This window comes from Zootoca vivipara, chromosome 5, assembly GCF_963506605.1.
Source record: "Zootoca vivipara chromosome 5, rZooViv1.1, whole genome shotgun sequence".
In the NCBI taxonomy this organism is placed as follows: Eukaryota; Metazoa; Chordata; class Lepidosauria; order Squamata; family Lacertidae; genus Zootoca; species Zootoca vivipara.
In genome coordinates this window covers 22598832-22670920 of record NC_083280.1, presented here as the reverse complement: position 1 = coordinate 22670920, position 72089 = coordinate 22598832, and the positions used below count along the sequence as shown (strand labels likewise).

At 44.2% G+C, this 72089-nt stretch overlaps 1 protein-coding gene across 1 annotated transcript; it reads right to left on the bottom strand.

Moving 5' to 3' along the window:
- Positions 1-16601: 16601 nt before the first annotated feature.
- On the bottom strand, positions 16602-56874 carry GPR149 (G protein-coupled receptor 149). The gene is made up of 4 exons (XM_060274193.1): positions 55763-56874; positions 49944-50136; positions 44673-45127; positions 16602-17997 (listed from the first exon to the last, which is right to left on the bottom strand). Exons 1-4 carry the CDS (start codon positions 56720-56722, stop codon positions 17425-17427), a joined length of 2181 nt encoding a protein of 726 aa, XP_060130176.1. The 5' UTR covers positions 56723-56874; the 3' UTR covers positions 16602-17424.
- Between the last annotated feature and the right edge of the window lie 15215 nt (positions 56875-72089).

Genomic DNA, 72089 nt, shown 5'->3' with positions numbered 1-72089 from the left:
ATAACACGTTTAATAGTAATAGCAGCAGCAGCAATAATAATAATAATGGTAATAATAATATAGGCTTTAAAATCCAACCACCCCTATTTTTCTATAACACATTTAACAGTAATAGCAGCAGCAATAATAATAATAATATAGGCTGTAGCCATTCTGTGGTTTTAGGCTAGGATCCTAAAAGTGTGGCTGTGTCAGACTGCAGTGATGACCCTACTTATTTTGGAATAATCCACATTGTATTCAGCAGGACTTAAAAGTAAAACGTGGTTAGGTGTGGAAGAATGGCAAATGAAGATGATAGACTTTGTGGAACTGGCTGAACTGACGACTCCACGACCAGAGAGAAGAGTCGGTGGAAGAAGATTGAAACAAATTCAAAGTTTATTTAAAGAAATGTTGTAAAATTGATTAGTATGAATTGATTTGGAAGTGGTTATAAGCTGTAGGTTTAGAATTTAATGTTTAGATTTAAGGAGAGAATGTAATTTGATATAAAGGAAGGATTAAGAGACTGCTATAGAAGTTAGATAGTGTGAGTTAAAGATATGATTTAGAAATTGCTAAAGATGAATGATAATAAACTGCAGATAGGGAGGACTTGAGGAAGTCACCCTAAAATGTGAAGGAAAGTTTATGAATCGAGAAAGTTATATTTTGTCTTTGTTATTTGTTTTGTGTCTGTGTTTATTGTTTTGTACTTGATATGTTTTTGTTTTTGATGTATTTCATTTTACTATAGAAATGAATAAAAAAATGGGGGGGAGTAAAACGTGGTTAGGATTGAGCTGTTAGTCTGTTTTGTAGAATTGTAGAGTCAGGAAGGAGCACAGAGGATAATCTAGTCCCATCCCCTGCAATGCAGCAGTCTCTGCGTGGGCTCAAACCACCAACCTTCTGATTTAACAGCCAGACACGCTGAGCCATTGTTGTAGCAAAACTACACACACACACACACACACACACACACACACACACAGCGCATGACCTGTGGTTTTAGGCTAGGATCCTATGCACAAGGCTCAAGGAAGCTTTGTTTGTGGGTCTTATCCTGAGTGGTACTCAAGCAGAGGATTGTGCTGTTAATGATCTTGGGGAGAATCTTCCATGGACCAGAGCCAAATTCAACAGGTCTAAAATATTGTCCCCAGTGGCACACATGATTAAAATGGGGGAGTGTACACATTTGGTCAGGGGTCCCCAGACTTACCCGCCTTCGGGCCGGTGCCCACCGCGCCGATCGCGCGGAGGGCGGGGGAGTGCGCGCGCAGTGGGCCGGAGGGTGGGGGAGTGCGCACCAGTGCGCATGCGCGCACCCATTTACTGGCACGGTGGCGCACTTCCAGGCCGGAAAAATCGCCGAAAATTGTTTGTGCGCATGCGTATGGGCTTCCCCCGACCCGGAAGTGCACCCCTCGACCCGGAAGTGCACCGGAATTGACCTCTTCTGGGTCGGGAGAGGCCCATACGCATGCGCAGAAACGATTTCCGGCAATTTTGTTCAGATCTGGAAGCGCGCAGCGCGCCGCAAGAGCGGGCGGCGGGGGTCGTTGCGGGCCGGATTGGGAGGCCGATTGGGCCGCATCCGGCCCAGGGGCCGTAGTCTGGGGACCCCTGCATTTGGTTCTGTAAGATTTCTAAATGCACTGCTCATCTCTATACCCCATCTATGCAACAAAACTTAATGTGTCTGATAAAGTTCTCTCTCTTCTATGAAAGCACCTGCTATGGTAAACCCTTTAGTCTTTAATGTGCCCTAGAGGGGTTGACAATATGGTACCCCACATGGGGGGTGCATAATAATCACCACATGGGGGTGCATAATAATGCCATCACCCATTCTGTAGATAAACTATAGGATACCATCCAAGGTCTAAAACTGCCAAAGTTGTGACAATTGCTATGGGGAAGGCAAAACCTGCAGAGCAGGAAAAAAATTCCTTCCCACCTCTGGGAAACGGCAACCACCGTGCGACCCTAGCAATGTCCGCTGACCTAGGAAGAAAGGTTAGCCTGCAAGAAAACACATTAAATTGGAGGGAAGGATGGGTGACGCTCCAGAGACTGACTGGGACAATGGCGGCAGGAGCCTGCCCTACCTGGCCCTCGTCCCGTCCCCCATTCCCACCGCCAGCCACCAATTGGCCAGCTGGAAGGGGGTAGGCAGACAACGATGGGGTGTCACCCAGCCTTGGGAAGCCCGCACCGGGTTGCAAACCCCACCCACCGCTGCGACAGGTGAGCGGTAAATACTGTAATTGGCTATTGCTGTTTTGCAGTTATAATTTGCTGTATTTGTTTTTATACTTTATTGTTGTGATTATTAATCAGCATATAAATTATGTAAATAATAAATACATTGATGAAAAAATATTTTAAATCTACACTTCAGTCCATAAGGAAAGAGCACTGAATCTAAATTTCAGCTTAATGTTGAATTAGAAATATTTCAAAGATACCTGGTGGAGAGTGTGAATAGTTTTACTATTTTGCTTTCATATATACATATTTGTGACTTTTATGCACTGCTTGAGTTGCTATCTCATCCAGCTTATTTCATTCCAGCTCTGTGAGATACCAAAAATGGTCTTGTTTTTCTTTCTGAAATCATTAGTGGAATTACTGGGCTTTAATGGCAATTAATGCTCCTTTTGTTGTGTTGGGGATTAATGGTGCGATGCTGGTAAGTGGCTGCTGAATAGCATTTATTAGCACAAGGCTCCTTTTTATCATTCAATATTTGCATTTCACTGAATATATTTTTCTACTGTTTCACTTCCCTACTTTCAAACCACTGATTGATCCCCCAGAGGAATTGCCGGGGGGGGGGGGTTGAGAAGGAGGCATGAGGAAAGAAGCTGGAAGGCTTTGTAGTAATATCCTGTTGTCTAGTATCCTGACTTCATCTCCTCATTCTCGGCTTCAACTGAAAGAGTAAAAAAAAAGAATTCTTTAAATAACAAAACAGATTAAATTATTTCAGCAGCTTCGTATCTGGAAATTATCCTCGTTTGTATGTGTTCACTGCATCCCTGTATGCACATATTGATCCACTTTGCAGTGTTTTTACACACACACACCACACCACACCACATCACACCACACATTTAAAACAAACACCCAGGAATCCTGGAAACTGTTGTATATCCCTCACAGAGCTATAATTCCCAGCACCTCCAATTTTCACCATGCTGCTTTCATTACAATAGAGCTTGTATAACACTTCTTTAGGAAAGTGTGCCATTACAAATCTGCAGAATGTCAGTGTCTCCTCACTAAAAATAACATTCTAAGCTGCCTGGACTTTGTTAGCTCACAGATGGAAAGAAAGTACAGTCCCTACCAGGGAAGAATGGCAGACTAAACTGATGGCCTAAGCTGAAATGGCAAAATTGACCAGAAGAATTAGGAATCAGGAAGACCAAAATGTTAATAAGGAATGGGTAAAATATATAATCTAATTAAAAAAATTGTAAACAAGTAAAATTAGTAGGGTTGATATGACACTTGTAGTTAAAAGTTGCACTATGGATTAATTAAAGATTTGATAGAAACTGAACTAACAGATGAGATGCAGGATAAAAGGTTGACATAAGGACTTTATGATTGATTGTAAACCAGAAAACCCAAAAATAAACTACCATTATTATTATTATTATTATTATTATTATTATTATTATTACCCCACCCATCTGGCTAGGTTCCCCCAGCCACTCTGGGTGGCTTCCAACAAAACATTGAAATACAGAAATCCATCCATCAAACGTTAAAAGCTTTCCTAAACAGGGCTGCCTTAAGATGCCTTCTAAAGGTCTGGTGATTGTTGTTCTCTTTGACCTCTGGTGGGAGGGCATTTCACAGGGTGGGTGCCACTACCGAGAAGGCCCTCTGCCTGGTTCCCTGTAACTTGGCTTCTCGTAGCGAGGGAACCGCCAGAAGGCCCTCGGCGCTGGATCTCAGTGTCCGGGTAGAACAATGGGGGTGGAGACGCTCCTTCAGGTATACTGGACCGAGACCGTTTAGGGCTTTAAAGGTCAGCACCAACACTTTGAATTGTGCTCTGAAACGTACTATTAACGTATTATTAATAATAATATTCTATATACAACTATGGACGAGAAAGAGCTTTCATGTAAGAGAACCCAAATGCGATTTTCAGACAAGATTGACTCCGTACTTCTTATATAGAAATTAAACTGTACCACATTACATAAGTTTTTACTTGGGAAATGGAAGCAGAGTGGTGAGTAGTGTCATTATGTACGGTGGTACTTCTGGTTATGAACGTTTCAGGTTACGAGCTCCGCTAACCCCGAAGTAGCTGCTCTTGGTTGCAAACTTTGCCCCAGGATGCGAACGGAAATTGCGCGCCAGAGGGAGGCCCCATTAGCAAAAGTGCGCCTCAGGTTAAGAACTGTTTCAGCTTAAGAACAACCTCCAGAACGAATTAAGTTCATAACCAGAAGTATCACTGTAGTTTAATCACTAGGTGGAGCTCAATTTACCTGTAACTGGATGGAGTAAGGTGTTTCCTGTTGCTGTTCTAGTTATATCCACACCATACGCCAAAGAATCCTGGAAACCATTATCCATCAAAGCTACAATTCCCAGCACCTTAATAAGCTACAGTTTCCAGGAGTCTCTGGAGAAAGCCATGTGTTTTAAATGTATAGTGTGGTTGTGATTGTAGAAGCTGCCCAAAAGCCTTGCATTGGCAAGTAGATTGGCAACCAGTTTAATTTTATGCTGAAAATGCCAATGAAGCCGGTGCTGGGACTGTAGCACACACACATGCCTGTTAGAAACATGTAAATCCCAGAATGTGGAGTTCAGAATGTTCTTTACTAGTCTAGTTATAGGTGATCTGTCATCTGGCGTGTTTTTCAAATAAGTGGTAGGGGAGTGTCCACAGAATTTGTGATATTGGAAATAATTTGATGTAGAACTCATTGTTAATTTCTGCCTTCTGGGGCTGTTCTTCCAAGTCCTTTTTCCATGCCGGTGAAGAAGACAAGAAATGTTTTTTGCTGCCTAGGTAACCATAACATACGGTATTATCTATCCAGCTTCAGAGTTATTTATGCCATCACTTCTGCTTATGTAAATTGAAGATGCTCTTCAGAAGATTTTCACAAATAGCTCTCAAAATTGCAGTGTCCTTCTCTCGAGACAATTTCCATGAAGGCAAAAATGTCTCCCTTTCCCTCCATTGCTTAGCATCTGTCACCAAAGGTTGTTTTAGCTGCAAATGTTGGATTCAGTTCATGATTACACAGTAGTTAGAGGAGCACAGTTATATTTCCATGGTAATGTTGTTCTTTCTTAGTCTCTTAAATAGATTAATGGCATAGTGCTTGCTGACTTTTCAGACAAGGCAGTTAGCGAAAGCTCTACGTTTAACAAATCTCCCTTTGAAACTACAATGACCCATTGATGTAATTAAACAGCTGGCTAGATTGGCTGTCAAGTGCTAAATGCAACAAACTGAAATTTAATGACTGAATTTAAAATGTAATTGAATTTTAAACATTTCCTGATTATGTGCATTATCTGCATAGGTTTGCATCGGTAGGTCTGTAAAAAAGTGCTGTAAAAAGGTCTGTAAAAACGTACTGAATATTTAGAAATGAAATTTTAAGGAAGAAGAAGAAGAAGAAGAAGAAGAAGAAGAAGAAGAAGAAGAAGAAGAAGAAGAAGAAGAAGAAAGAAGAAGAAGAAGCGTTTCATGCTGGCTCGGCCTGACAGGAATTCCCTGACGGGAATTGGCAGGAGCCATGTGTGGGTATTGTGGGCTCAATTTTATGGAAGTCCCTTCCAGTTGAGATTAGTCCCCGTCCTTGTTGAATGTCCAGCATTTACTGAAAACTTTTTATAATTAATCAAGCAGGGCTTTTAATTGAATGCTGATTTAATAGCTCGTTTTTAGCTTCATTGTATTCAGTTTCCTGCATATTGCTTCAAAAGGATTGTTATAAACAGTATATAAATTGTTGAAATAATTTATCAATACTAATTGTCTGTTTGATTAGGTATTGAAGGAAGGCAAGTTAGTGGTACAGTGGTACCTCTACTTACGAACGGAGCTCCGTCCGCCATCTTGGATGCAGTTTAGATAGGATTTTTTCTACTTACGAATTTTTTCTCCCAATGCATTCCTATGGGATTCGACTTACAAATTTTTTTGACTTACGAATGTGCGCTCGGAACGCATTAAATTCATAAGTAGAGGTACCACTGTAGTCACTTGGGGTCAAGTGGAATAAAAATTCTATTTACTAGCTGGGGTTGAAAAACTGGATTTATTCCAATATATACAAAGTGGTGCCCTATGCCTGTGCAAAATTGCTCAGTTTTGTGATATACTCGAATAGGGTACAAATATGATGTTAATCTTTTCCTTACCTCTTTGCTTCATTCACTATTCAAAGCTATTAGTGGCCAAGTCAGTACACATTATGCATCTTTTGTATGCATTTATTTCTTTAAAAACTCTGACGTAAAATAATAAGCTAGTTACATGATGGACTTTTGTGTAACAAGATGTTCCAAACAGATTATGAAAGATGAATGTGTTCCATTCACTAGCTTAAAGCAACAGAGAATCTCATCAAATAGAGAACAAATCTCAGTGAGTCCAATTACTAAGCATTTAAGATGTACATTTGTAGTAAGTAGTACACCGGCATGCTGCAATTTCAGAAATCATGGCTTCTCATACAGCTTCAGTGAAATTTAACTTCTTTTTCAGAGCTGCGCTTCTTGCCTGAGCCTGCAAACAATTCAGTCATGGTTCTTAAAAAATGCAAACTACTATAGCAGAACTTTGCTTTCATGATAAAAAAAACAATACAGGAAAATATAAAAGACACTGGCTATAATGGGCTATATTGTCATTTTCCTACAATGATCCTATGATGCGATCAATTTCAGAACTGGAGGAGAGGAGGGCTTATTAGATAGCCATGTTATATCCAGTTCAGCACTCATGTACATCATTTCATCCAAGTCTGTTGATTTACCATTTTTTGTATACCATATTGGACCAAACATATGCTGCACCTGAGTATAAGCCGCACCTTTAAAAGTGGAGGGGGGGGAGAGGAAAAACAAAACCCGAATATAAGCCGCTCCATCCTGGCTTCATACGGGGGGGGGGACTGCGTTGCCAGCAGCCTTTCCCCTTCCTCGCTCTCTCCCCAGCCTTGGGGGAGAGGACAGGGGACCATGCATAGGGTGGGCGCGCTCCTGGTGCTGTTTGCCCCACACTCCTGGCTGCATACCATAAGGTCGCAAATAAAAGCCACACTTTAACTTTTCATGGTCGGAATTTTGGGGGAAAGTGAGGCTTATATTCAGGCCAATATGGTAATTGTTGCTATAGACATTTCTGAACATGAGAATAATGCCACATTTCTGTGCCTTTAGATCACACAACAGAGAATCATAGAACTCTAGAGTTGGGAGGGACCACAAGGGTCACCTTGTCCACTCCTGCAATGCAGGGATCTTTTGCCCAATGTGAGGCTCAAACCCTGAGATTAAGAGTCTCATGTGGTATCGTTGGTTCATTACTAATTTTACATCATATCCTGCTGTCAGCCCGACTCTCAGAGTGGTTCGCAGTTCCAAAATTGTTCTAAACAATTGTTGGGGACAGCATTCCATAGGTGAGGCAGGCACCACTAGAGAAAAGGCCTATATTTAAACAACATGGTCACTTCACATGGAACTTACCATGTCAAAAACTAGCATATGATTTGCTAGCCCTAAGGCAGACATGGATCCGATAACCTGTGTCCCTCCAGTTTTTGTTGGACTCTGACTCTCATGCACCCAAGCCATCTGAGATGACTTCAAGTGATAGGAAAGTGGTGTCTCTAATGGCTTATTTACACATGTAAAGAAGTAAAATAAAAAAAATTCCTTCAGTAGCACCTTAAAGACCAACTAAGTTTTTATTTTGGTATGAGCTTTCGTGTGCATGCACACTTCTTCAGATACAGTGAAATGGAAGTTTCCAGGCACTTATGTAGAGAAGGGGTGGGGAGGGGTGGGGATGGGGAGGGGGGATCACTCAGAAGGGTGGTGGAAATGGGTGATTGACTGACTGATAGCTGTTGATGACCGCAAACGACTGCAAATGGTTTTGCATGAAAAAGCAAGGGTTGAGATGGCTGAAGATCGCTTATCATGTATAATGAGATAAGAACCCGATATCTCTGTTCAAACCAGGTCCCTCCATGGTTTTGAGCTTGGTGATAAGTTGCAATTCAGCAACTTCTCTTTCCAGTCTATTTCTGAAATTCTTTTGTAGTAAGACAGCTACTTTGAGATCTTGTATAGAATGTCCTGGGAGATTGAAGTGTTCTCCTACTGGTTTTTCTGTCTTCTGGTTCCTGATGTCAGATTTATGTCCATTTATCCTTTGGCGTAGGGTTTGGCCTGTTTGTCCAATATAGAGAGCTGAAGGGCACTGTTGGCATTTGATGGCATACACAATGTTAGAGGATGAGCAATTAAATAGTCCTGAGATGGTATGTTGGATGTTGTTGGATGTTGTTGGATGTTGTTGGGACCATCTCAGGACTATTTAATTGCTCATCCTCTAACATTGTGTATGCCATCAAATGCCAACAGTGCCCTTCAGCTCTCTATATTGGACAAACAGGCCAAACCCTACGCCAAAGGATAAATGGACATAAATCTGACATCAGGAACCAGAAGACAGAAAAACCAGTAGGAGAACACTTCAATCTCCCAGGACATTCTATACAAGATCTCAAAGTAGCTGTCTTACTACAAAAGAATTTCAGAAATAGACTGGAAAGAGAAGTTGCTGAATTGCAACTTATCACCAAGCTCAAAACCATGGAGGGACCTGGTTTGAACAGAGATATCGGGTTCTTATCTCATTATACATGATAAGCGATCTTCAGCCATCTCAACCCTTGCTTTTTCATGCAAAACCATTTGCAGTCGTTTGCGGTCATCAACAGCTATCAGTCAGTCAATCACCCATTTCCACCACCCTTCTGAGTGATCCCCCCTCCCCATCCCCACCCCTCCCCACCCCTTCTCTACATAAGTGCCTGGAAACTTCCATTTCACTGTATCTGAAGAAGTGTGCATGCACACGAAAGCTCATACCAAAATAAAAACTTAGTTGGTCTTTAAGGTGCTACTGAAGGAATTTTTTTTATTTTACTTCGATCCAGACCAACACGGCTACCTACCTGTAACCAGAAACATGTAAAGAAGCCATTCCTATAGTACCATTTCTTTCCATTGTCTCACAAAGCAGACAGAAGTCACAGAAATATTACACTGGTTGCGAGCTTTGTGAATTGACGGGTGAAGCATTGCTTATGGGTTTGGAAAAGAGAATTAAAAATTTGATTAATGTGTTTGGTTTTTTGGCCTGTGAGCATTTTTAAAATTATAAGATGCAGTATGGCATGGAAACAAACATTTCAGAGCCTCTTATCAAGCCATGGTAATCTTATATTCATTACTCTGCTAAATACTGCAAGGTGTTATGGAAATAACCCATTAGCATAACAACAAAACCTATTAGAGATTTATGAGGAATTTATAGTTCAGAATAAATGACTGATTTTAAAGGATGATGAAAATATGTTTTATTTATTTATTTAATACCCCGCCTTTTACCCTGTATAGGACCAAATCACAGCATGAATTTAAACAAATGTAGCTTAAAGCACAAGCTCAGGATATTTTTTTTTTTAAAAAAGTAACCCTATTAAAAACAGCACTGAGAACCCTAAAGCCATTTGAAAGCACACACAAAAGAGAAACAAGAATGTACAATACCAGTAAGTTTCCGAACACAATTCAAAGTGTTGGTGCTGACCTTTAAAGGCCTAAACGGCCTCAGTACAGTACACCTGAAGGAGCGTCTCCACCCCCATTGTTCTACCCGGACACTGAGGTTCAGCGCCGAGGGCGTTCTGGCGGTTCCCTCACTACGAGAAGCCAAGTTACAGGGAACCAGGCAGATGGCCTTCTCGGTAGTGGCACACACCCTGTGGAACACCCTCCCACCAGATGTCAAAGGAAAAAACAATTACCAGATTTTTAGAAAACATCTGAAGGCAGCCCTGTTTATGGAATATCTAAGGACTATTGTATTTTAATATTTTGTTGGAAGCCACCCAGAGTGGCTGGGGAAACCCAGCCAGAAGGGCGAGGTAATAATAATAATAATAATAATAATAATAATAATAATAATAATAATAATAATAATAATAAATACTATTACTAAAGTGGTACCTCGGTTTACAAACACAATTGGTTCCGGAAGTCTGTACTTAACCTGAAGCGTACTTAACCTGAAGCGTACTTTCCCATTGAAAGTAATGGAAAGTGGATTAATCCGTTCCAGATGGTCCGTAGAGTACTTAAACTGAAGAGTACCTAATCTGAAGCGAGCTTTCCCATTGAAAGTAATGGAAAGTGGATTAATCTGTTCCAGACAGGTCCACGGAGTACTCAACCTGAAGCGTACTTAATCCGAGGTATGTGTGTAATTAGTTCCGGAAGTCCGTACTTAACCTGAAGCGTACTTAACCTGAAGCGAACTTTCCAATTGAAAGTAATGGAAAGTGGATTAATCTGTTCCAGTCGGGTCCGCGGAGTACTTAAACTGAAAATACTCAAACCGAGGCGTACTTAAACCAAGGTATGACTGTATTATTATTACTATTACTATATAACCAGCCCTCTGAATTACAGTATGCCCCAAACAGGCCAGTAGCAATTGGAGCTGTTGGAACAAGGGGTCCTTGAAACTAGCTTCAGTGAGCAATCTGGCAATAGCATCTTGGCCCTGCTGAAGTTTCTGAACGCGTTTCAAAGGCATTACAGTAATCCAAACAGGATGTAAATTTCAAAAATTATTCAAAATGAGAGAAAGAGACGTCATTCCACTTCACATTCCACTGGCTCCCAAACCACAATCCTGCATTGGGTTGGTGTTCTTGCAGCCTAAGCCTAAACATCTTTACATGGGAGTAATCCTACACACATCGGAACATAGGAATCTGCCTTTTACTGAGACTATTGGTCCATTGAGCTCACTATTGTCTACACTGGCTGGCTACAGCTCTCCCAGATCACAGGCAGGGACCCTTCTGAGTCTTACCTGGTACTTCTGCATGCCAAGCAGGTGCTCTGCATTGAGCTCTGCACCTTTCCTCGCAGACTTTTAAGTCCAATTGAACTGACTGAACTTCTGATTAGAAATTTCCCTGTATATCCCACTAAGATGGGTAGAATTTGCCACTTGCATGAGCTAATTTTACTCACTTGAATCCTAGAATTGTAGAGTTGGAAAGGACCCTGAGAGTCATCTGGTCCAGCCCCCTGCAATGCAGGAATCCTGCCAACAGCTATACCTGGGTGGGCTCAAACCACCAACATTCTGGTTAACAACCAGATGCACTGACACATTGTGCCACTGGTATACTAGGGCTAATGAGATTTGAGATAATTTTAACTTGGTAGAATAGTTCATAATACCAGAGCTATTTTTCTAGAGAAAAAGGTGCCAAAACTTAACAACAACAACAACAACAACAACAACAACAACAACAACAACATTTCTACCTCTCCCATCTGGCAGGGTTTCCTCCAACCACTCTGAGTGGCGTACAGCATATAAAAAATTGTAAAAACATCAGACATAAAAAATTTCCTGATATAGGGCTGCCTTCAGATGTCTTCTAAAAGTCGGATAGTTGATTATTTCCTTGACATCTGATGGGAAGGCGTTCCACAGAGTGGGCGCTACTACCAAGAAGGCCCTCTACCTCCCTTGTTGTTTTATAATGGCAATGGTGCTCACCTGAGAGGTGCCGGAACTGCGTTTCAGCAGGAAAAACCCCCCTGCATAATACTTTATATGATTATGGCAATATTGTTTCTCTAACTGTTGTCTGGGCCAGAGGAAGCCCCATCTGGACTATATATTTCAAACAGTTGTGTGTTAAGAGTGCTGAGAGTTGAGCTAGGAGACCCCTATTCCCCTCACAGAGCTACCGTTTTTGGACTGGTTTAACAATCCGTCTACCCAGGGAACTCTGGGAATTGTGAGGGGGATAGGGGTCTGCTAGCAACTGTCAGCAGCCTAAACAAACTGCAGCCCCCAAGATTCATTGGGGGGAAGCCATGACTCTTTAAAGTGACACGATACTGCTTTCAATGTATAGTGCAGAGGGGCCTGAGAGGTGGGCGAATAAGCAAGCAGGTTACAGTGTTGTAGAGGAACAGTTCCAAGGAGCACTTACCAGTGGTCTTTCTGTTGGGGTGTGAACCCTTGGCAGATGCTCAGCCACGCTGACCTTTGACCCTAACCCTGAAACTAAAACCCACCAATGAGCTGTCAGCCTCTACCAGCAGTGGAGTTCAGCTTTCCAAAGGAAGTGTTCTGTTTCCTAATGCTCAGAGCAGCAGAGAGTTGATGTTCTGCTAAGGTCCACTTTCCAACTAAATAGGAATTGATCTCTGGGGTGATGGCAGAAATCTGACTAATTTAGCCGAGAATGTTCTCAATACTGAGCTTCCCAGTTTTCAGTGTGATGTGAAATGCATTATTCAGTAGTCTGAAGCCACCCGGTAAGCTCGGGTGTAAGTTGCATCTGTTTTCCATATATTCCCAAGCTTTTTTCTGCTTCCCTGCAAAGGGCTGGCTGGAGCACATCTCTTTGAAGTCACCTTCAAAAAGGTCACTTTGACAACCATCCTTCTGCCCGCAAATATCAAGCCTGTGTTCTGGTGTACATTAAAGGTCACAGGGAAAGAAAAGGGGGTGGGGGTGGGATTCAGAGAGGGAAAAGATGAAATCATTTCTCATTAGATATTTAAAGGGGTTTAAAAATTTAAATCCAAGAGGGCTTCTAAAAATGATAAGCAATGCCCCATTTCCAGTGTTCACTAATGCATGAACCAGAGGAAGAAAGAGGAAATGTGTCTCCTTGCGCACAGAGCAAATAGCTCTTGACTGACAAATAAATGGGATGTGGTTGTTTACACTTAGGGATGCTTGAGAAATTCAGTTTCCTTGGGTTCTGAGCTGAACTGATTTGATCTGCACCTTCTGGGCTAGAGTGCAGGTCTAAACTTAATTATTTGGATTTTACGCTTCTTCAGTTTTTGCGACACAGTTCTTCGCTCCAAGAATGTACCAAAATTTGTTTAAAATGTATATTTTATGAGAGAAAAAATGGGTTTAGAAATGTGTGCCCTGAGATAAAATTCATATTTAAACATACATTTTGTTATAAAATAAGTTTTTTAAAATAGATATTTAAATGCACACACAGTTTATCGTAAAATGCATAGGGGAATAGCTAACCTTCATCATACTCCAAGTAGACTCATTGTACCCAATGTATTTGAGTCCCATGGGTTGTATTCAAAGAAGCCCTGCTCAGAGTATGCCCAGTGAAACGAATCAACCTTAGTTATGTTCATTAACAACAGTGAGTCCACTCAGATTGAATACCAGCCACAGATTTCAGTGGGTCTACCCTGAGTAAGACTTATTTGAATATCACCCCCGTTTAAATCAGCAGGACAATTTGTATTTTGATGCAAATTTTCATATGAATTTGGGTTTGTTTTAATTCACAGATTAATGTGGACATGGGATGGAACTGCGTTATGAATGAACACACGCAACACATGAATTCAGGAAAAAACACAGATCAGACACTGAAGAGAGCTCAGTTTATGGAATTGCTGTACAAGGAAATTTATTCACTTTCTATCATACAACAGCAGTACATTACTTTACAATCAGGTTGAGCTGAGGACCACTTTTATGCTAAATTTTAATGCATCTAAAGTCTAACCCAAGATAAACACAACTAACCAGCGTTAAAATATCAGCTGTAAAATGGTTTCCTACACAAAATATTGAACTCTCTTAAAAGAAAAGACACCCAGTTGAACAGGATTCTAAAAGCCAGGATGATTTTACTATTTCTAACAACTTTGGCCTATAATATTCCCTTCACAGTCTTGTTGCTAGTTCACAGTTCCAAAATAATTTTGCTTAGTTACAAATTTGTAATTTAAATTGGGAGCTCCCTGCTTGGGAACAAAAAAAAGCAAAAGCAAAACAAAAGCAAAATAAAAAAATATTTTATTTCTAGTAGAACTTCTCTGGGCAGATCTGCACCCCACCACATAATGATTCCAGCTATAGAAATGTTTTCTTTGGTACATCCACAGGCGTCCTGTGTGGGAATCTCCTGCTTTGTACCATTGCCTCTAAAAAGAAAGGTAAAGGTACCCCTGACCGTTAGGTCCAGTCGCGGACGACTCTGGGGTTGTGGCGCTCATCTCACTCTATAGGCCGAGGGAGCCGGCATTTGTCCGCAGACAGCTTCCGGGCAATGTGGCCAGCATGACTAAGCCAGTTCTGCAAGCCCAACACAAGCATTTTGAGAGCTCACTTCTGGGCTGCAGTTCCTCACCTCTGTTCTAGCAATTTAAAAAGAGGGATCCCCCTCACTTCCACTTTGTTCTCCATACACCATAACAATACAATCTGCATTCATTGACTTCCAAGTTACAACAACAAATGACAAACTGAGATTGGAGTTCCGAATTAATAATTTGAAAGGCTGAATATCCCCTTTTGTATTGATAAAAGAGTCTGAAATATAAATTAATCAGCGCCATTGGCAGTCTCATGGCTTCAACACAGATTAAAAGCAAAGCACCAGTGAATCAAAGGCAGCCACCTGCACCCCTTCTGTTGCCTTTGTAAGAGCATGACCAGAGTAAGAAGTAGTTGATTCAATCAATGAAATGTGTTTTTTGCAATCACGGTCCTGGTGGGATTCTTGTGGAAACAGGTTTCCTGAAGTAGTAAAAAACCTTAAATCACAAGAAGATGTGTGGGGTAGTGATTAGAGTGTCAGACTAGGACTGAAGAAACCCAGGTTCAAATCCCCACTCAGCCATGAAACTTGCCTTGGACCAGAAACCAAACATCAGCTGAAACCTACCTCACAGGGCTGCTGTGAAGTTAAAATGTGGGGAAAGATCAAGTAGTTCCTCCAGCTCCTTGTAAGACAGTTGCAATTTAAATGAAATAAATAAGAGTTGGTAAATTTCAAGACTTGTTCTACTGGTTATTCTCATATACGAGTCAGGGCCTAATATTAGTTAGCCAGCTTCCCATTGGCATGTGACTACAGTAAAGGCAAAGGCACAATGAAGAATTTACTTCCTCATATGAGATTTGAAACATGGTGTGCCCATAACCACAGGAAGAATCATTTGGTGTCCCTGTCTACAAAATATTTTAGAGCTACATTACTTTCCCAACATCTGTGGTTCGGGTAAGCGACGGTGTTTTTATTGAATCGCCAAAACCAAAAGTTGCAATGCAAGGTCTCAGCTTTTTGTATAGCTTGTGCGATACGATACAAAGTAATTGTGTCAAAATACATGTTTCCATATTTACAAGATGTAAATACTTAAATTTTAACAAACAGTTTAGAAGTAAAAAAACCAAATTATGCAAAAAACCTCACGTGATTTGTTGTTATTTATATATGCAAATGTTTCTTAATTGATCTAAAATGTGAAACATTTCAAAATTCACCGTGTTAATGAAATGATTGCAAAGTCTTGCAATTAAGGATATCTTTTGTGTGTGTGTGTTTTAAATGTTTTATTTTTGCTCCTTAACATTTTAATTTGTGAGTAATGACAAACTGAGCAATATGTTGCATCATATTGTTTCTGACTTTTGTTCTTTGGTTCTGATTGGTCAGGGATTATCTTCCTTTCTTATTTTGGTTACCTGGTTTAATGACAGATTGATGTCATGCTAGACTTGAACGTTCATTAAAACTGGACAATCTATATGTGTTTTTTTTTTTAAACAGCTTAAACTGAACATATAAATTTTCTTCCTTTACATCCTATACTATAGCTATCATAAGAAAGGCACCCCCTTCCCCGTGTGATTAATATTGGGTGTAGGGTAGAGTTGGGACAAGCCCATGGACCCTGTCCCCTCTGTTGTGTTCTCAACTCTGCAGCCATCTATGCAATGGGGATTGAACTTCTACAGAACATAAGGAGAGACCTACTGGATCAGGCCAAAGTCCCATGTAGTCCAGTATCCCATTCTCACAGTGGCCAACCAGATGCCAATGAGAAACCCACAAGAAGGACCTGAGTGCAAAACACTCTTCCAGCTTGAGATTCCCAGCAGCTGGGATTCAGAAGCATGCTTGCTCCAACATTGGAGGTAGTACACAGCCATTATGGTCAGTATCCTTATTTGTCTTTCCCCCATTCTAATCCCCCTTTAAAGCTATCCAATTTGTGATCATCAATAGGGATGGGGAAATTGGCCCGTTTTGGTTCTCTCAATTTCTCATTTTTCCCAGTCTTAAATTCAGCTCTTTACATTTCTTCTGCAGTTTGCATGTTCATTACACACACGTGTGTGTGTGTGTGTGTGTGTGTGTGTGTGTGTGTATATATATATATATATATATATATATATATATATATATATATATGAATTTTTTCCAGCATTTCAGTGCAAATTTCTCATAATAAGCATGTTTTTGCGTGCAGTTTTGACTAATGTACACATTTTTGGAAGCAATTTCTTACAATGCAATTTTGTAGATTATTTTCACCAATGTATTGTTTTATGCACATTTCCCTCCTAATATGTGCATTTTTTGACATTTTGGGGTGGGAGAACTGCATTGCAAAATTCAAATTAGTGTGAATTTTGAAGGATGGGTGTGTTTCAGTGCTCATTTTGTTCTGAAAAGTGCAAATCTGATAGATTTGGCTTTAAACGCATACTGAATTTAATTTCTCCCCATCCCCAATCATCGCTACTGAATTCCATGGTTTATGTGCTGTGTTTGTCCTCAATCTTCCAACATTCAGCATCATGGTTTTTGAACCCTGGAGGAGCTTATTGTGACACATTTTATTATAATAAAAAAGTTTTGAAGTAAATGATTAAAAACTCTGGCCGGAAGCAGCTCTTCAAGCAGATCCTGTATATTTCCAAAGGTAGGTAGCTCATTACTGAAAACCAAAACAAATGCAATAAAGTATTAATTTAGAAAAAAAAGCATTATCTCCTCCCTTCCCTGGTAGCCCATTTAGAGCTGCTTTAAAAGCTTTGACTACAATTCTGCACGCAATTAGGCTGCTTAAATCCTGCTTAAACGATATGCAGGATTGTGACCCTTGCTGCATTATAACTTGATTTCTATCTTAAATGTGCTGACGTTTTCCATTGCCGCAGCAGTATCCTTAACTCTGATTTCATGTCCAAGCAAAAAGAAAAGAACAGAACAGAATGTATTGACTCAGAAAACCCAAATTATTCAGGTCTGAAGTAAACTGTTTATTTTAGTTGCTGGCACCGCTTTCTTCTCTTTTTCTGTATGCTTTGTTTAACATTTGTATCTCCTCTTGATAACCTTCTTTCTCCATGTGTTGCTTTTTACTATTCTGCCTATGGGCTTCCACAGTGTCGGGGATGGATATGTTAATATCGTTGTTGGGATTGTTTGACGGTATGAAGAGCGAATAGGAAGCCGTTTCCCCTAAATCGCACGAGACAAATCTGTTCTCTTTCCGGGAATAGCGCAAGGATGGAGACCGGACTTGGGTTGATGACTGGCTGATGTTGCTGATGATTGACACTGTGTCCAGAGCTTCTTCGTTGTCACAAATTTCAAGCACTTCTAAATGGATCTTGACACTCGTGTCAGCAAATGTGGTTGGAGAATCCTCAGGGTTTGGCTCATGACCCACACTCTTGGAGCGATACACTTCAATTTTCTTCGATGTGGGCGTTATTTTCTGTCCCTCCGTGCTTACCTCATACGTAGATAAAGAGAGGGTTTTTCCTGTAGGCGCATGGAGAGATACGGTCCCTTGAAATGCACACAAAGGAATTGCCAAGGAGCCACCTGAACGCTGGAAAGAAACAAAATTGTTAATATTCCTTAATGTCGCTTTGCACAAGTCAACAAGCCATTGTTAACAAACTAATTGTGCCTCACTTATTATTTTCATTGCTGAAAACTCAGCAAACCAATTAGCCCTCGCTTATTTGCATTGCTGAAAACGCACTCTTCGCTTTCTTAGATGCCATGAATTTAATCAACATTATGAAAACATGTCCCCTTTCTTAAATATCACAGTTCTTTATTGAGTTATAATACTACAATGCAAGTTCTACAAAAATGGCGTGTGATGTATTTAATAGGTACCAGTACGTGCATATGTTTAAACTTCCATTCTGTTACTGATTTGCTCTGCTCCCTCCTCTACAACCTATAGCTCATGTTCTGAGTCACTCTATAAAATGATGTTCTGTGTTCCCCTTTCACTCTAATGGGGAATCTTAAAGCTGCTATAACTTTTTTTGCCTTTTGGTCAAAGTGGGTGAAATTTACAGGCATGAGAGTGCCTTTAGAATGGATTAAGCCTGCCAAATTGTATACAGATAGGTCCAGGAGCTTTCTATGGGGGAAGTAAAAGGGATTCACTTTCCTCCATGATCCCAAAGGAGGGCAAGTGGAGTGTATTCTGTCTACATTTTTTTTAAAATTCACAGTTTCACGCTGGCTTTTCCAGTACTTGCTTATTTCCTCTGACAACCTCAAGCTATATGTCCTATCTAGAATGCTACCTGTAGAATTCTAAATAGTTCTGGGTTGTTTCATTTTCTTAAATTAAAGCAGAGCCATGTAGGAATTGGGGTTGGTTGTTTTTTGTTTACTCTTTAAATAGAGCATTTAACTTTTTTAAAAAAATAATAATCTGCTACTGTGGTTTAAAATAAATGCAGAGCTCTTCAGTGTTTTGCCGTAAACATTTTTTACACCATTGCTTGTTTCAAATCACACAGACCTAGAGAAACATAGATATATAGCGGGTCAATGAGCTATTAAGACATAGAAAAGAAAAGGAAGTCCTAATCCAACTTTGATTGGAATTAATACCCTTAAATCAACAGATATGCCGCATTATTTGGCTAAAGCACTCCTCCCTCATATGTGACCTTCTATCTTCATAACATCCCAACCCCAGAAAGTGCAAGCAATGTAAGATGCAATTAACAAAATTAGTAAAGAAATGAAAGCAAGCGGAGTACAAGAGAAATAGTGAATGGCAGTTAATAAAACCAAATTAAATCAAGTGAGCATATTAAACATGAAAAAGGCTACCTAAATAGACAGACTTCTAAAGCATCCTTGGTTGCTATGGATGACTCAAAGAGGTGGGCTACTTACGCAGTGAATGTCGGCTGTGGTTGTGAGAATGACATCTGTATTTTGGGTGGGGCAGTACTCTGGGAATGGGGGAATTGTGCGAAGAGCCTGTTGTCCTATCACTCAAGCTTGATACCACTTCCTCCAGTTCCTTGCAAGCATTTATGGTGGGGCAGCCAGAGGCAGAACCTCTGCAACACCCATAGTTCAGTGCTAAATGAAGGGTGTGCCAGAAGACTTAGACAGCCTTTGGACAACCTAACACTGAAGTTGCTGGGTAAGAAACCCAATTGAGGTTCTGATGATTTCCTTGCTCCTGCAAAGAAGCCAACTGGAATGCAATTTGCTGCTTCTGATGACAGCGTTGAATAATAATAATTTTCAGTTGTATTCTGTTCTGAAGTACAATCCTATATAATAAAGTGCAAGTGTCTCTGCATCCAGACCCTGTGTCCCTGTGTCCGCGCTACTGCGCATGTGCCCCACGGACACTGGGATTGGACACAGATACTTGACGCGCGCGCACACACACACGCTCTCCCCCCCCCAACCACTCTGCCTACCGTTTCCCTCGCAGTCCTCAGAAGAATCGCGGCCTTATCCTGGGCGCCCGCTGGCCAGCTGGACTCAGCGGAGCGCCCCGACGAAGCGGCGGCCGTGGAAGGGGCCAGCCGCCGCCCCCACGCGCCGCCGCCACAGAAAGAGGCCGAATGTTCTAGCACCCGTTTATTAAACGGGCTGAATGACACTAGTCTATTATATTGTACTTCGATTGTATATTTCTCTTTTCATATGTATTGATGTTCTTCATGGCTCTGGGGTCCTTTGGACCAAAGAGCAGTACGTATATAAATAAACCACACTATGCTACACCATGCCCCAGGCTACTGGGGCCAGAATCTCTGTTGTGGTTTGACAGGGCCACATTAGTCACTATTCATATTACGAAACTGGGAAGTAACCAAAATTTCATCAGTAAATAATTGGACTCTCGATATGCTGACGTTGGTGGCGCATGAAAAAATATTTGATTGCATGGACTTACGAAAAGACACCAATTCACAGCAGTGTGACAAGAATTTCACATTCTACTGAGGTGGATGTGAAAATGAAGGTGCTTTTTCTTAAGGCATATTGCAGGAACCTATACATGAAGCATCAACATTAAAACAAGGGGAAATGATAGAATATATGGTTCTTCTTAATGCAGGGATGGTGGACTTTCTAAGCCAGGATTTCTCGCATTGCATTCTGGGAAACCTTCTGGCAGTCACATGTCAGTGGTGGGCACTGGTGAGGGCTGATGGCCTGAGGAGAGGAACAGTGGTCTTGGGAGTGACAAGAAACAGAGAAATGCCCAAGGGTCCACATTTGGCTCCCAGGCCTGCCATTCCTCATTCCTTTCTGAATAGATTATTCAGCAGGAAAATGAACGTCAAGGACATTCCCTAATGTACCTTTACCATGCTAGCCCATATCCCGAGACTGGCCCCTGCTCCCTGCCCCCACTTTCAATAAGTGTGGGAAAGCTTGGAAAATGGATTTGTCTGTAAAAGTCAGGAAAGGGTGTCTCATTCCACAATGGAGATTGTCAAGCCAAGCAGTGAAGAAGTTTCACAATTTACTTCCAAATAATCTGTATGAGACTCGTGTACACTGCAATGCTCTAGGCAGCTGCCTAGTGTTACCTAGTGGCTGTGCAGCTGTCAGAGCTCTGGCTGTAAACATCTGGGGGATGCTTTGCGCTCAAGACTCAGACTGCATTAATGCGCACAGCCTGGAGTTTCAGTCTGAAATCCACTTAGTGCATCTGAAGCACCCAGAAAACTGAGATGAATGAAGGCTGATTGTTCTAACACAGATCAAGTCCAAAAAGTGATTATGGTTTGAGGCGTGTCTAATTAAATTTTCAGAAGACAAGACTGTATCTCACAGGCCATGCAAGAATTCTTGGTATTGTTCCAGGAGAATGAATTCTTGCTGAATAGAACAGGAACCTGTAATCACTATGGATCCGTTTTTTCTCTTGCACATTTTTTAAAAAATAAGAGATGCAGGAAATCTTTGAAAGTACTGCATTGTCTCTTTCCATTGCTTTGCTTGCCACTACCTTCCTCCCCTCTTTCCATGGTTTCCCAAAATGTAAAATTTATCAAGAAAGCCAGGGGTAGGCAACATAGTGCCTTCCAGATGTTATTACATAATCACAGAGTTGTAGAATTGGGAGGGACCCCCAGGGTCATCTAGTCCAACCCTCTGCAAGGCAGGAATCTCAACTAAAGCATCCATGAGAGATGACCATCCAACCTAAGAACCTAAAGTAAAACTTAAGTCTTCAAAGGTATACAGTTTCTTTAGAGCATAATTTTTACACCACATTTGCGTTGATTTTAGCTCAAGGTAGTACGAGACCAACTTGATGGTGACCACTAACTTAGATGGCATTCAAAGATGATTTGTTTGTGAGGATGAGGCTACTAGCCATGATGGCTATCCTCTGCTTCCACAATGGAGAGGCACTAATGTTTCTGAATACCAGTTGCTGTAAACTGCAGGAGTGGAGCGTGCTATTGTTCTTGCAGGCTGCCCACAGGCGTGTGGTTGGCTACTGTGAGAACATGCTACTGGTTTAGATGATCCAGCAATGCTCTTCTTTCTTCTTATGCTGTACTGATTTTTTGGATCTTTCATGTAGCCTACCCTAATTTGGTGAGACACTGCAGCTCAGAACTTGAGCACATCTGCAGCACATGTTCAATCCCTGGCATCTCCAGATAAGGCTGGAAAAGATCCCTGCCTGAAACCTGCGAGAGCCACTGCCAGTCAGTTTAGACAGTGCTGAGCTATACAATCATAGAATTGTAGAGTTGGAAGGGGCCTTGAGAGTCACCTATTCCAACCCCCTACAACGCAAGAGTCAAAGCTAGGTGGTCCAATGACAGGACTTGGTAGAAGGCAGCTTCCTAGGTTCCATATTTCATAATTCAGCACTTTTTCTAACTTCATGTCTTTGAATTAAGGCCACTTAGCTAACCACCACAGGATTTCCTTGCATTCTGGCCTTTAAACTGACCATTAACTTGGTTGCCTTTAGCTAGCAAAGTCATGTGAAAATGATGTTCCAGTGAATCTACCGGTGACTCTTGATTTTGGCTTGAGGCTGAGTAGACATGGAATCCAACCTTCCCCTGCTCTTCAATGCATAGACCTTGTGTCCAAACCCCCTTGCTTTTCAATGGGTAGACCTGATGCCCCCAAATCATTATGCCTTTTTCATGAGTAGACCAGGCATCCAAATATCCCTGCTCTCTGAAAATCCCTGTCCCCTTGTAGCCTGGATTGTGTTGACTCAAGTACTGGACTTTGCCTCAAGGGCTGATTCCTGACCTCATCAGCTTTGTAAATGGGTGTAGCGAGGATTTATGTTAGCGGAACAGGATTTTTGCTGTGGGAGGCAGAACCGAGCTATCTGCGACATGATTGGTCAGTTATTTAAGTATTTTTATTTACTTACGGTAATTGGTTTAAGGGTGGCAGCTGCCCCACACACCCCGCCCCTTGGCTACACTCATGGCTCTCTTCAAGTACTAGAATGTTTTATTTAATTCCAGCTGTATTGATTCTGGAATGTTTAATTACGAAAAGGGGTTCCTGTTTCTAAATCACTCCTTTTAGTGAATATTAGGTGAGCGCTGAGCCAAAGGTTGCCATGAACTAAGTAACTGATACGCCTCATTTCTACCCTCCCAGCACTTTCTTCTCCTTTCCATACCCAGCTTTGAGACGGCTGTTTTCTGTACCTAGAAGGATGCCTGATTTTCTAGTGGGTCCTGTACTACTGCCTGTAGGACCAATGCAGACAAGTTGTTAGGGTGGCAACTTACATTAATTAGATAAAAGTGTTATAGAAAAATAGAATTTTAAGATACGATATAATAAGAGATATAATATGTTAGACAAGTTAATGAGAGTTATGAGATGTTTAGATAATTTTTAAAATAGATGGAATAAGATGTGGAAAGTACTAAGGATGTTATATTTTGAAACACAGTTGAGAGAGAAAGGAAGGAGGAAGTCAACAAGTTTAGAAATAAAGTTAGAATAAGATTATTGTTTTTGTATTTTGTATTTCTTTTTAATGTATTTTTGTATTGTGGTGTTTTTTTGTATTTTGTATTTTGTACTGTGTTTGTTGTGTGTTTGTTTAATGTTTGCAAAACCAATAAATATATTGGGGGGGGGGAAGAAACTTACATTAATAATCTCCACTTAATGAACATAGAATCATAGAACCGTAGGGCTAGAAGAGACCCCAAGGGTCCTCTCTGCTCTAACCGCTATGGCCTTGTTCCTTGAGGAAAGGCATACAGGCAGGTGTAAAAAGTACAACATGCTCAATATGGTGGAGGATTTTGAAGGATTTTTAGTTCTCACTGGGTAGAGCTTCCTTGCCTTTTCTTCTTTTTCAGAATTTGATGAGATATTGATGTGAGGGATAGCTTGCTTCTCAACAGAATGCTTTTACGGAACCGACTCTCGCTAGGTTTCCCCAGCCTCTTGGGACAACTGAGAATCTCCACAAATTGCTTTAGGAAGCTTTGCCGTATTTTCTCTCGACTTGCCATCTCTTCTTCTGACTGCTGCGAGCGACTTATTTCAAGAGGCTCTGCTACGCACATCAAACTCATTTAGGTATACAACAAATTGAAGGAAACAAGATTGCCTGTGCGTTGTGCCCCCTTAGACGAGCTTTTCTGCTGCTGCTGATAACTACAGGTTGAGACAAATAAGCCACAGCGCAGCTTACCAGATTGCCGGCAAAGACGTCAGAAAACGGCACACTCTCAATTGATGTATAGACCTAGAGACTAAAGTCGTTCGCTCCTCACACTGTATTGGTGTGCTATATTCATTTGCTCAGGCATAGCAACATTTGCCGTAAATATAATAGGTTCCTACATTTCCTGGGAGGATAGGGAACTGCTGTGCCTTTAAGAACTGCACTGAAAGGAAAATTCCATCAGGCACAGCTTTTCTCTCCTATAATAAACTTTATCTGTCTGCCCCAAAGCTGCCTACATTTAGTTTCCTGAAATTCTTAGAGGTTCGTCTTCCAGGATCATTTTCAATACACTTTTAAAAGGGGGACATATTGAACTCACCACTACGAGAAGCATTTTGAAGGGTGATGTAGCACACCAAAAATAGGATAGGGATTCTGCAAACAAACTATCCATTTCCGTAGCCAAAAACCCCATGCAAAGGTCAGAGAAGGTACCTAAATTTAGCTTTTATGACTTCTCTTGGAATGTTTTCTGGTTTTCCTTTTAATGTGAATTTGCTTCCAGATGTAAATGCCGACATTGTTCTGCCCTATCACTGGTTTCCATACAATCTGGGGTGGCCTCTTGTATTCCTGTTCCTCCAGAAGGAGATCCAAATTTATTATAGGCTTTTTAGAAAAGACAGCAATTATGCTCTGTGTGCGTCTGTGTGTACGCGCTGGCGCTTTTTAGAGACTTGGAATACTATTTATTGCTAAGGAGGAGAGAGAACAGGAAGCATGTTGCATGCATACTAAAAATAATGTTTTAGCTTACATTCCTTTGAAATTATTTGGAGGACAAACTTGATGCAGTTTATAACTGGTTTTGTCCTACTGTTTCCCTTGTGGAAATAGGCTTGTTAGATATTTAATAAGCTCATTGTTAATAATCCATAAACATCTATCCAGCCACAATCCCCCAGTTCCACCCAGATTGATATCTTGTTATCTACTTTTAGTTACTTCTCCTACTCTGCATACTCCTATCTCAGTAGTCGTAGTCACATGATATAGCCACATTTAGTGCATGCATGGTCTTGTCTCACATCCCACATATCCAGTCTAATATCTGGACAGAACCTGTATGAGTACAACTGCATAGACAATCAAGGATCCTCAAGATATTTCTCAAAAGCCACCGCTTTCAAGACAGGGCCACCCAACATCAAAGAAATCACCTGGGAGAAATCTCAGGTGATTGTTTGGACACATGCATACATACACACCTACACACACATATAAAAATGCCCCCTTTCTGGGAGAGATTAGTAATATCCTGAGTGAGGTAAGAATGTTTGCAAACCTTGAAGGGTTTCACTGCTGAAATTCCATGGGCTCTCTGCAACCAAGCTGTGCTCAGAGTAGACCTACTGAAATGTATGTCCCTAAATTAGCCATGCCCATGCATTTCACTGGGTCTACTTTGAATCTGAAGTGGTTGGATACAGCCCCATGTTCTCAATACTTGTGCAGAAACAACAATAACCTCTGGTGCCTGCTGCTGTCGCCGCCGCCGCTGCCGCAGCTGGGTAGACTCACAAGCCTCCTATTGTCACATACCCCTCCCTCCAGCAGCCATTTCAATTCATGTGATTCTCTGTTTCAGACAAGAACAGGTATTCTAGCCACAAAAAACTGCTCTGGTAGGCAAATAACATCCTCTTAAGCCACGGCACATGTGAAAGTTACAGTTATCAGGTGAGGAGGATAGCACACCAAGCTGCTATAGAATACCTGAGATGAAAATCAAGCGACTCAACAGGACATCCACCCATTAGTAAAGACATCAGGAGAACTCCACAAGTTGCATTGTTTTGCAATAAGATTTGGAATAGATGGCCATTGTAAGCTTATGACTGCATGAAAACTTGACCTGATAAGAACATAAGAGCCCAAAGGCCCATCTAACATCCTTTTCTCACAGTGGCCAACCAGGTGCCTATGGGAAGCCTGCAGGCTGAACCTGAGGGTGACACCACTCTGTCTATCTGATATTCCCAACAACCAGCATACTGAATGGCAGTGGAGATAGAACATAGCCATTGCGGCTGGTAGTCATTGATAGCCTAATATCTTCCATGAATTTGTCTAACCCTCTTTTCAAGCCATCCAGTCTGGTGGCCATCAAAACATCATGTGGGAGTGAGTTCCATAGTCCATATGGACATGAGAAACCTTTCCTATTTGCTCAGGCTCTTTTAAAATGTATATATTTTATCCCGTTCTTAGTTTGCTGGCTGTTTATTTTGCCTTGTTATATTTTGTTATGTTTCTTTGTTTGTTCTGAGAGTTGTACACTGCCCTAGGATCTTTTTGTTGAAGGTGGTTCAGAGATACTCTAAACAGAAATTTAATCTTTGGCCTGAATGCATTTGCATAGATATATTTTAAATTAAAATGGAATTTTGTGCCTGAAAATGTTGAGAGTACAACTTGTGTATTTCCCCACCAACAGTTCATGCAAAGTATTTATTTCAAACCTCGAAATACTGCACTCAACTGATTGAGGGCCAATTCACTTAATCTGTTATGGTGACCTTCGAAACATCAACGCCTACCCATGCTGTGCTTTCTGAGTTAATGGAGGATTATCTTGACTGTCTGAAACTCATATTTCTTCCCTGTCATTGTTTTCCAGCATTATTCCAGCTTTTGCTTTTAGAATGCTTATGTATTCCGTACTGAGAACAAGGTCAGACAACAGGCCGTAACATTCATCCTTCAACATCATGTGAAATAAGCAATTTAAATGGTGACAACGATAAGTGTTTTGTTATGAATTGCACCACAAAGGAAAATTTATAATGGGTGCTACAAAACTGCCTTGCTTAGGCTCCTATTTGTCATAGAAAATGGAGAGCAGGAATTACAGATTTTCCGTAATTGGCTAAGAGGACGACCACTTGCATGAAAAGTCAGCAGTCAGTCTCTTGAGTTCAGTTGGGTTTTGTAAGGGTGCTGTTGTGGCTACTCTTGAGTAACAACGTCCGAGTCTGCTCTGTCTTTAAGAGCTTTATTGTGCATAGTATTTACAGTGCAAAGATAGCAGAAAACATGACCTCTCAGTCACTCGCAGAATCCGGGAGTGGACGTTTCTGGCTATGGGACCAGCATAAGCGTTTGGGCACCCCGGAACGCCTTCTCCCGACCTTACGTTTGGTGGCACGCCTTAATTCATGGACTATATGGAACTTGCTGACCTGACCAGAAGACTACGTGACCGGGGAGAAGAGAAGACAGAAGAAGAATGGAAGAAATTTAGAGTGTATTATAAAAAATACTAGTCTCATTCAGCCCGTTAAGAAAACGGGCGCTAGAGGTGCGACGGGGCCGCGGCCTTCCCTCCCTTTCTGCGCTCGGCCACGGGGCGCGCCGGGAACGCAATTAAACAAAGCGCTCTCCCGTCGTGTCCCGCGGCCGAGCGCAGAGAGGGAGGGAAGGCCGCGGCCCCACCGCTCCTCCCACGGGCCAGGTAGGGTTGTCAGGAGGAGGCGGCGGCGGACCAAGATGGCGGCATCGGGCTCCGGGGCCGCGGCGGCAGGAGCCCGGTCCGGCTCTCGCCGCGGCCCCAGGGCCCGATGCCACCATCTTGGTCCACCGCCGCAGGGGAACGGGAGGCAGAGGGTTGAGGGGGGAGATATCGCTGTGTGTGTACGTCCCGCCTCTTCGTCCAGTCCCTGTGTCCGTGGGGCACATGCGCATTAGCGCAAACCCAGGGACACAAGGAATACTGGACGCAGAGACATAGGGACTTTATTATATAGGATTGTAAAATTGATATATGAAGAGAAATATAAGCAATTGAGTATGTTGCAGGTTGAGAATTAAGGGAGAGATCTTTAAAATATAGATTAGAATTATATAATGGATGTTAAAGTATAAAGAAAATGGGGTAATGGTAATTATAGATATAAAATATGAATAGAACTTGCGTGAAAGGATATGCAATGAATCGCTATATAGGGGGCACGCGGAAGTCCAGGAATGAAATTAAGTTAGAATTAATTATTATTTTGATTGGTAAATTTTTTTTTTCTTGTGCGGATTATTTGAATGTTCGATTATGGTAAGATATGTTATTGTTCCTTTTCTTTATAAAAATTTCTTAATAAAAATATATTTTTAAAAAAATTGAATGATGCCGTGGGCAACACTGGCCTCTGTCCCTCTTTCCTTCACTCCCTCCTCTGATGCCCCTCTCGCATCTCTGCCTCCCAAAGGCTTGCACAGCTGCTTATTGCAGCAGCCCTGCCTACAAGCTCCCCAGGCAAATGGTGCCTCTGGGAGGCACCTCTCTTTGGGGCGGGGCAGCTCAGAAACCAGGGGGACTCCCAAGGGGAGAGGAGAGGAGGGTGAGGGACCCCTCCACAAGAGAGGGTGTTTGACTGTTAAATGTGATTTGGAAAATGAAAATCAATAAGGGGGGGGGAAGCCCATGAGATAATGTTTAGGAAAAATGATAAGGTATAAAATTTTTAGTGTTTGATGTGTGTTAGTATTTAGTGTGTATTATTTTGTTTATCAATAATGTATGTTTAGATAGATAGTTGGGTGGACACTCGCCTGCATCTCTCCTTGTCATCCTAGAGCCTCTTGGTGGCAGGGGGAGGTTCTGTGGGGAGGGAGGGTGGGGTGGGGACAAACCCAATTATAAAATGGACCACCTTCGACTGCCCACTTCTCATGGATCTCTCTCGTGGCAGGAGGGGGCTCGTGGAGGGGGGGGTTAGAAGAAGGGGGATAATATGTTGTGTATGTTTTTCTTTATTATGTAAAATCAATAAAAATTTATTATGAAAAAAAGAGAGAGGGTGTTTGAAAAAGGGTGAGATGCTGCCAGCTCTGCAGGCAAGGGGTGACATAACTGGGTTCCTGAGCCCCACAGGGGTGGTGCAGAAAGAATGCAGTTGGTCAAGGGAACCGTGGACTCAAAAAGGTCCCAAATTTCTCATGTATATGATTGCTTTAGAGAAGGAAGTGGTCTATGGCTACAGTCCTATATACTCTTACCTAGCAGTTAGTTCCATGGAACTCAGTAGGATTTATTTATGAGGAGACGTGTAGAATTTCATTGTACAGTAGTAGTGAGCATAGCAGGGGACTGGTTGTTCTTGATTAAAATAGAATGAAATATATGGCCTGCAGCCATTTTTTTTCCAACCCTCAGGGCATACCTGCCAAGTTGCTGTCGGAGAAATAAGGGACCGGGCGGAAGTAGCAGACCGGAAGTAGTGCTGCCGCCATTTTGGAACTGGGCGGAGCATGCTCAGAAGTGACTTTTGATGCTGCTTTGCCCAGTTCCAAAATGGCTGCTGCGCCAGAATAAACCGGAAAAAACAAAAAAAAATCCATTTTTTCAGCTAGGAACACCTGGAAAAATGGGGATTTCCTGGGGAATACAGGAGACTTGGCAGCTATGCCCTCAGGGTCGCCTTCCACCCATCAGCCATTCAGTGAGAGGGAAAGGGGTTTTAGTATGATGGAAAGCATGCAATGGCAGCTATGTCCTCTGCAAAAATAAATAAATAAATAAATATTTTTTAAAGAAAAAATAGCAATAAGCAATGCTATCAGAAGAGAAGTAGATATGTGTTTCTTGAAAAAAAATCAAAAAGTGTCCATACATTTTGCTTGCAGTTCAGTTGTACAGTGGTACCTCGGGTTATAAACACCTCAAGTTACAAACACTTCTGGTTACAGACTCTGCTAACCTTGGGTTAAGAATTTTGCCCCAAGATGAGAACAGAAATCACACGGCAGCGGCAAAGGGAGGCCCCATTAGCTAAAGTGTTACCTCAGGTTAAGAACGGTTTTAGGTTAAGAACAGACCTCCAGAACAAATTATGTTTGTAACCAGAGGTATCACTGTACATGCTTCTAGGATTACTGAGGGTTTGAGCAGTCAGAAAAGATAAAGGTGTTGAAGAGCTTTTTAAAAACTGATTTTATAAATAATAATAAACAGTATATAGAGAAAATTGAAGACAAGGCTGTAGCTTTAGCTTGTACACACAGGTACACACACAACTCTGAATGGCTCACTAAATCACTTATAGCTCTTTTGTTTGCTCCTAAGAACATAACCGGGTGCCAGAACGATCCTAGGTTTGCCTACAATTGACAGAGGAAACTCAAGAAAACCTAGCGAGGAGTATATATGCCTGCTCCAATGGATTTAATGAAAATCAAAGATGGAAAAGAAAATCAGAGTTACTATGTGTGTGTGTGATTGTGTGTCAGTTTGTCACTGGTGCTCAACCCCCAAACACCTTTCTACTGTTATAATGTGGCCCTCAGGCTGAAAAAGGTTCTTTGCCTCTGCTTCAAATATTTAAGGTATGTTCGTGTGTAACTTTGATCACACATGGGCCTAAGCAAGATTAGAGCCATGGTCCTTCAAGGCCAGATACCACAATCAATTGATCAGCCTCGGAGGTCTAATATCACTCATCTGTCTTAGTTAGTTACATGCTGCCTCTAGATCCCAGCGGGATATCACTGCTTGAGACAGTCGCCTCAGGCTCCCTCATGGTAAGGCCAGGCCTGGCTTCACCTGCCTTTCGATTTCTGCATCACCACCCTTTGTCCACTCTTTTCCATGATGTTGATCCAACTCCCCAAACAAATCCATTTTGGTAGCCACAAACAGCCTCGATATGAAAACAGCTAAACCCACTGGGGCCAGCCTTTGACTCCTTGGAGACACTCCTGTCATAAACATCCTGTGAATATTGGGAACAATTGGATAGGTGCTTTCTGTTTCCGGATGACTGCCTGACTCAACAATGGATATAGCTAAAAAATCTCACACAGCCCCTTGAGGATGCTTTGGATAAATGAGGCTACAGTATATTTATGTTTTGAGTGCAGCTTGAGAATGGTCCAATGGCTTCTGATGCAATGCCATTGCTGAAGCTAAACTACTGTAGTCAGTGCCTAGGTGACAGAACTTTTTGGAATCCTATGTGCACTCTGTCAGGGCTCTCTTTTTTGTACTCCACAAAAGCTTATGCCGTTATACACGTGTTAGTCTTTGGGATACCACAAGACTTTTTTGTGCTCCCTAATTTCATGAGTTCATTTTGGGTGGAAGAAGGGGGGTGAAATATACTCGGAGTCGAGAGTGAATTTCATGCTCTTTATTCAGCTCATATTCATCAAGGAGAAGAAGAGAAGACGAATGGCTCTTTTCCCAAAACCATCTGCTTATATACATTATTTACACAATGGGCCTTGCGTGATTGGCTACTTCAGGGCTACACCTGTGGGCCAATTATATTGTGGATTGACTTCTGCCTGCAGCCTGATTGGCTGCTCCTACAGGCCAATCAGGTAGCAGATTCACTTCTGCCAGCCGCCTGATTGGCTGCTCCCGCAGGCCAATCAGGTTGCGGATTCACTTCCACCTGGAGTTGGATTGGGTAGCTCCCGCTGATTCTGAATCCTATTGTTCTAGGATTCAGCTCAGTACATAACACCCCTCCCCTCTAAGTTCCAGTCCTGCCCGGGAAGTTGCATTCGTAGTCCCCAAGGTCTGCTGGCCGCCTCCGTGTGCGTTGTGGCCTGGGGTGTTCCTTGGTCAGGGGTTCTGGTTCTGGCTCGTGTTCCGAGGCTGCTGGCTGTGCCGGGGCTGTCTGGTCTGGCGCCACTGAACCACTAGGTTGTGACTCTGGTTCCGGTGTCCTTCCAGCCTCGGGGCGCCCCTCTGTGCCTACTGCTTCTGCTTCCCCTGCCCACCCCTCTCGCTCTACAGGCCTCACTGCCCTGCTGTCCCCTTGGGACCCCTCTGTCCCGCTCTCCTCCCGGGTTCCTCCTGGGAATCGTCGCCGTAGCTGGTCGCAGTGGCGGCGCCAACATTGCCCCCCTTCCGTTAGTACCTCGTACGACACGGGACCGGTCACCTTGGTGACTGTGGCGGGTACCCATGCTGGGCCTGCCCCAAAATTCTTTGCATACACTGGGTCCTGGGCCACAAATGTCCGGGGGTTCCTGCCTTTCCCCACCACTACCTCATCCTGAGCTCTATCGGGGTGAAGTCGGTCCAGTCTAGTTGCAAGGCGCCGGCCCATGAGTAGTTCAGCTGGGCTCCGGCCCGTCGTTGTGCTTGGGGTGCTGTGCTGTGCTAGAAGAAATGCGGCAAGGCGGTATTCCCAGTCCCCTTGTGTTATGCGGCGGAGGCTGTCCTTGGTGGTCCGCACCATGCGCTCCGCTTGGCCATTGGTGGCAGGGTGGAATGGTGCTGAGCGGATGTGGCGGATGGCGTTCTGCGCTGTGAAGGTCTGGAACTCCTCTGACGTGAATGCGGTTCCATTGTCCGAGACGAGGGTGTCAGGGAGCCCGTGGGTTGCAAACAGCTTACGTAGTACCCGGATGGCTGCCGCCATAGAAGTGGACGGTACCAGTGCGACCTCCAGCCATTTGGTGTAGGAATCCACCACTATGAAGAATGTTTTTCCCTGGAAGGGGCCAGCGAAGTCCACGTGCAAGCGTGACCATGGATGTCGGGCGGACTCCCAGGGCTGGACTGGGGCCCTTGGGGGATCCGGGCGGGATTCTTGGCAGGTCTGGCAGTGTTGGACCCAGGCCTCTATCTCTCTGTCAATCCCCGGCCACCACACATAACTCCTGGCAAGGGCCTTCATCCTCACTACCCCTGGGTGTGTCTCGTGTAGGGCTGTGAGGACCCTTCGTCGCCAGTGAAATATACTCGGAGTCGAGAGTGAATTTCATGCTCTTTATTCAGCTCATATTCATCAAGGAGAAGAAGAGAAGACGAATGGCTCTTTTCCCAAAACCATCTGCTTATATACATTATTTACACAATGGGCCTTGCGTGATTGGCTACTTCAGGGCTACACCTGTGGGCCAATTATATTGTGGATTGACTTCTGCCTGCAGCCTGATTGGCTGCTCCTACAGGCCAATCAGGTAGCAGATTCACTTCTGCCAGCCGCCTGATTGGCTGCTCCCGCAGGCCAATCAGGTTGCGGATTCACTTCCACCTGGAGTTGGATTGGGTAGCTCCCGCTGATTCTGAATCCTATTGTTCTAGGATTCAGCTCAGTACATAACAGGGGGCATCTTTTAAGAACTGCCACCAGGTCCCCCAATCTCCTTGCCCCTCTGTGTTAGAAGAACAGAGTGCTTGCAGCAGATAAGGAATCAACTGGAACTCATTTCAAACAATGGTTCCTTCATATATGCTTGTATCTTCACCATTCAAAAGCTCTTCCTCTCCCCGCCGCGAGTTGTGTTTGCAGCCTGGAGAAGATTCTCTCTCCCTTTTCACCACGCTCAGATGTCTGGATTTTCATCTCAGAAAAATCAGCTCAGTGATTTACATGTGCCTGCAGTGACGCACCCCCTCAAGGCTTGCTCTCTGTTTTCTTTTGCATTCCAATAAGTGTCTGTCTGTGTGTGTTTTGCAGAAGTGGAACTAATCGCTGATTCTCACTGTGAAGTCATTAAGGCTCTGAAAGCTGAGACGGGAGGTCTCATTAATTTTCCAGGATTCAACACCGGATAGCTCTATGTCATTGTAAGAGGACATCCTGGAGTGAAAAGGAAATCCAAGTCTGTAGTTTTGTTGCTGCAGTTTGGGCAGCTCACGTAACATGCCCGTGATGCTGTTTATTAAAAGATTTTCATTTCAGTAACCCACTTGGCACAGATACCATTTGGCACAGACATTTATTGTTTAATGCTGTACTGTTTTAATATTCAGTTGGAAGCCGCCCAGAGTGGCTGGGGAAACCCAGCCAGATGGGTGGGGTATAAATAAATTATTATTATTATTATTATTATTATTATTATTATTATATTATCACCACACATCATTTCTCCTGTTTGGATGCTACTGTTGATCACAAAAGACTACAAGGAAACAACATACTGTACAAGATGTGTGCTTGTCGAGGGGGTTTGCAAAGATCCGGTGCTCTTGCTCAGAAACAACAAAGTAACTTTTTATTTCTTGGAGTCTTCTTTACTCTCCAGGCTAGTCTAGAGATTAGAATAATTGGACAACCTAGCTTCACAGCATGCACATCACATGTATGGACAAGTGTTAGAAGATAATAAATAAATTATCTTAAGGACAAAGGAAGCTGCCTTATATTGAAAAAAAAACCAATGGTCGATCTAGGTCAGTATATATAGAATCATAGAATTGTATAGTTGGAAGGGACCCTTGAGGATCAACCCCCTGCAAAGCAGGAATCACAACTAGATCATATATGACCGATGGCCACCCAACATCTGATTAGAAACATCCAAGGAAGTACAGTCCACCACTTCTCATGGGAGTCTGTTCCACTGTCAGAAAGTTCTTCCTGGTGTTTAGAGAATCTCCTTTCTGGATAAGGCCTTTCCTTTTCTGGAATGTATGTGAACTATCAGTCTATACAGTAACGTGTCTGAAATTAGAACCCTGACACTAGTGATTCTTTTGGACCTCTCAGCAGCTTTACATTCTGTCGACATTGTTGATATTCTGGAGCACTTCACCAGAATGGCCTGGGTGTGTGTGTGTGTGTGTGTGTGTGTGCGCGCGCGCGCGCTACATTTAAGCACATCTAGTTGTTCTGGAAGGCTGCCCCACCTGTGTCCTGTGAGTTCCCACAATGATCCATCTTGTCTCTCAGCTGGGCTGCTGCTCAGTTTTAAAAAACATGCTTTTGTATTGTAATGCTACTTCTCGGTTGAGTTTTTCCATGACAACATTGATTTATATGTTTAACAAGTCATTTTTAATCATCTGTGCTTGGTTTTCTTGGGATCCCATTGGGATAGAAATGGCAGATTATTAAGTTCTATAATTTGCAATGGCCTGTGGTTACAAGCAATAAATATTTATCGGGGGGAAATTAAGCCCTCTAAAACCAACAGATAAATTACATTTAGAAATGATCTGGAACACACTTTGTTTGCTTTTTCTTACAGATTAAATTGTGAGTACACTGTGATAGGACTGCGAAACTGCAAACATATGTGCATTTACCTATAAGTAAGTCCCACTGAAGTTAGTGGAGCTTACTTCTGAGTAGAGATACATAGGATTGTGCTGAGCCATTTTAATAACAAACTAGTTACAATGCAAGTAGAGCTGAAAATTATTAAACCACGAGCATGTTTTTTGCTCTTTTTTTCATGTGTGACAACCAGAGTTGTGCTGAAATCTCTCCTCCAGTTTCTTGAAAGTTTGCTTCCTCTGAGAATTGAGGATTCTATTTCTCATCTGCAGGGAGTTTTAGAATTTCTGGGGGAGTGGGGTTTTGAACCTGCCTTATTGTGGCAAGGCCGTGAGAGGGAAAGTGTGTTTCTTTTCATTAAACATTTATCCAGTGCTCTGCAGTAATGCTTCCTGACTGGGAAAAAAGTCCTATGGGAGGAATTGCCTCGTGACAGCTTCTCCTGGGCTTTGACTGAAGTGTGGACACTTGGAAAGGTTGCAAAGTGTAGACCCCTGGGGATACAGGGCTGCACTCACATTCTCTCAAAATCTGCTCCAGAGAATCAGGATAAGTATGTGCCTCAAATACTTTTGTGTATGTACCATAGCTGCCAAGTCCGGGTCGTAAAGATCCGGGATCGGCAGTGCGCGCATGACCGGAAGTTGCGTGACACAACTTCCGGTGGCGCTTCGCCCTTCTATGGGTATCAGAAAATGGCGGCGCCGGCGCCGGAAGTCGCTTCCGCGCATGACCGGAAACACGTAAAAGCGACTTCCGGCACCGGCGCCGCCATTTTCTGATGCCCATAGAAGGGCAAAGCGCCACCGGAAGTCGCATCACGCAACTTCCGGTCATGCGCGGAAGTGACTTCCGGCGCCGGCGCCGCCATTTTCTGGTGCCCATAGAAGGGCAAGCGGCACCAGAAAAATGCCCGGGTAATTCTCCTCCATTCATAGCTGCCAAGTGTCCCGATTTAAGGGACAATACCGGGATTTTCCGCTAAACGGGAGACCGCCGGGAAACGGTAAGAAAAAAGGGGTTTTCCCGGCGGATACGGGATACTTGGCAGCTATGGTATGTACTTCCTGGCCCTGTATGTGCCCTGTGGACACATTACTCTTGCTGGATTGTGAGCATTAAAAGATAACCATAGGGTTGCCTCCAGTTCCAGCACAGACCCATTGGAAATAATGGACACAGCTAACTTAGGTCCATTTATTCCAGTGAGTCTGCTCTGAGTAGGACTAGCATTGGTTAAAGCCTACCGTCACCAGTGTCAAAGAAATGGTTCTTCAACATCAACTTCGTTGGACTGGTCATGTTGTTTGGCTGCCTGATTATTGTCTTCCAAAGCAACTACTCTATTCCGAACTAAAAAATAGAAAGCGTAATGCCGGTGGTCAACAAAAGAGCTTTAAAGACTCTCTCAAGGCAAATCTTTAAAAATGTAGTATAAACACTGACAACTGAGAAACACTGGCCTGCGAGTGCTCCAGTTGGAGAACAAAGGTGTCATGAGCTTTGAAGACGCTTGAGCTCAGGATGAAAGGGAGAAACGTGCTAAGAGGAAGGCACATTTGGCAAACCAGATGGTTGGACAGTGTTCTCGAAGCTACGAACATGAGTTTGACCAAACTGCGGGAGGCAGTGCAAGACAGGAGTGCCTGGCATGCTCTGGTCCATGGAGTCACAAAGAGTCGGACATGACTAAACGACTAAACAACAACAACACCATGATCAACTCCCACCCAGAAAACTATGTCCCCACTGTGGAAGGACGTGTTGATCCAGAACTGGCCTCCACAGTCCCTTACGGACCCACTGTTAAAACCGTGTTTATGGAAGGCAATCTTACTTGGCTACGAGTGATCGCCAAAGAAGAACAACCCATAGTGCTGAAGTTATCTAAGAATGCCCACCATCAGCACTGCACAGCCAACAGGTGGGAGAGCCACAAAACAGGTGGCTTCCATCTACCTCCAGCTCTGTGTTTCTGCTGTACCACATTTGGAGCCATTGGACTGTCATGCTGGCATGAAAACATAGCCTTCACACTTAATTGACACCTGGCCGGTCGGAACTCTATTTCTAGGTAGAGGGAACAGGGATAGCTGCTGGGCCAACACAGGCAGAAGTACCCTGACAACAGCAACATTGATGGGGAAACCATGAAAAAAAGAATTTGTGTTCGTGTGTGGCAAGGTTCAGTTACTATTTCCATGCACAGGGAGGATTTAGGCTATTTGTGAGTCAGTGGCCGTTTCTGTTGTCTGTTTCCAGTAAAATGATCAGGGCTGAGCATTTTGAAACTGCCCCTGTCCTTGATTTGTGCATGGCACAAACCAGACAGTGGCGCCCGCCCTGTGGAATGCCCTCCCATCAGATGTCAAAGAGATAAACAACTACCTGACATTTAGAAAACATCTGAAGGCAGCCCTGCTTAGGGAAGTTTTTAATGTGTGACAGTTTAATGTATTTTAATCTTTGTTGGAAGCTGCCCAGAGTGGCTGGAGAAACCCAGCTGGATGGGCAATGTACAATTATTATTATTATTATTATTATTATTATTATTATTATTATTATTATTATTAGCTTAGCTGTGGAGAACAGAGAAGGATGGGTGAGGGCAATCAAGGTGTCATGGGCAAGGGGGTGGATATGGCATTTGGGAAGCATGCCAAGTAAGGGGAAAGGTGGCTCAAAACAGTTACTGGCTACTAGCCACTGGATCTGCTAGTGCTGCTTTTAAACACCAGATCAGTTTGCAATAAGATCTTGCTCATCTACAATTTGATAATGGATGAGGAAGGTTGACTTGCCATGTATGTTTGAGACCTGCATAGAAATACTCTCTCCTAGCTGTACCCACTTGAGTACTCGGATCAGCACCAGAGTAGGCTCATTGGCTATGAATGGAGTTTGCTGTAGTCTATGGAACTTCAGTTACTCTCTCCAGACCAGCTGTCTGAGTGAGTAAAAATGTGGAGTATTTGTATATTGTGTGTTGGGACAGATTTGGAATTCTGCTGGTGGAGAAGATCCAGCAGTTCCTCTACTTGAGCTGACAGAGAGTTGACATGAGAGTTGGTGTTGAGTACCCCCCCCCCCCCCAGGATGCTGATTCTCTGGGGTTTCTATGCTGAGGATCTGGGGCAGCTCAAGACTTTGTGACTGTCCTGACAAACATGGGGCTGTCCCAACAAGGCCGTCCCAGCAACACACACTGGACTTGGGTTTCTCTCCCAGGCAGGAAGAAGGTGATCTGAAGGCATAATATCTTACAAGTATTCTCTTGTCGTGGTTAGAATGCTGTTGAGATTGAGATTTACACCAGCCTTTTCCCTTTGCAAGGCCTCCTATTAAAATGGACTTCCCCCCATCCCCTTACGGATGCTGATGGATTTTAGAAGAAGAGTTTATCACTCATATGACTGGTGCTCCTGCTGAACCCCTGTTTGATTTGAGGAATGCAGATGTGGCCCGGATAGCTGACAAAATTGCCCCCAAGCACCTTGTCCCAATTTGGAGAGCCCTAGGGGCCCCATGATAAACTCTAGAACTCAAAACTGACATTTTCATTTGTCATCATTTCTTTTCTGCATTGTAAAAAAAAAAAAAAGCTGAGCCAACATTGTAAGGAGATACTTATCAGAACAGTGTCAAAACCAATTCATTGCATAAAGAGAGCTAGTGTAGTGCAATGGTTGGAGGCAATATGCTTCTGAATGCCAGCTGCTGGAAAGTATGGGTTAAAAAAAATGTGGGAGGGGATGCTGGAGTAGGGAGAGCTACTTGGATTGATTGAGCCCATAACGATTTATAAATCTGGCTGGCTTGAACAGTCCTGTTACCAAGTGAGGCTATAGTGCAACATTTTGTTGCAAGCCCTACTTATGGAGATACAAATACTGACCTACCTTACAGGCTCGTTGTAAGGATAACAACAATACCAAGTCATGTGTGAGGCACTTTGAAGGCTTAGCCAAGTGTTATTATGAAATCAGTCCAAGTCTCTCTTTCACATGCAGACTGGAAAAGGAGCCCTCCTTTGGACACAGCAGTGCATTCTTAATTTCTGCGCTGCATTGAAAATAACTATTTAAAAGGGCCCCTAATATGCGCTATCAGTGCACTTTTGACTCTAGCATTTAGAAGCAGAGCAGCATTAGTGCATTGTCACTGAAGAATGAGTCTTCGCTTTGCTCCATATCACTAACAAGCGTTTCCTCAAAAGTTGAAAACCAGAAAGCTCTTAGGAATTGGCAGTAAGGGAAACATCATATTCTTTGGAATTTACTGCAGTAATAAAACCATGATTAATAATACTGAAGTACTTGGTTCATCTGTCTTGCCATAGTCCTAGGGTACAGCAGTCAGTCCTGCTTTTGGCACTTGCAAGATTCCCACCCTCCCCCTGACTCCCCAGTTTGTTCGAAAGATCAAATGTCATACTTGTGGCAGGCAGTATGGCAGCTTCTACTGGATGCAGGAAGCAAATGGACCTTGTGGATAGAAGCCCTTAACTTTAGAACTTGCCGAGCATGAGGGCATGACAATAGGGCTCTGGGCGATGGTTTGGAAAATGTCAAGTGTTCATGCCCAGGGAATAGGGAGGGTTAGTAAGCAGGCAGAGAAAAACTTTGTCTAGGAAAGGACAAAGGGCACTTCTAGGGCAGAAGAGGCTGGCCCCACACATCAGTTTGTGTTGCTGCTGCTGTTGTTTGTATACCACCTTTTCTTCCAAGAAGCTCAAGGTGTGGCATACATGGTCCTTCCCCTCCTCATTTGATCCCCACAATGACCCTGTGAGGTAGGTTAGGCTGAGAGGCAGTAAGTGGCCCAAGGCAGTGAGCTCCATGGTCAAGTGGGGATTTGAGCCCTGGGCTCTCAGGTCCTAGTCCAACATCCTACAACATCCTAACCACTACACTTGCTCTCAGACCTCTCTTGGCACCAACTGGTTGTAGAAGCCAGGGAGCTAAGATTACAGTGGTACCTCGACTCACGAAGACGCTCCGTTCCGCGGCGCTCTTCATAAGTCAAAGTCTTTGGTTGTCGAAGCGCCCATTCTGTGCATGCATGAAGCGCGATTGTGTGCTTCTGCGCATGAGCGGACCCCACGCGCTGCTTCAGCGCAGGCGCAGAATGCGCACACGGCGAAAAGACTTCCGGGGTTGTCGACTTCATAAGTCGAAACCTTTGGAAGTCGAGGCATTCGGATGTCGAGGTTCCACTGTATTATTAAAAGGTAAAGGGACCCCTGACCTTTAGGTCCAGTCGTGACCGACTCTGGGGTTGCGGCGCTCATCTCGTGTTATTGGCTGAGGGAGCCGGCGTACAGCTTCCAGGTCATGTGGCCAGCATGACTAAGCCTCTTCTGGCGAACCAGAGCAGCACACGGAAACACCATTTACCTTCCCGCTGTAGCGGTTCCTATTTATCTACTTGCACTTTCACGTGCTTTCGAACTGCTAGGTTGGCAGGAGCAGGGACCGAGCAATGGAAGCTCACCCCATTGCGGGGCTTCAAACCGCTGACCTTCTGATTGGCAAGCCCTAGGCCACCCACGTCCCAACATTATTATTATTATTATTATTTCTTCATACCCCGCCATCCGGGCGGTTCCCAACAGAATATTAAAAACATGATAAAATATTAAACATTAAAAACTTCCCTAAACAGGGTTGCCTTCATATGTCTTCTAAAAATCAGTTTATTTCCTTGACATCTGATGGGAGGGTGTTCCACAGGGTGGGTGCCACTGCAGAGGAGGCCCTCTGCCTGGTTCCCTTGCAGTGAAGGAACTGCCAGGAGGCCCTCGCCGCTGGACCTCGGTGTCCAGGCTGAACAATGGTGGTGGAGACGTCCTTTCAGGTATACTGGGCCGAGGCTGTTGGGCATTCTTGGTGTTGTTAATTTATATCCCTCCCTTCTTCCCAATGAAACAATAAACACATCATTGGAACTATTCTAATACAGCAGCAGACTGGGGAAGATCTCAAGTTAAGAGGGTTTGTTGTTGCAAAATGTTTGGTGACTCCTATTGATATATTCACGCAGGGGTATTAAACCCCAAACACCACAACCATCTAGTTTTGACATCACACATTGGGCATAAAGGCCTAAGAGTCCCGCCAGAGCAGGCCAAAGGCCCAGCTCATCCAGCAGCCTTTTCTCACAATGGCCAACCAGATGTCCAAGAGAAGGCTGTAAGCATAGAATCATAGAATCATAGAGTTGGAAGAGACCACAAGGGCCATCCAGTCCAACCCCCTGCCGAGCAGGAAACACCATCAAAGCATTCTTGACATATGCCTGTCGAGCCTCTGCTTAAAGACCTCCAAGAACATCATGAACAGCATGACCCAAGAACATCAGCAATCTTCCCACTGATGTGTCCCAGTCATTTGTTCATATGAAGCTGTCATAGGCCATATTCACCCCATACATTTAAAGCACTACGGTGCTACTTTAAACAGTCAGGGCTTCCCCCCAAAGAATTCTGGGAGCTGTAGTTCCCTAAGGGTGCTGAGAGTCATCAGCAGGCACCCCCATACTTCGGCCCTCCAGATGTTTTGGACTACAATTCCCATCTTCCCTGACCACTGGTCCTGTTAGCTAGGGATCATGGGAGTTGTAGCCCAAAACATCTGGAGGGCCGCAGTTTGGGGATGCCTGGTCATCAGGATGCAGCATTCCCCTCAAATAAGTAGTTTTGATCTCAATTTTCTAGAGGAATTGTGAGGGGAATGGGGGTCTGTGAGGGGAATGAGGGTCTCCAAGGTCCAAGGTACATTAAGAATTGCTGAAACCTTTACATCCCAGTTCAATCCCTGAGGTAATCTGCAGGAGCATTGTTCTTTGTCCCGAGTTGATGAGGCTCACCTGACAACAAGAAAAAAACCAAGCCTCTAAGGTCATCAGCCCAGCCCAGAGATTCAGCAGGTACCTTTTGTTTCAACCTTTAAATGCCTGCTGAAAAAATTATACGCTGCCAGGCTCATTCAGGCAATTAAAGAAAACATTTTCCCCATCATAGTTAGTTGATAGTCTTTGATTTTAAATGCCTGTGTGTTTTAATTCCACGCACGTATTTCTGTAAACCACCTTGACATTTTTATGATATTGTAGTACAGTATATGAATATTTTGATAAACAAACAAAAAGGTAACAAATTGACCTGAAGGTAATTGCGTTGGGGAGAGGCGAGTCTGGCTCAATTTCTCAGTACCAGGAATTCGTGAGAATACATATGGAGAAGCTCAAAAAAGCTAAGATGAATTGACATGAGATGAAGCCCTCACTTTGAATATCTGCCCTGGCTTGCCCTTTCACAGCTTGAGGAATGCAAACACCATTTCTAAGGAGGATAGATGTGCAGGGGCGGCAAGCACAGCAAGTACTGGGCTTTCTTTGCAAAGATAGGTGTTGGGTCCAATATGTATTCCCAGAAAGTGCTTTGGTCTTTAGGTCTAAATCATTAATTTTTAGTTACCAGAGTATCCATGAATATGAGTGCATTGCAAAGAATATTTCTGTCCAGGGTGCTGAACTACAGTTTCACTGGTGAAAACCAGTGCTTTCTTTTCAGGGGGTACTCAAGAGTACGCACCTCGTTTTTTGGTTGTTAAAAAGTGTGGCACTTACTGTAACAACTTCATGGTGAGTACCAGCACCTATTCTTCTAGGGAAAAAAGCACTGGTCAAAACCATTTTTAAAACTTACACTACTTCTTTCAATATTTAACCACCTTAAATAGCAGTGATCTTGCATAATCTGGTTGGTACATGAATGACCTTCCTTGTTTCCATGCCTGCTTCAAATAAATGAAAGCTGAATCTTCACAGACAGAGGCACCTTTCTCACTTACTGTTAAAACTGCATAGAAGCTACTTTTCTGTGATGTGATCCAGAGAGAGGGTGGTGTGGGGTGGTGAATGAGCAGGGAGGCTTTTTTTCCGCAGCAGGAATGATGACATAATCCACCAGAATGTCAGGGCAATTGACAGATTCTCTTTGCTCCCACAAGTGAATGAGGTGATAATGAGACTTTCAAGTTGGTTTGTGACAGGTTAGCATATCAGAAGTCAGACAAAGCAGAGTCTGGATATTCCTTTCCTGTGGTGGAGTACTTAATTCATCCTAGCTCTTGGATCCACACTTCTTTGTGAAATTGTCTACATTTCTAATTGGATGCTACAAGTTGCGTTGCAGCTCTATGTGGTTTATAAGTTGAACCAATGCACTCAGATCAAAGCCCCATTGAGTGCAATGCAGTTTCTAATAAATGGGGTATGTACTGGGGGTGTGAGTGTCTAATAGTGGAGGAATCCAGATGACTGCTATGGGGACTGTAATGATGAGCTCCTGCACTTACCACTACACCCCGATCATGAGGAAATATGATTATTTCAATTAGAAGATGAGAAAGAGACATGGTGGTTTGCAGCAATCAGGCACTGAAATTGGTGAACAGTTTGAAAGCATGTCAAAGGGTGCTGAAATGAAAAAACAGCATGGAAGAAAGTCATGCCCAAAAGATGGAAAGGAAGGAAGTGGAGATATCGTGCAAGAGATTGTGATTGTGATTGTGTGTGTGTGTGTGTGTGTGTGTGTGTGTATCCCAGAATGATTTTGCACTTTCTCCACCTCCCATGGCTGATGATGCTCATGCTAACAATACTGCTTGTAATTAGTAGGTTCTCTCTCTCTCTCTCTCTCTCTCTCTCTCTCTCTCTCTCTCTCTCTCTCTCTCTCTCTCTCTCTCTGCATCCTAAGTGCCAGAATAGACTTTAGGGTAAAGTATACTTGCTATAGCTCTACCCTATCTGCAATGCTGGTAAACCAAAGTCTTCAGGCTTTATTTATTGCCAGTGAAATAAATAGGAATACATTCCATGAAGCTGATGTACACTGGCTCAACTGTGGCTCTTTTTCATTTACTAATCTTAGGTCAATTCTTTATCATGCGATTTAAACGTATTTTGCTTTTCATGTTGCTGCTTTAATCTTGCTTCATTCCTCACGTTTTATTCTCTTTAAACATGTTTTGATTCCTTGTGTTTCCTGACTTTGCTATGGTCACTAATGGTTGCCATATTTGGAGCCGGGAAGGAATTTACCTGTAGACAAATTGACACGTCTAGAGGCTCTGCCTTCCCCATAGCAAAATGCCACATCTTTGCGCAGTTAAGGCATTAGGTGGAATCCTAGTCTCTCTCTCTCTCTCTCTCTCTCTCTCTCTCTCTCTCTCTCTCTCTCTCTCTCTCTCTCTCTCTCTCTCTCTGCATCCTAAGTGCCAGAATAGACTTTAGGGTAAAGTATACTTGCTATAGCTCTACCCTATCTGCAATGCTGGTAAACCAAAGTCTTCAGGCTTTATTTATTGCCAGTGAAATAAATAGGAATACATTCCATGAAGCTGATGTACACTGGCTCAACTGTGGCTCTTTTTCACATAAATCTTAGTCATATAGACACTCAAGTTGCAAAACATAGAAGTAAGGCACAGATCACCAAGCCTGCAAGGTATTCATTACATGCAACACATATAAGTAGACAATTTTAGAAGATTTGAAAACAAGGAAAGACTCTACCTGCCGTGGGGTCCTTTCCGACTTACTTCTGCACCACTCCCAGTCAGAGAGTTCTGGTTTTCGGCACTCCTCATGAGAAAGCCTTCTTTCCTTCTCTTCAAAGAAAGCACACTTATCAATATTCCTGACTTCTTCTTTTTTATACGTTCCCATTTTGTCAGAAAGCAGGCAATCCATGAACTTATCCTTGTTAAGGTCTTGTTTGGTGTCTGTGCCAACAGTTTTTTTGCACTTAGTGCTCTCTTTAAGCAGGGAGCTGTCCTCCAGAGAGATGGTGCTGAACTCAATTTTGTTGCAGTCCTTTTGAGTTTCTCTTATATTCTCGCAGTCATAGTTGAGCAAGCTGTGGTATGATATAGAGTTGCCATCGTCACTGTGATGGTTGTCATGAGATATCTTATAGATTCCATAACCTTGTTGGAATGACAGATTGAATTCAAAGCCTCTTCTTTTGGCTAAAGAAAGGAAAGAAGTGTTTGCATTAAAAATAACTGGTAGGAAGTGCAGTACTGGCATTAAAAACAACAACCATATACCCTAAAATGGGATAAATTTGGATTGCATTGCACACTTTAACACAATATTTAAAAAACAACAACTTATGTTCCAAATGCTTAAACACCAATGCTAAATGAAGACAGACATATGCTCCAAGGGTGAAGACATTATTTGCCCTGAATACATATATATACCTTGGAATGGATTTAATGTGTCTTCCAGCTACTTCCACCACACCTGGAACTTATATCTGGCATTACCCAATATTAGCTGACTCATTTTTTTTAGGAAGAGAACAGAGTGATTTCCCAGATATTATAAGTAGTTTTGATCTCTGTTTTCTGGGGGACCCAGCATATGAAGGATGATAACATGCAAAACTGAAAACAAACTTTCTGACTCATCATGACAGGAGAGTCAGCAAGGTGTAGTTTGAACTGGTTGACATGGAGTTAGTATGCATAAGACTACTAAAAGGCAAGTCACATGTCCTGCTGATTTCAGAATGAACTGTGAAAACAGCCAAATTATACACATTAGGTTGGAACCAGACAGTCATGCCTTAAAAGAGACCTACATTGGCTCCCAGTACGTTTCCGAGCACAATTCAAAGTGTTGGTGCTGACCTTTAAAGCCCTAAACGGCCTCGGTCCTATATACCTGAAGGAGCGTCTCCACCCCCATTGTTTAGCCCGGACACTGAGATCCAGCGCCGAGGGCCTTCTGGAGGTTCCCTCACTGCGAGAAGCAAAGCTACAGGGAACCAGGCAGAGGGCCTTCTCGGTAGTGGCGCCCGCCCTATGGAACACCCTCCCACATCAGAGGTCAGGGAGATGAACAACTACCTGACATTTAGAAAACACCTAAAGGCAGCCCTGTTTAGGGAAGTTTTTAATCTGTGATATTTTAATGTATTTTTGTATTTGTTGGAAGCCGCCCAGAGTGGCGGGGGAAGCCCAGCCAGATGGGCGGGGTAATAATAATAATAATAATAATAATAATAATAATAATAATAATAACCCACTGATTTCAGTGGGAACTCTGCAACTAACTTACTCTGGATCCCATCCCTTGTTTGCCATTTCAATCTTATCTTGCCTGGTTTTCTGGAGGTGTGTGTGTGTTAGCAGATGGTTTCGCATTTAGCATCTGTTGCATTTGAGCTGCTTTAATCTAATTTTAATTGGATACTTTACATCTGCTTTGTGGCATTGATTCAGAAAGGGCAATTGGCAGGTGGAAGCATCTCTTCAGAATTAAGAAGAGCATGCAGAAAATTGGAGTTGCATCCATAGTCATTTCCCAGGCTGGATCCAACACTCCTCCTGATGTAGGATTGGGAGCTGTGCAAGTCACTTATGATATTGCTAGTCAGAGGCATCATCTCTTCCCCCCCCCCACCCCATTTGCCCTCAAAGGAAAAGAGAAGTGGAAGGAATGAACCCCAGACCTCCACATATCCAAGCAAGTGAGTGCTGCCCTCAAAGTCAACAGCACCACCTACCTGTTTGGAGGCTAGGTGTGCAAGGGATTATATGGTTAGCCCTATGCTGCATGCAGAGAATCTCTGGATCAAAGCTTTAAACCAGGGATGGGGACCCTGTGGCCCTCCAGCTGTTATTGGACCACAGCTTCCACCAGCCGCAGCCAGCATGACCATTGTTCAGGAATGATGTTAGTTGTAGTTCAGCAACATCTAGAGAACCACAGGTTCCCCATCCCCATTGTTTATCATTCCCAATCTTTGGAACAGAGTGGGATAGAAATAGAAGCAAATTGAAATGGGATTTCCCAAAGAGCCCACTTAAAGAAATATAGTGTGGGCTTTTTGCTTTTATAAGGTCCTTCTTAATGCTAGTGGCTAGTTAGATGGTGGCCAACTGACCTGATCTGGGCTCCCTTGCAATTATTTTACTCACTCAATAAACTACCCATTGGGTGGCTGCGGCAGCAGCAGAAAGAACAAAGAAACTGAGCAGGCACACCACTGGAATGTAGAGAGATTAGTGCACTTTTGAGGATACAAATCTGATACATCTGATCAGGTATTTTTATGAACAGAGGGATTGATACCCCCCCCCCGGCCACCCACAGATCTGCACGGATCAGCCAGTAAGTGGTGTGTATGTGTGTTTCTGTGTCTGCAGACTGTCACACCCAGTTTTTGCCACACCCACTCCTGACATGTGATCCCCCTGGGAATTGGACAAGGGTTTGGCACTTGGGCCAAAGAAGTGTGTCTACCCCTGCCTTAGCAGTATGCATGGCACCTCATCTTTACCAAGCATCAAGCAAAAAGCCTATTTGTTTTGCCCAGACATTTGCAGAACATTAGCTGTTTAGTTCTTACAACTCACTTGTGTTGTTAAGAATCTGTGCCTTGAGGATTTTAATCTATTTCTTTCATCTGCTTTTGTTATTAAATTGTTTTCTTATTGTGGTTGTTCAGTCTGGATGAGTTTTAATTGTACTGTATGTACCATGCTCAGAGATTGGTTATGTTGGGGGCGGGGGCGGGGTGGTTTATAATTACGGTATTCTAAATAAATGTATTAAGGTCATGGTGGCACTGGGCACATGAGCTATATTTTAAGTTGCTTAATTCTGCGTGGTAAATATTTTGCATGGGGTGCTGGTGAGATAGAATAACCCTTGGCAAAAAAACAAAAACAAAAGGGAAATTCAGTTTCGAAATGATTAGGTAATCATTGCCTTGCCATCTGTCACATATTTCACTTTGTAAATATTGTATCGGAGCCGGAGCCAGTTTGTTACAAAGCACTATCAGTAACAAATTGCTTCTTGACACACAGCAAACACTGTAGTTGGGAAACAGGTTCTGAAAGATCCAGAGGAAGAATCAATTTAGAGCAAAAGTCATCTCCGTCATGAGCATAGATCCATTTTCAAGAAGATTTCTGTAACAACCATAGTCAAACTACTGAAATATGTTTAGTTCTGTGTGAGCTGCCTATAAAGACTGCAGGTGGGACTTCATGTTGAGAGATTCACGACCAACAAGAGGGGGTAATTCTTCACACAGAACATAACTAGACTATAGAATCTGCACCCAAAAGATGGGAGTGATGGCCATCAGTTTGGATTGCTTCAGAGGGGAATTAGAGGAATTTGTGGAGGATAAGGTTATAAATGGCTATTGAAGCACAATGCCTCTGAAGACCAGATGCTGGGGAACAACAACAGGAGAGTCCCTGTGGGCTTCTCCAAAGCATCTGCTTGCCCCCTGTGGGAATGCTGGATTAGATAGGCCTTTGGTTTCATCCAGCAGAGCTCTTCGAATGGTCCTGCACTGTGCGCATTTAGATATACGGTAAGACATCCTCCTTAAATGTAGATAGCCATGATTCTTAGGTTACATGCATAGAATCAAGGCACATGGAGCTGGGACACTGAAGCATCAATCTAGTCACCTAGTCCAGAAGAGAGGCTCTCTTCCGGAGGAAGAAAGATCACACACTGAGGTGTCCTGCCCTGGACTCCTTTGGGAGGGATTTAAATTTAACAAAACAAACAAACTGCTGCTCTCTCATCTACACCTTTAAATTTATTGGGAGAAAGCCAGTGTAGACAGTGTTACTCAGATCAGTGAGACCAATGTTTAAATCCCAGCACAGTCATTAAGCTCACTGGGTGACCTTCACTATAGCTCTATCTTGTCGATTTCCTCATGCGATTAACCATAGCTGTCAAGTTTTCCCTTTTCTTGCGAGGAAGCCTATTCAGCATAAGGGAATATCCCTTTTTAAAAAACTTGACAGCTATGTTGCATGAAGGGGAGAGTAGGGTTATGCTTGCTAGCCCTGCCCCTTCATCACATCCTCACCGGCCTTGCCCTTCCACCAGCCACACACTGGGGCTGAAGGTCTGAAGTACTTGATGACCCCTCCCCCCTTGTAGCCATATGCTGTTAAAAGCCAGGTTTATCAGTGAGGAGGCATCCAATACAGTCATACCTCGGTTTACAACCGCCTCGGTTTACAAACACCGTGGACCCATCTGGAATGGATTTAATTCACTTTCCATTACTTTCAATGGGAAAGTTCGCTTCAGGTTAAGTACGCATCAGTTTAAGTACAGATTTCCAGAACTAATTACACTCATACTTTGGGTTAAGTACGCTTCAGGTTGAGTACTCCACGGACCCATCTGGAACGGATTAATCCACTTTCCATTACTTTCAATGGGAAAGTTCGATTCAGGTTAAGTACGCTTCAGGTTAAGTACAGACTTCCGGAACCAATTGTGGTTGTAAACCGAGGTACCACTGTATTGTTGATGGGCTGTGTTTGACTTGGTTGGTTACAAGTTGTTCAGAACTGGACAGCTCGGGGATTTCAAACGAAGCAGCACAGGAAAGCATCTTATACTAAGTCAGACCACTGGGTCTATCTAACTTGGTATTGTTTACATTATCTGGAGGCAGCTTTCCAGGGCTTCAGAGACTGGGCATTCTTAGCCTTCATTGGAGATTGAACTTGGGACCTGCTGCATGCAAAGAAAATGCTCTACCACAGATCCAGAGGGATCAAGGAAGTTGCCATGGGTGAAACCCACACATTCCTAGCTTTGTGGTATTCATGTGAACAGCCATTCACACAATACAAGAAAGGGATATGAAAGCACCATGTGGACCAGATTTTGATGAAACAAACTAACTCTGCGCAGTTTTCCCTGGGAAGGGTAAGTTGCTCAGGGCCAGGCAGAGTCAGAAGCTTAGCCTCCAGTCCCTTCCCATCATCCTTCTGTACTTACTTTTGCCTTCCTCTGAGGATACAGTGTAGACATTCCTTCTGCAGTTGATGATGCAGCCGCAAGGCAGGTGACTCCAGTGTTCAGACAAGACAAATACTGGGGTGACAGTAACGGCTAGCAGCGTTAGCAGAAAGCTGAATATCTCAAAGGAAAGGCTTTGAAACCCAACAGTGTGTTGAACAACCATTTGAATCTGAAAGAGAGAGACGATTCAAAGAAATTAAAAACACTCTAGTTGTTTGTTACTATGAGTAAAAGGAAGAAAAATAAACAAACCATACAAGGGTAAATGGAAAATTGTGCAAGGCATCTTTCAGTTGCTCACAGAGGGTTGTACAGATAGTGCTGCTCCAGTAAAGTTCTATTGTTGCAATGGGACTTCCATCTCATCTCTTATATACTGTACACACAAATCTGCAACCAACCATCCCTCAACACTCCGGAGCTGATTTTGGAGGTGCACAGGAGGCTGGAAGAGACTGGCAAGAAAGATAAAGTTCCATTGCATGCACATAAGTCCTTTCTGCCAGAAGAGCTGCAGGGCTGGATATGGCCCATCATCTACAAAAAAAGTCCTATTGAACCATAAAGAAGGCTGATCGCTGAAGAATTGATGCTTTTGAATTATGGTGCTGGAGGAGACTCTTGAGAGTCCCATGGACTGCAAGAAGATCAAACCTATCCATTCTGAAGGAAATTGGCCCTGAGCGCTCACTGGAAGGACAGATCCTGAAGCTGAGGCTACAATACTTTGGCCACCTCATGAGAAGAGAAGACTCCCTGGAAAAGACCCTGATGTTGGGAAAGATTGAGGGCACTAGGAGAAGGGGACGACAGAGGACGAGATGGTTGGACAGTGTTCTCGAAGCTATGAACATGAGTTTGACCAAACTGTGGGAGGCAGTGGAAGACAGGAGTGCCTGGCGTGCTCTGGTCCATGCGGTCACGAAGAGTCGGACACGACTAAACGACTAAACAACAACAACAAATTGAACCTAATAGAACTTGCAAAATACATATGATTGCACTATATTAAGCTTTTATAAATCATGTTCATTTAAGCATGGGCTTAACACTCCTACTGAAATCAATCAGGCATTTAAATGTTTTGCTGGATTGTGTCCAACCTGTTGTTTTGTGAGGAGGGAGCAGCTGCTTTAATGTGAGACTCTAGCCCTATTCAGGAGATGCATGAGTGTGTGGATTCATTAAAATAAACAAATTAAAAATGAGCCCCATTTGTTTTATTCACATATATGATTTGAGAGTAAAACAAATGAATTCCGAGTGCACAGCCTATTCATTTCTCATTTGTTTTGTTCATTTTCGCATTTGTTTTTATTGACATAGAGAAATAACCAAATTTCTGCACAGGTTACAGGAAGAGAAATAAGAAAAAGAATAAAATGAGGTGCCTTTTCTTTGTGTCTTTGAAATTTGGTAAGTCTGGTTCCTTGGAGGAATAAGTCCTGCCTGAAAGTATCATACCAATGGAATGTGTAATACAGATGTTACAAGCAGCTGACTCTTGGTGGCTCTAATTAGGCCCCTGGGATGAAGGTTCTTCATCTCTGCAATATAGCCTATGCTTAGGTCCAATATTCTTAAATTGTGGTGCCCAGAACTGGACACAGTATTCCAGATGTGGTCTGACCCAGGCAGAATGGAGTGATAATATGACTTCCTTTGATTTGGACACTATACTTCTGTTGATACAACCTAGAATAGCATTAGCTTATCTTGCTTCTGCATCATCCTGTTGACTCATGTTAAGCTTGTGGTCTACTAAGACCCCATGATCCTTTTTACATGTTCTACTAGTAAGCCAGGTGTCCCCCACCTTCTTACATTTGTGTAGCTGCTTTTCCTGCCTAGTTGTAGAACTTTACATTTCTCCTATTGAAATTCATTTTGTTAGCTTTGACCCAGTTGTCCAATGTGTTAAGGTCATCCTGCAACATTAGCTACCCCTCCCAGCTTGGTGTCAGCTACAAATTTGATGAGCATCCCCTCAATTTCTTCATCCATGTCATTTATAAAGATGTTGAACAACAATGGGGCAAGGACAGAACCTTGTGGCAGTGGGGCACCCCACTTTTTTCCTGGATGACGAGGAACCATTGATGAACACTCTTTGGTTTTGGTTACTCCATCAGCTACAAATCTACTTAACAGTAACCACATCTGGCCTTGCAGAGTAAAAACACAGACGGACTGAGGCAGAGATGTGTGCACTCACCTACTTTTATTGCTAAGAATGAAGCAGAACAAAGGAAAGCATGTCTCCTCTCGCTGAGAGAAGTCCGAAGAAGAAGAAAAACACCAAACGGAAACAGGATACAGCAACACCTGCTCCCGTGATCCAACAGTCTTTTGCTGGAATATATCAACACAGTCTCGTGACTGTCTCGCAGTGGGAAGAAATAGAAACCTAACAATATCTTACCAGCTTCTCCACAAGAACAAGAAGTGTATAAAATGGAGAGGCCATCGTGAATGAGACACTAGCAAGCCTGTTGGACACATTCCCCAGCCAACATGCAATCAACATCAGTTTGTAAATGGCTCTATGCATGTGTATGTGTATAGGGTTTCTTCCTGTAAACCATGATTCTTCAGGTTTCATGTCCCTGAAGACTCAGGACAGATTTAAAAAAAGTACTCTCTTATGCAGCAGCAGTGCATGGTTAGACTATAGAACTCGCTCCCATGGGAGGCAATGATGGCCACCAACCTAGATGGCTTTGAAAGAAGATTAGACAGATTCATGAAGGAGAGGGCTATTGATGGCTACAAGCCATGATGGCTAGCCCCTGCCTCCCTAGTTGGAAATTGCAATGCTTATCCATACCAGTTTCTGGAAACCACAGGAGGGGATAGTGTTCTTGTGCTTGGGCCCTGCTTCTGGATTTCCTACAGGCATCTGGTTGGCCACTGTGAGAACAGGATGCTGGACTAGATGGACCACTGCCCTGTTCCAGCAGGCTCTTCTTATGTTTTCCTGTTCATAACTGGCTTGCCTTGGCAGCTAGTTTGTTTGATGAACCTATATTTAACTCTACCATCCCTGTGGCACTATTTGTCACAACTGTGATTTTACCATACAGATGCAAAGGCATTAGGCAGGAACTTCAGTCCAGAGGAACTTGAGGTGGGCTCCATGACCTCTCACACTGGGAAACCCACATCTTAAGGGGCTATGGGGCATAGAGCAGCCCATCTTTGTTTCTGAATATCACCATTACTTGCACCCGTTGAGAAGAGCTACAGCAGGCATCCCCAAACTCGGCCCTCCAGCTGTTTTGGGACTACAACTCCCATCTTCCCTAGCTAACAGGACCAGTGGTAAAGGATGGTGGGAATTGTAGTCCCCAAACAGCTGGAGGGCTGAGTTTGGGGATGCCTGAGCTACAGCCAGAGGAATAGCATTGGTGGTTGGCGGGGTTGGCTTCCTGCCCATCTCCCATCATGATGCAGTAGTTTGGTGTGGTCAAGGCTTTCGGGCAGCATTTTGCGTTTGGAACAAGGTCACCAGAATCCCATGCTTTTCCTCAGTCAAGCTGTACTTGATACAGTGTGTGGCTGATCTTCTGCCATGGTTCTGTGTCATCAGTATTATTTCCTCTCATCTCTCCCCTGCTCGTGGTACACACCCATTTGTCATAGGCACACTTATGAATCATACATGTGTACACCAAAGGTACCGGTAATATGTGAAGTTGCCTTTTATTTTATTTATTTCTTTTAAAGAATCCACAAAGGATAATTGAATTCAGAACAGAATTTACCCACACATTTGCTTGTGTCTTCTGGGGTTTGAATTAAGGATTATGTGGGATGTTCCATTATGTATATTTACAATCGCCAATTTCTCACTGCATTGTGGTCATGCTCAAGAATCGCATGACTTCTGCATGCTCATTATCTTTTTGTTGTTGTTAAAACCTTGGTTCTTAGGAATGCACCTGCTGCAGTACAGTTTTTGATAGCCCACTGTTCATTGAAAGCCTATGCATAACCTTAGCCTTTATTTTCAATAACTCCCAGTACACTCTAAATATGTAACAGTGTAATATTTGTGGCATTTTAAAACAGGGATGGACACCACAGGGCCCTCCAGATAATTTGGATTCCCAACTCCCATCAGCCCAAGCCAACATTGCCAGTAGCCCAGCTACATCTATAAGGTTGGTCAACCCTATTTTACATTGGTTAACCCTATTATAAAAGAATGCAGGTCTCAATAGGCATTGGCTCTGAAGCACATATACACAATGAGGTTGCCATCTACAAAAAGACACATGGTTGTAAGCCAGTTAGGCTTACCTGGGCGTATGCCCCATTGAACCCATCAGGGCTTGCTTCTGGTCTCTTGCACTCTAGAGTGTTCGCGCAGCAGCAAACCAGCATTCTTGTTCCTCTGGAATCCGTCGAAGACGAGCTTTGTGACTTTGAATCCTGACAGATGCTGAGAAGCAAATGTTCCAGTGCAACTCCCATCTGTGTCAGTTGCTTCAAGTGAAACAATAAATATTGATGCCTTTGCTCTGGCAGAGAAGTAGCTTTGACCCTGAGGCTATTAATAAAAGTCCACTTGAGGTAATGCTGGGAGACAGAAACACACCTCTCAGATGATGGCACTGATAATGATGATAGATGATTTATACAGTGCCATCAATGAGTATCATTTCGCAAGGAAAAGAGAAGGTCCCTACTGCCACAAACCTTACAGTCTAAATCTCACTGGTGAGGAGGCCACAAATGGAGGGGGGAACTACATTCAATGGTGCTGACTCCCGAAAAGTATGCTTAGAAATTCAACCATAATCACTGTTGGGGGGATGATTTAAAGGTCAACTCAAAGGCTTCAGGGTCAAGGTGAATTTGGGGAAAGGAACTGGAGAAGAGAAAACTTAAAGCAAAGGATTCTTAGTTCAAGGCATTCACATGTGCTATGTGCGGCTCTGAGTGAGTTTCACAGGTGTCACGCAGCACTTATCCGCACCCTGAAGCAAAGCAGTTTTCAGCAGCCCTCATTATTTACAAAACCATAAGCAAACACACAAACCTTTGCTTCTGAGAAACCTTTCCATTTTACAGCCTCTGGCAACCCACTGCCAAAGGGTGTGCCTCAGGAGGATTCTGCAGATGCTCTGATGGATTTCATGCAGTCAACCCACAGCCTGTCCGGTTGCTTGAAAAAGTAACCCTTGGCCTGCCCTTCCAATTGGTTTTCTTTTTTGACTCACTCTACAAAGCTTATTCATAGAATGCTTACCCTAGCATAAAACCAGAGTCAATTAAGTAATTAGCTGGAGCCTTGGTTTGGCATGATCCTTTGTCGATGCCCATGAAAACATATGTTCAATACAAATCTGTTCACTCAAATCTGGATAATCAGAACGTGCAATTAAAAGTCCAGCCCTTTCCATAAGAAGACACTGATATGCATGGAGGGGGCTCTTGCACACTCAGCAAACTAAAATAATTAAGAGTTGCTGATACAGGATTTGCCAGCATACTAACAGCACAGGGTTTGATTGAAATGACAGTAATATATGCAATGAATCTCTGGTGGGCAATCCGTTTAACTCTTAGTAGCTGATTTGATGGACTTACAGAATAAAATGATTAAAAAGCAAACAAGCCAGTAACTTTTAACTGGACTATCCGGTGTTGAAGATGTCCAGTGCAAGTTACATGGGAAAGTTGCCTCATTTGCTCTGTGTTCAATGGCACATGGTTTAAATTTCATCCAATACTCCCCTCCCAGCCCCCGGAACATTACAAATAGAGAAAGAAACTTGGTTTGATTTTACCATCATTGGGAGCCAAAGTGTGACTTTGGTCAGCGCCAGAATCAGGGAAAAGCGCTTCTGAGCAAATTCCACAGTGAGGGTTCGGCTGTTGTAGGGCCCCTCTTGCATGCCGTAGCGATCCAGTCCATAATGGTCCACTGGGCTTTGCCTAACTTTGAGGTCAGCATTTGGACAAGTGCCTTGGAAATGCTTTAAGGTTTTGCTCAGAGTGTCTTCCGGAGAGAGGGAAGGGGTGTGACGACCGCCAGTCGGAGGTGACCCAGGGGAGAAATAGCCTCGGGCAATTTGGTGATAATCGTCGTACAGATGCTGCTGCTCATCTGAACACAGCAGCTGATAAATTAAAGGGATGGAAAGCACGAGGAGGAGGCAGAAGCACAGCGAGTAGACGATAAAGAGGAATAAAATGTAAGAGCTTGTGCAGTCTGTCAGGCACCCCCAAGGGGTGGAGGCATAGCTACCCCAGCCGCAGAGAGGCAAAATACAGATCAGTAGGCTGACAATCCAGATAGTGAGAACGGCCCAGACCATGCTGACCGGCCTCTTGGTGGCCCCTTGGCCGGTTCCCATCTTGCTAAGGCTGTAGAAGTTATAAGAAACTATGAGTGACCCCATCAGATTGCTGGAAAAGCCCTGGAATAAGTACAGCAGCGCCGAAGCCGTGCACAAGGTCTGGGGGAGCATCTCATCCAACCAATGCTTGAGCATGAAGATTGTTGCTGGTGCCACACTGATCAGATCGTCCACCGTCAAAGAAGTCACCAGCATGGAGACAGTACTTTTGCTCTGCATCCTCAGCAGAGACACCAGCGAATATATGCTGCCCAAGAGGGTGGTGAACGTGATGATAAAAGTCAAGCAGAAAAGGAAGAGATTCAAAGGCTTCTGCCCTTTGGGTATATCCATAATCCCGTGGTGGCTCGTCCCGTTTGATGAGACATTGCTCAGAGTGACCGACATGGTTCTTGGGATGGGTGGGGTGTTATTTTGCCTTCCCACCAATTCTGGGAGTTCTCATCTGAGGACACCAAAACTGTTGGCTTCACAGTGAATTTCTGATCTCCTCCTCCAAGTTTGTTGGACTGCATAGATAAATCCCTTGTCCAGCACCCTTTTCCCTGGAGACCTGCTTAGGATGCAGTCAAGCAAGCCCAGTCAAGCTGTCACATAGTTTTAAAAAGGAGCATTAAGCGCCAGGGAGAAAAAGATGCAAGAAAATAAGGCAACGTGATTCCTCTGTTTTTGAATGGGTCCCGGATCCTCTATAATCCTTTTGATCAAGTTTAGCTCTGCAAGTCAGACGCGTCCAGCAGGTACCAGAAAACGTGCGGTAGTGGAAAGAAAGGAGAATCTCGGTCTCACGCTGCCGGCTGAGAAGGAACTATAGCAGCGGGGGGAGAAAGGCAGAAGCTCGTTGGCTCGCTCTGCACTATTCAGAGCTGCAGGAGGGAGGAGTCAGACAGAAGCCGGGTAGCAGAAGGGAGGAAAGTGTCTTTCTCAACGGAGCTGGCTCTCCGAGCAGGAGCCAAGGAAGAGGGGCGCGCCCTTGCCAAGCCACGCCCTCGACGCTGACACTTCCACCCAGTGCAAAAAAGGAGAGACCTGCTGCGAGCCAGAAATGTCACCTCTCCCAAGCCTGGAGACGCTCCAGGCAGCTGCAACCTTCAGCAATACAATCCCTATCGCTTGCGCCGTACTTTTGGCTAACCACGGAGATGGGCGCGCGGGGATGCCATTTAGCCAAAAGGATGTTGTACTCTCGATCACACCAAAATGCTGCGCTTCAGATACATTTAGTGCACGTTAGATGCACTCCCCCCCACCTGCTCCCACCGGCAGTATAGGCAAAGTAGCCGTTCAAAATCCACACAGAGCAATGCTTTCAGGAAGGCACCCAAACGTCACGAAATAGTGAGCAAGCTTTTGAGGTCTCCAGAACTCTTCATCAGGGAGGGTATTAAGCAAAGCGTAGCGGTGCGCGCGGGGCGGGACGGGGGACGGACGGGCTTGGTGTTAAAGCCATAAAGGCCGTATTGTGGTTAGGGGTTGGACTAAGACCCGGGATGCAAGGAAGTACTGATGCAGTTAGAGTTGGACTGTGGAACTCACTCCCACAGGAGGGAGTGATGGCCACCAGCTTGGATGCCTTTAAAAAGAACATTAGGCAAATTCACGGAGGAGAAGGCTATCAATGGTTACTAGCCATGGGCGAGGCATTAATGCTTCTGAATACCAGTTGCTAGAAGCCATGGCGGGGGTGGGGGTGGGGGTGGGGAGTGCTCTTGTGCCTAATGCTGCAACCTTTCTTCATATGGCAGTGGCTCCACCCCCTTGATCTTTTTGGTATCCCTTTTCTGAACATTTTCCAACTCGTTCAATACCCTTTTTGAGGTGAGATGACCAGAACCGTACAGTATTCCAAATGCGTTTGCAGCATAGATTTATGCAATGGTATGATGTTCGCAGTTTCATTTTCAATTCTTTTCCTAATTACCACTAGCATGGGATTAGCTTTTTTCGCAACAGCGCACAGGGTCAACACCTTCATTGAGCTACCAACTACTATAACCCCAAAGTCTCAGTCCTGGTGAGTCACCACCAGTTCAGACACCATGAGCATATACTTGTGAAATTATGTTTATTATTATTGCCCCAACATCCATTACTGTACACTTCTTTACAATGAATTGCATTTGTCATTCACTCCTTTGGGAGAAGCACTTTTGGAGCTCTTCACAATCTTCTCATACTTAATGACCCTGAACAATTTAGCACCATCAGCAAAAATTGGCCACCTTGTTGCTACTTGCCCCTCAGTAAGTTAATAAAATAAATTTAATATGGCTATGGATGATTTGTGCAGCTCCAAAATGCAAAGCCTGGTGGAACTTCCAAAACTCCTGAGCTCTAAGTATAAGCTAGAACTGAAAACTGATGGACCCCCTGACTTGTCCGCTGAAAAATTGCAAAGGGGGGGCAGGGGGCTGTGATTTCCCCCGCTGATTGGGAGAGGGGGCTGCGCTGACAAATGGTGACCTATTTGCATGAGTCACACACAAAAAACATTTTCTGAATTTTTACTGGGCATTTGTTCCTGTGGAGAGTTCTGACTTAGATCCAGCCTCTTCTTCTCCCAGGTTCCCATTTCTATGATAAATGGTTCATTCCGTGATATTAGAAGCATCCCATCTGTCAAGGATGCTTTAGCTGAGATGCCTGCATTGCAGGGGGTTGGACTAGATGACCCCTGTGGTCCTTTCCAACTCTACAATTCTACAATTGTATGAGTCTATGCTTTGCACCTATACACAGAGTGGGATGGCTGAGGGCAATTGCTCACCACATGTGTTGGGTTTGTACAGTCCTGGTTCTCTTGCTATCTCTTTGCCTGAAGGAGTGTCTCCATCCCCATCGTTCAGCCTGGACACCGAGGTCCAGCTCTGAGGGCCTTCTGGCAGTTCCCTCACTGCAAGAAGTGAAGCTACAGGGAATCAGGCAGAGGGCCTTCTCAGTAGTGGTGCCCGCCCTGTGTAATGCCCTCCCACCAGATGTCAAGGAAATAAAACTACCTGACTTTTAGAAGACATCTGAAGGAAGCCCTGTTTAGGGAAGTTTTTAATGTTTGATGTTTTCAATATTCTGTTGGGAGCCGCCCAGAGTGGCTAGGGAAACCCAGTCAGATTGGCAGGGTATACTGTAAGTAATAAATTATTATTATTATGCTAACTGTCTTTCATCCTAATAACTTGTGCAAAAATTACAGATCAGATGGGAATGAAGATGCCCTAGACATTTCTCCCTTCACACCTAATATGCTGCACTGCAACAACATGTTACATGGAGCGAAACCCTACCATGAACTCAACAAGCCTCTTAGATAATCCTGTGCACACTCCCACTGGGGCTGCAAACATTTCTTTCTGGAAACAATTAGCACAGAAATGAGTGATAAACATCCTTTAGATGGTGGCACTGTGGGTTAAACCACAGAGTCTAGGGCTTGCTGATCAGAAGGTCAGCGGTTCAAATCCCTTCAACGGGGTGAGCTCCCATTGCTCGGTCCCAGCTCCTGTCCACCTAGCAGTTCAAAAGCACATCAAAGTGCAAGTAGATAAATAGGGACCGCTCCGGCGGGAAGGTAAACGGCGTTTCCGTGCGCTGCTCTGGTTCGCCAGAAACAGCTTTTTCATACTGGCCACATGACCCGGAAGCTGTCTGCGGACAAACGCCGGCTCCCTCGGCCTATAGAGCGAGATGAGCGCCACAACCCCAGAGTCGGACACGACTGGACCTGATGGTCAGGGGCCCCTTTACCCTTTACCTTTTTAGATTTCCAGAAGTGGCTTTTACGGTACACCATGTGAAATGTGTGTAAAACATGAAAATGAACAGGTAAGGAAGCATTGGGAAGAGATGGAGTGAAGTGCCATCTGAATGCAGTTAGAGAGAGATGGGGAGATAAAGAGGGGAGAAACACCTCCCTTTCAGCTTTTGCCACCACTGTTGCAAGAAGGGGAAGGGGAATAAGGGGACAAGGTATAGCATTGCGGGGGCGCATGACTCCTGCAGTACAGAGGTTAAGAGTGTCAGACTAAGGTGCTGGTATTCCAAGGGAGCAGAAAAGACTTTTAATGTACGTGATGACAGCAGCATGGATGCTACTAGCCCAGAGATGGAAAGAAAACAAAGTCCCTACCAGAGAAGAATGACAAATTAAACTGTTGGGTTATGCCGAAATGGCAAAACTGATCGGAGATCTCAGGAACCAAGAAGACCAAAACTTTAACAAAGAATGGGGAAAAATTATATTTTATCGTGGAGAACACTGTAAGCAGATGAAAACATTAGCAGGCTTGCAATAATACTTGTAATGTTGCAAATACTATGCGGATAATGGAGTGACATAAAATATGTACTGCTGAATAATATGCAGTTGACAATAGGACTCATGGAGGGGAAGGTGGGAAGTCCAGAGTTTTGGAGGAATCTTTAAATATGGATGTGCATGGTTGTATTGTTATAATTTTATACTTGTAAAAAAAAAATCCAAAAATAAAATAAAATAGAGTTTCAGATGAAGACCTGGGAGAGCAGGGTTCAAATCCCCATCTGGCCCATGAAGCTCACTGGGTGATGTTGGATCAGTCACTCACCCTCAACCTAACCTACCTCACAGGTTTGTTGTGGGGATTAAATGAGGAAGGGGAGAACCATGTATGCCATCTTGAGTTCCTTGGAGGAAAAGATGTGATAGAAATGGAATAAATGAATAGAGATGGGGAAGGAATTCGGTTTGATTTGTAGAAAAAGGCCAACTGACCTAACTCATGATGGAAGAAGAAGAAGAAGAAGAAGAAGAAGAAGAAGAAGAAGAAGAAGAAGAAGAAGAAGAAGAAGAAGAAGGAGAAGAAGAGGAGTTTGGATTTGATATCCCGCTTTATCACTACCCTAAGGAGTCTCAAAGCGGCTAACAATCTCCTTTTCCTTCCCCCCCCCCAACAGACTCCCTGTGAAGTGGGTGGGGCTGAGAGACTTCAGAGAAGTGTAACTAGCCCAAGGTCACCCAGCAGCTGCATGTGGAGGAGCGGAGATGCGAACCCGGCTCCCCAGATTATGAGTCTACCGCTCTTAACCACTACACCACACTGCCTCTCATTGCCATCTTTCAAAATGTGTACAAAACTGCATATACGGTAGTAGGGTGAAGTGTACATAAAAATACATGTATTTATGAAGATACATAGAAAATGCATTTCATAAGGGAGATTTGCTGACAAAAATGTGTGTGCTAGGCAAAATTGCAATTAAAAATGTATATATTAAGAAAAATTAATGCTAAAATGCTAATGAGGACTATTTTATTTATTTATTTTTTTAAAAAACACACACGCACAAACACACACAAGCTGAAGTGGAAATGTGGAGAACTGAACAGAAGATGGGGAAAATGGAAAGAAACTGAAAGAAACTGGAATCAATCAATTTGCCTACCCCTAGTCCCGAGTACCTGATTTTTTAAAAATCTTATCAGAAAGGGAGTTTGGGGATCAGGAACCTCCCACACCACCTTCAAGTGTACATTCAGTTGCACTTTCCAAGTGGAAAACAAGTCCCCACAAGTTAACTTACCTGTCTCAGCGTTTGAAAAGTCACATCACCTTTTCTCAGGGCCGTTGCAGAAAACATTTTATTGTGCATTCATTATGATTTGTGTCCATGATACTGTTGGGCCGCTCAGACACAGTCCTGCTTTTGAGGCTATTTGCACTTGCAAACATTGGGGGGGGGCAGTCCTAACTGCTTTGTTTCCAAGGCACATCCTGTAATGTCTCGCTGAAATCTTGTAACTTTTCATTCTGCAAATTCCCTGGGGTCCTGAGTTAGAACTGATGGGTCTCCCATCGACCGACACCTTCCTCAACATCCAGAAGCCACCTGCTTCTGTGGCCAGTTCGCCTTGCCTCCCGGTGGGGCCACTTCTGCCTGAAAGCTGGAAAGTAAGGCAGCAGATAAGTGAGTTGGCATCTTCACTACATGACAGAATCAGACTCTATTTCTCTGCTACAGTCACCTGACAAAATGCAGACATCTCCGCACAGAGCATGTCTTTTGAGAAGAATAAACGTGTATATTTAGAGAATGCCTGGGTGATCAAAGGGATAAGCTGACAGCACAGGCTAAAGGCAGAACAGCAGGCAGGTACATACATAATGCTATCTTTCTGCAGATAGCTCTCTCTCTGCCTCTCCACACCACCACCAATTCAATTATAGGCTTTGGGAGTAGCCTTTGTATGGCAGGCTCTGCTTCTGCTCAATTGCGAGCAGTTTTCAGGCCTCCGTAGTTATGCCTGACAAAGTGGTTCAATACTTCAAAACGAATTATTATTATTATTACTATTATTATTGGCTTATTATTGCCCACATCACATTTGGCCAGCATTTCGCAGAACTAAAAAGGAGTCACGCACCCGATGTGTCCAGCCCCTGCCTCGAGGTAATAGTCTGCAAATTAACTCTGTATTGTCCAGGCATATAGTTACAGAGCGAGAAAAATCTCTCATTCCACCCATAGCTGCCAAGTTCCAGATTGAAAAATCCGGGACCAGCAGCGGCGCGGCACCGGAAGTCGCTTCTACGCGACTTCCGGACATGCGTAGAAGCAACTTCTGGTGCCGCTCTGCCCATTTCCAAAATGGCCGCGGTGCCAGAAGTCGCTTCTACACGACTTCCGGACATGCGTAGAAGCGACTTCCAGCGCCGCTCTGCCCATTTCAAAATGTCTGCATACTTCCGGCGCCACTCTGCCCATTTCAAAATTTCCGGTGCCCATACATGGGCAGAGCGGCACCAGAAACATGGCTACCGGCAGGAGCTGCTTTCCGGGGGATTTACGGGATATAAATCCATTCGGGAGACCAGTGGGAAACGGTAAGAAAATACGGGGGTTTCCCGGGGAAAATGGGGTACTTGGCAGCTATGATCCCAGCGTCTGCCTTGGGAACTGCTGGATCTGTGTGCTGCTGCCCCATTTGGTGAACCTTTGAATTGCAAGTGTCAGCAAATGAAAGACCTACAGGCCCTGAATTGACTCCGCCCAGTAAGGCTGGCCACCTCATCCTCCCAGACAGGAAGGGGTATAAGAAAGTTTCCTGTTTCCACTGAGGCTTTGTTTGAGCAACCAGGTGTTCAAGAGCTCTGGCATGTCCCAGTATCCTTTGATTAGTTTTTAGCCTTATCCCTTGGCTGTTCTTCACCAGGGGTAATGCTAAGATATTTATTACATATGCAATGGAAACGTAAGCTGCAGACATTTAGCTTTGCTTACAAGCCTTAAGGGCGGCGGCGGGGGGATCAAGTTATTTGAAAGTACGTTTGCATTTTATAAAGAATAAATGATACAAGTTAGGATAATATTTAGTACATTTATATCTTGGAACTCTGGGCACTGAGCATAGAAGTGCCATGTGGTTCCTACTCAGGCTTAGCTTCAGCAACTGCAATGTCATGTGCTGGCCTCAGACCATAACCTGGGATGTTTAGGTGCATATGAGATCTCCCTCATCCTGTTATCCCAACCATGGGTCAAAAGGGGACATAGGCCATGGGCTCTGCAAGATCCTGTAGAGCCATGGGGACACAGCCCTCATAGGTGGACAGAGGAGGAGCAGGAACATGGTGCACTTTCAAAGTTCTGGTGCTCATCTATAAAAAGACCTCCATGATTCAGAACCTTAGTCCACAAAGCAGCGGTAGCCATGCAGTGGCTTCAACAGAGTGATGACACATAGCTCTATTTCACTTTTGCATCTCAAGCAGGTGTGACAGAGGATGTGGCTGAACTGGTGTCTGACGGCAGTAATGGACTGGATGGAAGCCAATAAACTGAAGTTCAGTCCATTGGCACTCGTGGAATACTCTTGAGGAAAGTTTGCATGGTGCCAACATTGCCATCTTTTTGATGCTGGGTGAAGACATTTTTATTCTCCTAAGCATTAACGGTGTTCTCTCTCTCTCTCTCTCTCTCTCTCTCTCTCTCTCTCTCTCTCTCTCTCCTCTCCCTCTCCCTCTCCCTCTCCCTCTCCCTCCCCCTCTCTTTTGTGATGGCCCTTTTGACAGAATCCTAGCATTCATCCTGGTCTTGGGTGGGGAAGGATATTTTGGTTTTGCAATGGATTGTTGTGGGTGAACTCTTTTAGTGGGTAGTCAGGGGACTAGTGGTGGGTTTAGGTCCTATGAGATGTTCTAAAGCTCTTCCTAGGGGTCAAACATTTCATTGTTATGGTCAGTGTTTCCCTCCCTAATATGGCAGTTTTTAATCTCATTGTATCTTTTTTACGTATTGCACATCACCTAGACAAGTTATTTCAAGAAGGGGCTAACTGAAAATAAACAAAATGAGCGAAAGACTCCCTCCGTCTGATCTTAAAACAGTGATGGTGAACCTATGACACACATGTCAGACGTGACATGCAGAGCCCTCACTGCTGGCATGCGCCCCATCGGCCCATTTGCGCTGTTGTTGTTGTTTCCCCCCTTTGTTCTCCCGCTCCTCATGCTACACCTTGTCTCCGCTGTTAAAACCCGTATCCTTTTTTTTTTTTTGTTGTTGCTGGTAGCCAGAGATTGGTTTTTAACCCTTTCTGTGCTGTTTTTTCTGGCGCTTTGGCAGACGATGATTGGGTGTAACAGCGTTCATTTTTTAACCCGTTCTGTGCTGGTTTTTTTTGCACTTTGGCAGACTATGTCGGTGCTGCATGTTAGTTCCAGTGAAGGTATTATTCGTCATTTATTTCTGTTCCCCCCCCCCACAAAAGTGCAGCAGCTTTAAGGCACCCCCCAAAAAAAGCAAAGCAAATTTTGTACCCCACCAAAAAACCTCCAAAACTTTGGTCAGTAGCTCCCCTCAAAAAGCTCAACAACTCTGGGCACTTTGTGATAAATAAGCGGTTTTTGGTTTGGTTAAATAATAAGTTTTTGGTTTATTAAATACAGTTATATATTACAATTATACATTTTTGTTATTTAAACTATAAATATCGTGAAATTATGGGTTTTTTCTCGAAGTGACACACCACCCGAGTTATGCTCGTTTTTTTGGCGAATTTTGACACACCAAGCTCAAAAGGTTGCCCATCACTGTCTTAAACTTTTAGTATGGACAAACACCAGCATCTCTCATTCCCCATTTCCAACCTGTAAATGCAAATATTAAGCATTCATGATCAACAAAGACATTGTAGGAATTAACCAGAGTAATGCACAACAATAGCACTACAGAACTCAGCCTCCATCCCATAAGTGTAGCTGCTGGCTTTTAACACAGGGGATTTTGAGTGAAGTGATTCCCCCCTTTGTAATTGCTCTGCTGTACTACTGAGTTTCACAAACACAGGAACTTTGTAAAAACAGCGCAAACCTCTTTGAATGCTTTTAGCTTATTTAGGAGTGGGAGGGGAATCCAGCATGACACATGCTACAACCTACATTTTTAAAATTTATACCACTTGCCTGGAATAAATAAGCCCAGGATCACCCACCTTGGAGAAGGATGAAAGCAACAATCTACCATATTCAAGGCAGCCAACATTCCAGGCCTTCACCCAGTGATATTAATACGTGCTCTTCGGAGCCATTCAAGCTGTTGTCATCACCACAGGATCTGTGCCAACAACGAACAGTACATGGACATTTAATTTATAGCTTGATTTCCATCTGCACTGCAGAAAACTGTCTCTTTGAGGGAGCCAGCTGCATTCTCCTGCCATTTCACAGAAGGGTATCTGTCACGTAGAGAGTCTGCTTCCATTTAGGAGTGCATGTGAAGGATCAGAATGTTCAGCAGCCATTAATTACCGGTACTTGCAATCAGCAAACGCAATTTGCATTTATCACTTTCATTCCTGTGTGTGTTTGCTGGGAACAATGAGGCTTACTTACAAGTAAGCATGCACACCGATTTACAGCCTTCATTTTTGTCTGTTGCCTTGCCTTGGTCTTCTGTTTCCCCCCCTTCTCTCCTGCTCTGCAGCGATAGCGGAGACTGCGGTGTGGAAAGTGAATATATTTTAAGCCTCCCCACTTGCCAGATCACACACTAAATGAATTAAATGGTTGAATCTGAAGCTTTGGGTGCCTTGTCAGGTGAGCTGCTGCATAAATATAGCAGCTTTGAGTGCAGGAAGAATTTCAAAAGAGCTTTGCTGGATCAGACAAGTGGTCCATCTACTTTAGCCTTTAGCTTTCTACAGTGGCCAGCTAGATGCCTCGAAGCAAGGCACAGAGACAACAGCTGCCTCTGTTGCTTCTTCACATTGCTTGCTCGCTTAGCATCAGCTTGGGCCAAACATCATTCTAGCATTAACACCAGTGCTGAAAGCAGGTCTTGATTCTCTTCCTCTGCTGCCTGTTTCTTGCCCATGCTCAGAATGGTTGGCCCATGCAGGGGCAAATATGCCATTTTAAGGAGGGTACAGAATTACTGTGATGATGTCTTGTACCATCTTTGTGGCTGCTCAGCTCCAGGTACTCTCAAATGAAACCAATTATGTACCTGCTCCAACCCTGAGTGAAGGAGCTGCTCCGGGGTTGGTTGGCACTTAGCAGCAGAGAGGATTAGCTGTGTGACTGAATTTCCCATGGGGAGCTCCATCGCACAGCCAATCCCCAGGAAAAGCAGGCCTGGAGTCAATGGCCATCAGCTGATGGATGGTGAGTTCCAAGCTTGCTGGATCAGCTGCACAACTGAGCTCCCTTGGGGGGAACTCAAGCAAGTCAGCCAATCCCTGCAGAGAGCAGCCTTGCCAAGCCCTATGCTTGGTGTTTTGCTGAGCAGAGGGTAGGGAAAGCCTCTTGTGTTGCAGTCCCTCTTGTGTTGCAGACCCCCAGACAGCTGCTGGGCACTGGGGGAAACACTGTGCAAGAGACTTTGGATTATTGAAGGGTGGGTTGTCCTACCCACCTGCCAATGTCAAATTAGATCAGCCACCCCCAACCTGCGGCCCTCCGGATGTTTTGGCCTACAACTCCCATGATCCCTAGCTAACAGGGCCAGTGGTCAGGGATGATGGGAATCGTAGTCCAAAACATCTGGAGGGCTGAAGGTTGGGGATGCCTGCATTAGATGCTTGGCAGGTGGGTTATCCCACCCAGCTGTTAAAGTACATAATGACATAAGGAACACAATCACCCCCATCGGGCCACACCTGCTGGGATGCACGGGTGCCTGTTGGTAAACCATACAACAAAACACATAGCTATACGTAACTTAGGTTTGTTGTAGGGTGCCTGTTGGGACACTCTGGCGATCGTAGTGGGGGCGTTGAGGTTGAAAATCACCCTCCAATCCTCCTGCCCCTGCCCGGTGTGCTGGGGATCACCCGGGGGCGGCAGGGGATGGCAGCCCCCTCAATATTGGAGGGAGGGCTCAGCCCCCTGTCTCAAAATATTGAGGGGGGTGAAGCCTCTTGCACCCCCCATACCTGGCACCCCTGGCCTGGTGCCTTCATTGCATAATAATAATAATAAATAATTTTATTTATTTATTTATACCCCACCCATCCGGTGTAGACAATCCTGAGCTAAGTTGAGCCATCAACCAATCTTGGTGAAGGCAGTTTCCTATATGAAGTTAATTGCAACCTGGTGCAAAAATCGCAGCAGTACAATAAACGAGCAAGTCCATTGTTGCAAGTGAAAATAGCAGAGAAGAAAGAGCTCTTATTCCTATGATGCATTCGCCTCACTTTCATCTCCTGTCAGTCTCTGAAGTTTAACCTTTGCTCCCGTAAACATGCTAAAGATTTAAATGCTGCATCCTCACGCAAAGCAAGAATGCCTTTGCAACTTTAGGAAAGTGTGCCGGGGGGGGGGGGGAGGCCCATCCTAGACAATCTTGCAAAAGCTGAGCACAGACATACCTCTACAATATAATGTTCAGATGCTGCGGAGCCTATCAAATCTAATTATTCTTTTCTCCAAAGATTTAAAATCAAGGGCAACTTCAATATACAGAGAGAGCCTCTATTAAATTTAATTACTTTCCTCTGTGGCTCACATGGCAATGCTGCCTCTGGAAAAAACTTGCAGCAAGGGAGAGAGGGTGGTTATTGCTAGTGAAGAATAGCTTCTCAAACAAAGGCAGAGAAATCTTTGCTTCCACTTTCATTTTAGTCAAGCTTTAAATCAGATGCGCCCAACTCTCCTGACGGTTTCAGAACAGCAGGCTTTGTTTGTGGAGGACTTTTCAGTTAAACTTCCACTGGGCTTGGGGCTGCCATCCATCATTGCACCTCCATAACATGCCCATGGAAAAGACCCTGATGTTGGGAAAGATTGAGGGCACTAGGAGAAGGGGACGACAGAGGACGAGATGGTTGGACAGTGTTCTCGAAGCTACGAACATGAGTTTGACCAAACTGCGGGAGGCAGTGCAAGACAGGAGTGCCTGGCGTGCTATGGTCCATGGGGTCACGAAGAGTCGGACACGACTTAACGACTAAACAACAACAACATGCCCACAAACTTCACTCCTTAAGTGAAGGCACAGAGGAAGGGGGAGGCAGAGAAGCGGGTTGTAGCACTGTAACTGACAGCTCTAGAGTCCAATCAAAGGAGGACTTTACTCTCACTTGCAATCAAATGCTTTTGGGGTGTGTGTGGGGGCGGGGCGGGGAAAAACAAGTGTATCAGCAAATGGTTCCATGTGCTGAGTGTTCTTCATTTCTTAAACTGACCGTTGAGAGCTGCGGCTGCTGCAGCTTCTAAGACTTTTGAAGATTGTACTTGTTGGTTACTGTGGTTTCCCTTTAGAACAGGGGTCCCCAGACTTACCCGGCTTTGGGCCGGTGCCCACCGCGCCGATTGCGCGGCGGGCCGGAGGGCAGGGGAGTGTGCGCCCGTGCGCATGCGCGCACACACTTACTGGCGCGGTGACGCGCTTCCAGGTCGGAAAAATCGCCGAAAACTGTTTGTGCGCATGCGTATGGGCCTCCCCCCGACCTGGAAGTGCACCAGAAATGACCTCTTCTGGGTCAGGAGAGGGCCATACGCATGCGCACAAACGATTTTCGGCGATTTTCCCCGATCTGGAAGTGCGCCGCCGTGCTGTGCGCCGTAAGAGCAGGCGGCGGCAGCGGGCGGCGGGGGGCGTCGCGTGCTGGATTGGGAGGCCAATTAGGCCGCATCTGGCCCGCGGGCCGTAGTTTGGGGACCCTGCTTTAAAACTTTGCCTTCTGCTCTTTCTTTTCTTTTCCAGGAGGACTCTGAACTGTGCAGAGTTCTTTTAAAAATGTTTTAAATTCTCTTTTATCATTTTAAACACATTATGTTGGGGGGTTGGTTATTTACTTGGGTTTGGGAATTTTTTAAATTTTGTTACTTCTGTGATTTTTGTTTCTTGGTTAGTATTGTCTTATTGTGTTTTTTGTGTGGTGGGTGCTGCCCAGGACTCTCTCTCCTGCTGTGAGTGCCCACAGGCCCTGTCCCTGCCTCCTTCCACCTGGTCTAGGGCGGGGCCTGGAGGGCCTCATAAGGACTGCCGCCGCTGCTCTGCTGCTGGTGCTGCCCAGGGGAACTTAAAACAGCACAGAGTTCTTTTTAAAATGCTTTTAAAAGAATTTTATGTTTTTATTTTCTTGGGGTGGTAGGTGGGAGGGTATTTTCTTTGGGGTGGTAGGTGGGAGGGATTTTTAGTTGGGTGTGGGAATCTGTTAAATTTTGGTGTATTGTAATTTTTATTGTTTTTGGTTTTATTGTTTTATTGTGTTTTTTGTGTTTTCCTTTTGTTCCGTTCTTGCTGTTTTTTACAGAGGTTTTATTTTGTTTTTAAGGGGAGGGGTCAGGGCTGCCCGGGAGGGGGTCCCAGCAAGCAAAATGGCTGGGGCAGATTCCACAGGGGGGGATGCACTGGGACAACCGATCTCAGTGGTCACGGGTAGGAGGAGGAGTTACGCTAAGACCAGACCATGTGATTACCGAGGAGGCAGACTTAGTCGTTGTCTGAGGACTATCCCTGCCTCCGGGTCTGGTCCTGACCGGACGGATATTGGAATCAGCAAGGGATACCCACATGACCTGAAGGTGCTGCTGTGCAATGCCAGGTCGATGATGAATAAGACCACTGCCATTCACGACCTGATTGTGGATGGAGGATTTGACCTGGCATGTGTGACAGAGACCTGGTTGGATGAAGCCGATGGGCCCGTTCTTGGCGCTGCTTGCCCACCAGGTTTCTCTTATGCACAGCAACCCAGGCCATCTGGGCGGGGAGGGGGGGTTGCAGTGATTTTTAGGAAGTCATTAGTTTGCACCAGGCGTCCTATTGGTAAGACTGAGTTTTCTGAGTGCATGTTCTGGAAGTTGGGCAATAGGGGCAGTACAGGATTCCTTTTGGTGTACCGACCTCCCCGCTGCACCAAGGATTCCCTGCCCGAGCTGCTTCAGGACGTGTCGGATGTGCTCCTGGAGACACCTAGCTTGGTTGTCTTAGGGGATTTTAACATCCATGCCGACACGACCTTACAAGGAGCCGCTCGGGACTTTGTGGAAAGCATGGCCACCATGGGGCTGTCCCTGAATAAGTCTGGCCCAACTCATAGCCGCGGACATGCCTTGGACTTGGTGTTTACCTCTATGGATGGTGGTGATCTGACATTAAGTAAAAGCGAAACAAAAGAAGTGCCATGGTCAGATCACTTTCTGGTGCAACTGGACTTCTCCGCAACCCTTCCCCTCTGCAGGGAGGTGGGACCGATTCGGATGGTCCGCCCCCGCTACTTAATGGATCCAATTGGCTTCCAGAGAGTGGTAGGGGATGTTTTATCCCATGTCGATGGCCTTTCAGCTGATTCCCTGGTGGCCCGCTGGAATGCGGAGTTAACCAGCGCTATTGACTGTCTGGCTCCGAAGCGCCCTCTCAGATTGCATGGAGCCCGGACAGCCCCGTGGTTTTCCCCGGCGCTGAGGGTGATGAAACAGTCATTGAGACGGCTAGAGCGCCGGTGGCGGAAAACTCATTTTGAATCAGACCGGACACGGGCTAGAGCTCAACTTCGAGCCTACCAAGTGGCAATGGCGACGGCGAAGAGGACCTTCTTCACCGTCTCCATCGCATCTGCAGAAAACAGCAGCAGGAGACTCTTCCAGGTGGTTCGCAATTTAGCGGAACCACCTGCTCCATCCGGGCCCAGTATGGGCCACATGATCTCCTGCAATGATTTTGCAAAGTTTTTTGCAGATAAAGTTGCTCAGATTCGGGAAGAGGTAGACTCCACCGTGGGAGCAGGGCCGGGGCGGGGGAGTGCTAGAGTCCTGTCTAGTCAAGTTTTGTGGGATCGATTTCAATCTGTTACCTCCGAGGATGTGGACAGGCTGCTTGGACGAGTGAAACCAACCACCTGTCTCCTTGATCCTTGCCCATCCTGGCTTATAAAAGCTAGCCGGGAAGGGCTGGGCGATGGGCTTCGCGGGTTGGTAAATGCTTCTCTCCATGAGGGAGCCTTCCCAGACCCGCTGAAAGAGGCGGTTATTAAACCGCTTCTAAAAAAACCATCTTTAGATCCGGCCAATATGGCCAACTATCGCCCAGTCTCAAATCTTCCATTCTTGGGCAAGGTGATTGAGCGAGTGGTTGCTGAACAACTCCAGGCACGCCTGGAAGAAGCGGACCATTTGGATCCCTTCCAGTCAGGATTCAGGCCTCATCATGGGACTGAAACTGCCTTGGTCGCACTGGTCGATGATCTCCGGCGGGCTAGGGACAAAGGTAAGAGCTGTTTCCTTGTTCTGCTGGATCTCTCAGCGGCTTTTGACACCATCGACCATAACAT

Excerpts from the sequence above, each read along its gene's own strand:
- GPR149 (XM_060274193.1), bottom strand. The coding sequence starts at position 56,722 with ATGTCGGTCACTCTGAGCAATGTCTCATCAAACGGGACGAGCCACCAC. Across the intron at positions 45,128-49,943 it reads ATCCTCAGAGGAAGGCAAAA|CCAAAAGAAGAGGCTTTGAA; the intron begins GTAAGTACAGAA and ends TCCTTTCTTTAG. Across the intron at positions 17,998-44,672 it reads CGGAAAGGACCCCACGGCAG|CGTTCAGGTGGCTCCTTGGC; the intron begins GTAGAGTCTTTC and ends GTTTCTTTCCAG.